Below are 72,089 nucleotides of genomic sequence, written 5' to 3'. Positions count from 1 at the left end.
ACACGGCTGGATGATAGCTATGACAGTGGGAATAACTGAGACACGGCTGGATGATAGCTATGACAGTGGGAATAACTGAGACATGGCTGGATGATAGCTATGACTGTGGGAATAACTGAGACACGGCTGGATGATAGCTATGACAGTGGGAATAACTGAGACACGGCTGGATGATAGCTATGACAGTGGGAATAACTGAGACATGGCTGGATGATAGCTATGACTGGGAATAACTGAGACACGGCTGGATGATAGCTATGACAGTGGGAATAACTGAGACATGGCTGGATGATAGCTTTGACAGTGGGAATAACTGAGACATGGCTGGATGATAGCTATGACTGTGGGAATAACTGAGACACGGCTGGATGATAGCTATGACTGGGCAGTTAATGTATAAGGTTACAGTCTGTTTAGAAAGGATCGCCAAAACCGGAGAGGGGGAGGGGTTTGCCTTTATGTAAAGTCCTGTCTAAAGCCCACACTCCGGGAATATATAAGTGAGGGACATGAACATGTGGAGTCACTGTGGGTAGAAATACATGGAGGCAAAAATAATAATAAACTACTAATAGGAGTTTACTATAAACCGCCTAATATACCAGAGTCCACAGAAAATCTACTACGAGATAGATGAGGCGGCAAATCATAATGAGGTGGTTATTATGGGGGAGCTCCGCAGATACAGACTGGGAAACTGAAACTTGTACATCTCATAAAGGAAACAGGTTCTGGGCAATAACCAAAGACAATTACCTCTCCCAACTGGTTCAGGACCCGACTAGAGGGACGGCCATACTGGACTTAGTACTAACCAATAGGCCTGACAGACGTGCAGGTCGGGGGACACCTGGGAAATAGTGACCATAAAGTAATAACCTTCCAATTATCATTCAAAAGAGTGTTTCTTCAGGGAGGAACAAAAATACCAAACTTCAAAAAAGCTATTTAGCCAACAAAGAGAGGCCATAGGCCTAACTAACTGGGACAAAGTGAGAGGTACATATCTTATGGGAATAAAAGGTTAAGGAACAAGAAAAAAAACAATGTGGATGAATAGAAATATAAAGAAAGCAATAAATGACAAAAAGAAAGCATATAAATCACTAAAACAGGAGGGTAGCGAGGAAGCACTGAAAAACTATAAGGAAATAAATAGAACATGTAAAAATCTAATAAAAGCATCCAAACTAGAGACCGAGAGATTATTTGCCAAAGAGAGTAAAACTAACCCTAAAATGTTCTTCAATTATATAAATGGTAAAAGTATAAATCTGAAGGTGTTGGCCCTTTACAGAGCAATGAGGGGGAAGTTGCAGAGAGCGATGAGGAGAAAGCAAAGCTATTAAATATTTTTTTCTCCACTGTATTCACAGAAGAAAATAAACTGTCAGATGAAATGCAGAATGTAAAAGTAAATTTCCCATTAAAAGTGCCCTGTCGGACCCAGGAAGAAGTACAACAGCGACTTAAAAAGATTAAAATAGACAAGTCGCTGGGACCAGATGGCATACACCCCCGTATCCTAAGATAATTAAGTAATGTCATAGCCAAACCCTTATTTCTGATATTTAAGGACTCTATACTGACGAGTGTTCCACAGGATTGACGCATGGCAAATGTGGTGCCAATATTCAAAAAGGGTCCAAAAACACAGCCCCGAAAGGCCGATAAGTTTAACATCTGTTGTGGGTAAACTGTTTGAAGGTTTTCTAAGAGATGCTATCTTGGAGTACCTCAACGGAAATAAGCAAATAACGCCATATCAGCATGGCTTCGTGAGGGAGCGGTCATGTCAAACTAATTTAATCCGTTTCTATGCATCTTGGTAGTAATAATCTCCGTGCTTCATATGTCCTAGGGGATGTAGCACTGGGATAGTCACTTATAGAGAAGGATGTGGGTGTCCTTGTAGATGATAGATTAAATAACAGCATACAATGTCAATCAGCTGCTTCTACTGTCATGCATTAAACAGTGCATGGACTCGCTGGGCAGGGATGTAATATTACCACTTTACAAAGTGTTGGCGCGGCCTCATCTGGAATATGCAGTTCAGTTCTGGGCACCAGTCCATAGAAAGGATGCCCTGCAGCTGCAAAAGGTACAGAGGAGAGCGACTAAACTTATAAGGGGCCTGGAGGGTCTGAGATATGAAAAAAGATTAAAATAATTGAATTTATTTAGTCTTGAGAAGAGACGTCTAAGGGGGGACATGATTAACCTATACAAATTTATAAATGGGCCATACAAAAAAATATGGTGAAAAACTGTTCCATGTGAAATGCGCTCAAATGACAAGAGGGCGCTGCCTCCAGAAGCGTCAAAGCTTCTTTACTGTAAGAACTGTGAATTGGTGGAATAGTCACCATGTGGTCACAGAAGGAACAGTGGACAGTTTTAAAAAGGGTTTAGACGAATTCTTAAAAGTAAACAACATTAATGCTTATGAAAACGTGTGGAAATCTGAGTCTCACTTCCTTCTGGGATTCGCGTTCCCCACCGATCCCTTGGTTAAACTTCATGGACTTATGTCTTTTTTCAACTGTATTAACTATGTAACTACACTGATCAAATATATAAACGCAAGACTTTCGGTTTTGCTCCCATTTCGCATGAGCTGAACTCAAAGATCTGAAACGTTTCCAACAGACACAAAAGACCCATTATTCTCCAATATTGTTCACAATCCTGTCTAAATCTGTGTTAGTGAGCGCTTCTCCTTTGCCGAGATAATCCATCCCACCTCACAGGTGTGGCATATCAAGGTGCTGTGAAGTAAGAAGATAGTTGGAACCTTTGTGTCGGCGCTATAAGCGGAAAACTTCGTACCAAGTGGATATTGGTTAAAAGGAGTAGTTTTTATTTGCTTGTTGATGCGTTTCAAGGGCGTACAGCCCTCTTCATCAGGACAATGATACAATACAATAGAACAGTTACCACACAAAGCCAACACAAAGGTTACTTATTACTTCACGGATCTTCTAATCCCGATAACCACATTTGTGGTACGGGCAAGGACCTTGGCTGCAGTACAGGCATCGCGCACGCTGGATGGGCAAATACCAGCAAGGCAAATTTCAGTTGTTGTGACTCATCACAACACATAACGGTAAGCGCAACTGATTACACATTGCGTAACTCCTGCGATACAGCAACACACACGAGTCGCGGCCTCCTGTCTTCTTCTCTTGTTTATATATCAAGGTGCTGATTAGACAGCATGAATATTGCACAGGTATGCCTTAGACTTCCCACAATAAAAGCCACTGTGAAATGTGCACAGTTTGGCCTTACTGGGGGGTAGGGGGGGGGGGCAAAAAAACCTGTCAGTATCTGGTGTGGCCACCATTTGCCTCACGCAGTGAGAGTTGATCAGGTTGTTGATTGTGGCCTGTGGAATGTTGGTCCACTCCTCTTCAATAACTGTGCGAAGTTGCAGAATATTGGCAGGAACTGGAACACGCTGCCGTATACGCCGATCCAGAGCATCCCAAACCTGCTCAATGGGTGCCATGTCCGGTGAGTATGTTGGCCATGCAAGAACTGGGATGTTTTCAGCTTCCAGGAATTGCCTACAGATCCTTGCAATATGGGGCCGTGCATTACCATGCTGCAACATGAGGCGATGGTCGTGGATGAATGGCACAACAATGGTCCTCAGGATCTCCTCACGGTATCTCTGTGCATTCAAAATGCCATCAATAAAATGCACCTGTGTTCGTTGTCCATAACATACGCCTGCCCATACCATAACCCCACCGCCACCATGGGTGTCAGTATGGGGTCTGCGTCCCCACCGCAGGGTGGCAGATCGCTGTCTGCACATCGCAGCAGTATGGGTCCCGGTACTGGCTTACCTTGTAGGAGACGCAGGCGCCCGCCAGCATACCGCCACATCCGTCCTCACTGCCAGGTGTCATCTGATGCGCTATAGCACGCGCGCGCGCACCTCTCCCTTTCTTATAGGAGTAGGCAGCTGGTTCCTGATTACCGTCCCCACCCGGAGGCGGGAGTATTTGTATTTAAGGCAGCTTCACTCATCATGAAGTGCCCAAGCGTAGTTGCTGTACCTCTTGACTCCCGCTGAAGCATTCCTCTGTGTCTGTTTATTGGATTTCCTGGATTCTGACCTCTGCTTCGTTTGACTACGCATCTGCCTGCCGTCTGTTTATTGGATCACCTGGATTATAGACCTCTGCACTGTCTGACTACGCATCTGCCCATCGCCTCCTGTAAGTCTGCCTGGATCCAGACCCTGCACCGCCTGATAACGAGACCGCTTTTATCTGCACGCTGTATTGCTCTGAACTTTGTGTTGCCTGTATCTATCAAGTGACTTTTGAATACTGTCTGCCAGTAAAGACCATCTGTTCCTTTATTCTGCCTTTGTTGTACTCTGTTCACACTACTGCAGGTAGCTGCATTCTGGGTAACTGGTGCGGACACCAGGGTTCTGACTCTGAGAGTCAGCAGTCAGCAATATTGGACTAATTCCCAGTCCTTTATCAGCTGACATAGAGGATCCACATCCTCTGGTCGTAACAGTACGCTTGGGCCATGGATCCCGCTGGCTCTAAATCAGGAATGTCTGAAGTACTACATGAACTTGAACAACAGCGTACCACCCAGAAACAAGTGATAAATTACTTGTAGCTTGTAGCTGCTCGCCTGGACTCCCTTTCTACGGCACAGTCTGCACAGGCTCCTACTGCCCCTGTTGCGGCAGCTTTTCCGGACCACGATTATCTGCTCCGCCCTGTTACAGCGGCAACCCGAAAACCTGTTGTGGGTTTCTTAACCAGTGTACAATTCACTTTGAACTGCTTCCTCATCACTTTCAATCAGACCGAGCTAAAGTGGCGTTCATGATCTCTCATCTCGAGGGTGAAGCTCTGGCCTGGGCGAATCCAATATGGGAGAGATCTGGTCCTATCACCTGTAATGTGGCACTATTTATGGACTCTTTTAAGAGGGTGTTTGAGGAGCCTGGTCGAGCTTCTTCTGCGGCCTCCTCGCTGCTGCACGTCCGTCAAGGAAGCCAGTCAGTGGGCCAATATGCGATTCAGTTCCGCACCTTAGCGTCTGAAGTTTCGTGGAATGAGGAGGCTTTGGTGGTGGCCTTTTGGGAAGGTTTGTCTGGATGTATTAAGGACGAACTTGCAGGTCGTGGTGTGCCTACCTCCATTGAGGCTCTGATCTTTCTGGCTATTAAAATAGACATACGGTTTTCGGAGAGAGTTCGGGAGGTCCATCGGGAAAAAAGACTTCCACAACACCTGTTTAAGTCTAAGATGTCTCAGCCTCCATTACGCACCTCCTTTTCGGATCCTGAACCCTTGCAGGTGAATTCCACTCGGCTCTCGGATGAGGAGCGTCGTCTTTGCATGTCTTCAGAACTCTGCCTCTACTGTGGTGGTCCGGGTCACCGTGTCCGCAACTGTCCCCAGAAGTCTGGAAACTCCAATGCTCCACTCTCCAAATTCCTGTGACTCTGATTCTTGGGGGCATCAAGGTCTCCATATCCGCTTCCTTGGATTCCGGGTCTGCGGGGAACTTCATACACCAAGCTATGGTGAGTCAATACATCATTCCTGTACGCCTGCTTAAAAAAACCCTGCTGGTGACTGCCGTCAGTGGACAAGTACTGACGGATCCAGTGCGGTTCATCACTGAGCCGTTGGAACTGCAGGTGGGGTGGTTACATGTTGAAAAGATTTCTCTATATATGCTCCCTGAACTGTCCCGTTCTCTTTTGCTGGGGTTGCCCTGGCTTAGGATGCACAATCCAGTAATCGAGTGGAGCTCTGGAGAGGTTCTTCAATGGGGACAGCTGTGCCAAGGCAAGTGCTTATATTCTATTCAACGAAGGGTCTCTATATCCCTCCCTAAAAACCTAGAGGCCTTGCCGGTGGTCTATCATTCCTTTGCGGATGTGTTTGATAAAAAAAGGCTGAGATACTACCACCCCATCGCCCCTTTGACTGCCCAATTGATTTACTACCTGGGACATCTCCTTCTCGGGGTCGTGTTTATCCTCTGTCTCCTGCTGAATCGCAGGCTACAGCAGATTACATTAAGGAGAACCTTGAGAGGGGTTTCATCAGGAAGTCTTCTTTTACCCGCGGGGCAGGATTCTTTTTGTGAAAAAGAAAGATGGATCTCTTCGCCCCTGTATAGACTATCGTGGTCTGAATAAGATCACCATCAAGAATAAATACCCTTTACCGTTAATTTCTGAATTATTTGATAGACTCCGAGGGGCTCGGATCTTCTCTAAGCTGGACTTGCGGAGGGCATATAATTTAATAGGGATTCGTGAGGGTGATAAATGGAAGACAGCTTTTAATACCAGGGATGGCCACTATGAATACCTCGTGATGCCCTTCGGACTCAGTAATGCCCCTGCTGTCTTCCAGGCGTTTGTCAATGATATTTTTCAAGATCTTCTCTGTTCTTGTGTTGTCTATTTGGATGATATTCTTATTTTTTCCAGAGACATCAGAACTCATCGCAGGCATGTGCAGATGGTCTTACAACGCTTACGAGAGAATCGTCTGTACGCTAAATTGGAAAAGTGTGTCTTTGAAAAGTCATCCCTGCCCTTCCTGGGGTACATCATCTCGGATTATGGTCTCAAAATGGATCCTGGAAAGGTGGCAGCAGTGCTCGACTGGCCCCGTCCCTCCGGCCTGAAGGTAATACAAAGGTTCTTGGGTTTTGCCAATTACTAGCGTCAATTCATCCGTAATTTTTTTACCCTGACAGCTTCTATTTCCGGTCTGACCAAGAAGGCTGCCAATCCCAAACAATAGTCCCCTGAAGCAGAGACGGCATTTTCCTTCCTCAAGCAAGCCTTTTCTTCAGCTCCAGTCCTTAGACGCCCAGAACCCAACAAATAGTTCTACTTGGAGGTGGACGCATCCTCCGTGGGAGCCGGGGCGGTCCTGTCACAGAAGAATGCCTCAGGTCGTATGTCTCCTTGTGGGTTTTTTTCTAAGTTATTTTCCACTGCCAAAAAAAACTATTCTATTGGGGACAGGGAACTCCTAGCAATTAAGTTGGCTCTAGAGGAATGGAGATATCTTCTGGAAGGTTCTAGCCTACCGGTCCTAATTTACACTGATCATAAGAACCTGACCTATTTGCAGACAGCTCAATGACTCAATCCTCGTCAGGCTCGTTGGTCTCTCTTCTTTGCCCGATTTAATTTTCAACTGCATTTTTGGTTCGCTGACAAAAATATCAAAGCGGACGCTCTCTCCAGGTCCTTTGAAACCACAGATTCAGAAGACGAACCCCAGTTCACCATTGCACCAACTAAAGTAGTCCCAGTGGCTCCAGTCAATTTGTCCAAGGTTCCCCCAGGTAAGATCTTTGTTCCAGAATCTAAACGAAGGAAGGTTTTACGGTGGGGGCATGCATCCAAGATTGCTGGCCACGGTCAACGGGGGACCTTGAATCTCATCTCCAGACATTACTGGTGGCCATCCATAACCGCAGATTTTGGAGACTTTGTGGCTTCCTGTACCTTGTGTGCCCAGAATATGTCTCCCAGACTGAAACCTGCAGGTTTATTATTACCTCTACCGGTGCCTGAGGTCCCCTGGCAGCATATTGGTATGGACTTTATAACAAATTTACCGGTCTCCGAGGGCTGTACAGTCATTTGGTTTGTCGTTGACCATTTTTCTAAGATGTCCCACTTTATTCCGCTTCCAGGTTTGCCATCTGCTCCTCGTCTGGCTGAGATATTCATTTTACATATCTTCCGCCTTCATGGATTTCCTCTCCATATCGTCTCGGATAGAGGAGTACAATTCACCTCCTGGTTCTGGAGATCTTTATGTAAGTCTCTGAATGTCTCTTTGGACTTTTTTTCTGCCTATCATCCACAGTCTAACGGCCAGGTGGAACGCATGAACCAAATATTGGTCAGCTTCCTGCGAAATTTCACCAATGCCCATCAGGACGACTGGGTGAAGCATCTTCCCTGAGCGGAATTTGCTCATAACAATAGAGTCAACCAAGCCACAGGTAAATCTCCATTTTTTGTGGTCTACGGACGACATCCAAGTGTTTATCTTCCCGTGCGGCCTTCTGGAGTTCCTGTGGCAGATTCCTGTGTGGAGCAGTTGTCTCGGGTCTGGTCTGACACTAAGGTATCGCTTCGAAGAACAGCGGACCAGATGAAAAGGTCTGCGGATAAGAGGCACAGACCTCCTCCTCAGTTTGCCATTGGAGACAAGGTATGGCTTTCTTCTAAGAATATCCGTCTCAGACTTCCCTCTTACAAACTGGCTCCGCGATTCTTGGGACCTTTTTCTGTGATCAAGAAAATTAATCCTGTTGCCTACAAGCTCAAACTACCTGCTACCTTGCGGATACCCAACTCATTTCATGTTTCGTTACTTAAGCCAGCTGTCTTTAACAGGTTTTGCAAAGGCACTTCACAGAACCCTCCTCTTGTCACTATGGAGGATGAGTTTGAAGTCAAGGACATTCTAGACAGGAGGATTATCAGAGGTAAGACCTTTTATTTGGCGGACTGGAAGAGCTACGGGCCTGAAGAAAGGTCATGGGAATCCGCAGAGAATATTCATGCCCCTCTGTTGCTGAAGAAATTTCTCTCCAGGTCAGCCGTGTGGAGGAGGGGGCGTAAGAGGGGGGGTACTGTCAGTATGGGGTCTGCTTCCCCACCGCAGGGTGGCAGATCGCTGTCTGCACATCGCAGCACTATGGGTCCCGGTACTGGCTTACCTTGTAGAAGACGCAGGCGCCCGCCAGCATACCGCCACATCCGTCCTCACTGCCAGGTGTCATCTGATGCGCTATAGCACGCGCGCGCGCACCTCTCCCTTTCTTATAGGAGTAGGCAGCTGTTTCCTGATTACCGTCCCCACCCGGAGGCGGAACTATTTGTATTTAAGGCAGCTTCACTCATCATGAAGTGCCCAAGCGTAGTTGCTGTACCTCTTGACTCACGCTGAAGCGTCCCACTGTGTCTGTTTATTGGATTTCCTGGATTCTGACCTCTGCTTCGTCTGACTACGCATCTGCCTGCCGTCTGTTTATTGGATCACCTGGATTATAGACCTCTGCACTGTCTGACTACGCATCTGCCCATCGCCTCCTGTAAGTCTGCCCGGATCCAGACCCTGCACCGCCTGATAACGAGACCGCTTATATCTGCACGCTGTATTGCTCTGAACTTTGTGTTGCCTGTATCTATCAAGTGACTTTTGAATACTGTCTGCCAGTAAAGACCATCTGTTCCTTTATTCTGCCTTTGTTGGACTCTGTTCACACTACTGCAGGTAGCTGCATTCTGGGTAACTGGTGCAGACACCAGGGTCCTGACTATGAGAGTCAGCAGTCAGCAATATTGGACTAATTCCCAGTCCTCTGTCAGCTGACACAGAGGATCCACATCTTCTGGTCATAACGCTGACATCAGCAAACCGCTCACCCACACGACGCCACACACACTGTCTGCCATCTGCCCTGAACAGTGAAAGCTCATCCGTGAACAGAACGCCTCCCCAATGGGCCAGATGCCATCGAATGTGAGCATTTGCCCACTCAAGTCGGTTACGACGATGAACTGCAGTCAGGTCCAGACCCCGATGAAGACGACGAGCATGCAGATGAGCTTCCCTGAGATGGTTTCTGACAGTTTGTGCAGAAATTCTTTGGTTATGCAAACCGATTGTTGCTGCAGCTGTCCGGGTGGCTGGTCTCAGACGATCATGGAGGTGAACATGCTGGATGTGGAGGTCCTGGGCTGGTGTGGTTACACGTGGTCTGCGGTTGTGAGGCCGGTTGGATGTACTGCCAAATTCTCTGAAACGCCTTTGGAGACGGCTTATGGTAGAGAAATGAACATTCATTGCACGGGCAACAGCTCTGGTAGACATTCCTGCAGTCAGCATGCCAATTGCACGCTCATCAAACATTGCGACATCTGTGGCATTGTGCTGTGTGATCAAACTGCACATTTCAGAGTGGCCTTTTATTGTGGGCAGTCTAAGGCACACCTGTGCAATATTCATGCTGTCTAATCAGCACCTTGATGTCACGGCTGAGGATGGGGGAAATCCTCAGCCGTGCGATGCCAGATGATGTTATGGCTGCTCGGCCAGGACAACAGGATTAGGGAGCAGGTCACCTCCTACAGCATCCCTAACCTGACCCTAACTCCTATCTGCATGGGCCGACCTTAAAGGTAGGAGGACCCATGCGCAGGAACCTAGGAGCCCTGACTTACCCTCCGTCCGGTCCCTGGGCTAAGGAGCAGGGTAAGACAACCCACTCCTCCTAGGCACGGAGGAGCAGGAGTCTCAATGGCCAAGCTGCTGGAAAAGGGGGAACATAAACAGCTCTATGGATATGGCAGGTTAACATGGAATTCCACCTACCTGCCACAGCCTTGCTGACTGGATCCCTGTGCTGGCAAGGTGCAGATCACAACGCATCCCCACACAGGGACCCAGATCCACAGCTGCACAAAATCACAAGGAAACATCAAATAGACATCACACATAACTAGACATAAACTTAAATGTGACATTATGGTTATGACCACAGGGGTGGCTCTCACTGGCAGGTAGAAAACACAGGAGGCTGCTCCAGCTAAACATGGCTGAAGCAACCTGCAGACCTGGGAAAACAGTGAGGCTCTATAGGCCAAGAGGCCACACCCCACAGTCGGACACACCCAGTGAGACACACACACACTGGGAAGGGAGTTAACCCTTCCAGCACCAAAGAAGGGAAACACACACTTAAAAGGAGAAGTGTCCAAACAACACACACACTGTGGTTGTTGCCGCAGGCAATGACATGGGTGGCCACCGTGTCCTGGGAGTCAGCCCAAAGGCCGGGACACTGCCACCACATGTACACAACACCAAATGTTGCCACGGGCAACCACAGTGCAGGAAAGGTGTCAGTGCACAACACACAATACACAGAGTGCACACAGACTAACAACAGTGCATACATACACGCACACAAACTCCAAAGGGACCGCACACATACCTGTTGTCCGCGGCAACTGCACTTGAGGCAAACAACATCAAGCCTCAAGCTGCGGTTGAAACAACAACCCAAACCGCGGGCAACTGTATGCGGCTCCCAAGGAGTCACGGCCAAAACCGTGGCCGTGACACTCCCACCCCTCAAAGCCCCCCCCCACCAAAAAAAAAACACGTGAGGGACTCACACAAGGGGATGGGAGAAGGGGACGTCCACTCTCAGACACGGTTCCCAAAAAGTCGCTGTCAGCTGCATCCTCTCCCAGCACACAACACAGCCAGTCCGACGAGGCCTGCAGCCCGCACCAGCGACACAGGGGAGAGAACCACTAAGATATGAACGAGGGGACTCTCCACACACGTCCCCACTCCAGTCGCTGCCAGTAGACAGTCCTAACCAGTACGCAGCCGGACCACTTACGGAGTGCTGCCAGCAAACGACCAGAGATGGGAACATGGAGAGGGATGAGGGATCACCAACACGGACACGGAAGGTAAGGTGGCGGGGAAAGCCACCAACCGTGCCGTTAACGGTGATCCCCCCGGAACGCTCTCACTCCGGAGAACGCGCATGCAGGCCACAAGGGGATGGCACTGCATGCTGCACCCTCTTCCGAAGGTGTGCAAACCGCACACCAAACAAACACACCGGTGCCATAAAAGCAGGGGGACGCCAAACAAGGCAACGGTGAAGGAATGGCGGGGAAACGCCACTCACCGCGCCATCAGAGGCGAAACCCCCAAAACGCTCTCCCTCCGAAGAGCGCGCATGAACCCCTTCCGCAGACGGCGGTACATGCTTCACCCTCTTTCGAGGGACAGATACTCCCACCCCTCAAAGCCCCTCCCAAAAAACAAAAGGGGAAGGTTGGTGAGGCACAAAAACAATGGGAGGGGGGGAGGGGAATGACAAACAAGGAGACACCAGCACGGACACGGTGAGAAAGGAATGGCGGGAATGCCACTCACCGCGCCGTAACCGGTGATACCCCTATAACGCTCTCCCTCCGGAGAACGCGCATGCACCCCTTCCACAGATGGCGGTACATGCTGCCCCCTCTTTCGAGGGACGCCACGTGAGAAGCGACTGTGGTCATACTGTCACGGCTGAGGATGGGGGAAATCCTCAGCCGTGCGATGCCAGATGATGTTATGGCTGCTCGGCCAGGACAACAGGATTAGGGAGCAGGTCACCTCCTACAGCATCCCTAACCTGACCCTAACTCCTATCTGCATGGGCCGACCTTAAAGGTAGGAGGACCCATGCGCAGGAACCTAGGAGCCCTGACTTACCCTCCGTCCGGTCCCTGGGCTAAGGAGCAGGGTAAGACAACCCACTCCTCCTAGGCACGGAGGAGCAGGAGTCTCAATGGCCAAGCTGCTGGAAAAGGGGGAACATAAACAGCTCTATGGATATGGCAGGTGAACAAGGAGTTCCACCTACCTGCCACAGCCTTGCTGACTGGATCCCTGTGCTGGCAAGGTGCAGATCACAACGCATCCCCACACAGGGACCCAGATCCACAGCTGCACAAAATCACAAGGAAACATCAAATAGACATCACACATAACTAGACATAAACTTAAATGTGACATTATGGTTATGACCACAGGGGTGGCTCTCACTGGCAGGTAGAAAACACAGGAGGCTGCTCCAGCTAAACATGGCTGAAGCAACCTGCAGACCTGGGAAAACAGTGAGGCTCTATAGGCCAAGAAGCCACACCCCACAGTCGGACACACCCAGTGAGACACACACACACTGGGAAGGGAGTTAACCCTTCCAGCACCAAAGAAGGGAAACACACACTTAAAAGGAGAAGTGTCCAAACAACACACACACTGTGGTTGTTGCCGCAGGCAACGACATGGGTGGCCACCGTGTCCTGGGAGTCAGCCCAAAGGCCGGGACACTGCCACCACATGTACACAACACCAAACGTTGCCACGGGCAACCACAGTGCAGGAAAGGTGTCAGTGCACACCACACAATACACAGAGTGCACACAGACTAACAACAGTGCATACATACACGCACACAAACTCCAAAGGGACCGCACACATACCTGTTGTCCGTGGCAACCACACTTGAGGCAAACAACATCAAGCCTCAAGCTGCGGTTGAAACAACAACCCAAACCGCGGGCAACTGTATGCGGCTCCCAAGGAGTCACGGCCAAAACCGTGGCCGTGACACTTGATATGCCACACCTGTGAGGTGGGATGGATTATCTCGGCAAAGGAGAAGCGCTCACTAACACAGATCTAGACAGATTTGTGAACAATATTTGAGAGTAATGGGTCTTTTGTGTATGTAGAAAATGTTTCAGATCTTTGAGTTCAGCTCATGCAAAATGGGAGCAAAACCGAAAGTGTTGCATTTATATTTTTGGTCAGTGTATGTAAGTTCTAGACTTGACCGTGGCGAATCCAAAGCATTTGATACTGTACCACATAAAAGGTTAGTATATAAAATGAGAATGCTCGGACTGGGAGAAAATGTCTGTAAGTGGGTAAGTAACTGGGTCAGTGATAGAAAACAGAGGGTGGTTATTAACGGTACACACTCAGATTGGGTCACTGTCACTAGTGGGGTACCTCAGGGGTCAGTACTGGAGGGGTCACTGTCACTAGTGGAGTACCTCAGGGGTCAGTACTGGAGGGGTCACTGTCACTAGTGGAGTACCTCAGGGGTCAGTATTGGGCCCTATTCTCTTCAATATATGTATTAATGATCTTGTAGAAGGCTTGCATAGTAAAAAAAAAATTTGGGCGGATGACACTAAACTATGTCAAGTAATTAACATGGAAGAGGACAATATATTGTATATATACTACAGAGGACAGTATACTGTATATATATATATTACAGGCTATAGTTACTAGAGAGGGGTCGTTGATCCAGGGAGTTATTCTGATGCCTGATTGGAGTCGGGAAGGAATTTTTTATTCCCCTAAAGTGGGGAAAATTGGCTTCTACCTCACAGTTTTTTTTTTGCCTTCCTCTGGATCAACTTGCAGGATAACAGGCCGAACTGGATGGACAGATGTCTTTTTTCGGCCTTATGTACTATGTTACTATGTTACCTCCCTGAGATGAACTTTCCTGCCATGTCTGCTCCTTATCTGCCCAATGACTGACCGCTGTCCCATCTCGGAGACAATGGAGCTCTGACTCCATCACATCCTGCCCTGTAACGCAGTCTTCAGCTCAGAACAATGCCGCGACAAAGTCCTCGTCTATTTTTAAAACTAATTTACCTCGCAAAACTATTGGTCGCCACTAATTAAATCCCGCTCCGAGGAGGGCCAGAAGTAATGAGCTTTCCACTCTGCAGGATCTTCTCCAAAATTCATAAAAATCTAATCAATAACCCTGAGGACTTACACGGAAACATCAGAAGAATCTCATAACAGAGAGAACCAGGCGGCTCGAGAAGAGTCTAATATCTTCCATGTATGCATCCATCACAGGAGTGCTCGGGGCCCCGTAGTGAAAGCGTTAAAAGGGCCACACTTTACAGGCTGCTTCATTCTTCAAGGGTTGAGTGTCAGGAGGGAGGAGATAAAGGAAGAGGTCATAGGGGAGGGCATAAAGAGCAGTCGGGGAAAAGTCGCCCAACCGTAACCCCTTAAAGGGGTATTCCCATCTGAGACAATGGGGGCATATCGCTAGGATATGCCCCCATTTTCTGACAGCACCTACACCGAGAACATAGAGGGGAAGGTGATGGCCGGCTACCACCAAGTGCTCTCCCCATAGTACTGAACGGGAGTGCACCAAGCTTGCGCGGCCCCCGCTCCCATTCTTTTCTAAGGGGGCAACGGAAATAGCCGAGCCAGCACTTGGCTATTTTAGGTGGCCCCATAGAAATGAATAGAGGGCAGCTGCGCATGCACAGTGCGCCCTCCATAACTTTTGGGGCGCCGTTGTCGGTGTAGGTGGGACCCGCACCTATCAGACAACGGGTGGCCTATCCAATCGATATGCCACCATTGTCTGAGATGGGAAAACCCCATTTTTGGTTTTCCATTTTCATCTATCCTCCCCGTGTTCCAATAGCCATAACTTTTTAAAATTTCCGTTCACATAGCCATGTGAGGGCTTATTTCTGGGGAGATACGTTGCACTATTTAAGAGCACCATTCAATTTACCATGTCTGTTATTGGAAAATGGGAAAATAAATTCTTTATGGGGTTAAAAAAAAATTAAAAAAACACAATTCTGCCTAGATTTTTGGGGTTTTGACTTTACAGTTTTCTCCGTTTGCTAAAATTGACCCGACGTCCTTATTCTGCAGCTCAGTACGAATACGGTGATACCAAACTTGTATGGATTGTATTTTTTGTTTTACTACTTTAAAAAAATAAAAATTTTCTTTGCATCGCCATTTTCTGACAGGAACTATTTTTTATATTTCCGTCCACAGAGCTGCATGGGGGCTAGTTTTTTTGCGGGACGAACTGTAGTTTTTATTAGTGCAATTTTTGTAGCACGTATGACTTTTTGACCACAGTTATTCAATTTATTGGAAAGGTGACTAAAAATTGAGAATTGTGTGTTTTTCTTTTTTTCCGTTATGGCGTTCACCACACAGGATTTTTTTTAAAATATTTTAATAGTTCAGACCTTTTCAGATGCAGCGATATGTTTATTTTATTTTTGTTAACGGACAGGTACGATGACGTTTACGCTGTGAATCAAAGTGGTGAGGGCTCGGAAGTTGCAGAGAGAGCAGAGGCTTTTGGAGTGATGGCAACGCCCCCGTTGCTCCTAGAGGCTCATTTGCATAAAATAAAACATAATTTTTCTCAGCAATGCGGGCACATATAAACATGAGACCAACACAGATGCCTTCAGCTCCCAAGTGCACATGTTACGGGTCAGCTGGTGTCATAGGGACAAATCTGCTGACAGATGCCCTTTAAAGAAATGGTCCAGGGTCTAAGCATTGGCAAACAGGAAGTACCTGGAGATGCTTGCTCAGCCAATCACTGGCCTAAGCAACAACCCACCTCATCCAGTGATTGGCTGAGCAGGCATCTCCAGGTACTTCCTGTTTGTCGAGAACAGCCCAGGAAGTAGAGACCAGCGTGGACTTAGTAAGCATCAAAGTGCAGATGGGACTGGCCAATTTTATTATTTTTATCCCACATGGAGGCCTTTCTAAAGAGCGATCTTCCATGGAGAACCCCTTTAATCTGGTGGACACAGCAGCAGGAGAATGATGGCAGAAGGTATAGATGAGTGGTCAAATTACACAGAAGAAGGGGACCCATCGCTGTGGTATTTTGGGGTGCTTGGGAGGACTGCAGGGAGGGGTCCCCTGGCATAGTGCCAGGTCTTCAACAACCCCCCACCCTAAGATGTCCCACCTCCAGACTCCAATTAGATTCAAGGATCAGCCACAGGGAGGACACCTGAGGAATTCATGAGGGGCCCGGGACCCTTGAATGGGGATTTTTCTTTGTTTAAGGTGTCACTTGATGTGAATACTTTATAATCTGATCATTACGTGATTTTGAGGAAGCGGAGAACAGATTGCAGACGTACAACTTCAAAATGGCCGAAAACGAAACCTCAGAGCCAAGACAATCACAGAAGTCTGTCTGCGCCATATGCTGGCCCCCGAGACGATCAGGAGCCGGTGAAGCATCTGCCCGGGTCTTGTTTAGCCGCTCACTCCTGGCAAGGAAAGACACACAGCAGACACAAGACATGACCTCACTCTGCCGTTCCTGCTCTACCGGAGGGGTTCTCACCCAGCTTTCCCAGAGCCCTTCAATGATATCTCCCCCGCTCTTCTATCTGAGACCTAAGAAAGCTGTGTGAACGTGCTGAGGAAGCAAAGTCCATGACCCATAAGAAATTGTAGAATGCATGGGGAATGTCACCCAGCTTTCCCACGATCCTGAATGGCAGGCCATTAGTCAGTGACTAGACCTTATGATGGGTCTTCTACTCATATGTTGTTTCATAGAGGTCCCAGGAAAGCTGGGTGCCCGCCGTGTGAAGCTGTAGTGGTCACCATAATTAATGGACCCCATCCTACCTACCTACTCATTTCCCCAGAAACAATGCATGAAGTTGTCCACTCAGCTTTTCCAGGATCCTGAATGGTAAACCTGCCCGGATATAAAATACGTCCCCTGTGCAGGATACTAGGAAAGCTGGGTCAAAACTTTGAAACGATGGTCATAGTCATTGTCACCCAGCTTTCCCAGAGTCCTGAATAGCAAATCGGAATAACTATGCAGTGAGACCCATAAAAGAAGTCACATTTTTCCAATCAGGGTTGTGGGAAAGCTGGGTGATACCACCATGAGAGGTGAAATAACGACCACAATGGGTGATCTGCACTAAGCAGACTCGTCTCTCAGGGCACTAGGAAAGCTGGGTGTTATCTGACTGTCCAGAGCATGTTTTCTTTTCCTTGTGTTATTCTGAGCTCCACAGTAATGATCTGGTCCAATCCCTGGGAACCTCGCGCCTCTCAGCGCCTCATCTCTCATTCCCTTTATGAATTTTAGTTTTTAAGAACTGAAGGAGACTGAAAAGTTTTTTTTTTTTTTTTGGCAGGAAATCTGTTTTGTAGACGGAAAAATTCACCTCCTCGTCTAGGGGGAGGGGGAAGGAATGCACCGGGGGTGGGGGGGCAGCAGAGGCTGAGGCCCCTCATTAGTGCCTGGTCGTGATTTGCATTATGGAGGAGCCCGGCAGAGCGGAGGCTGGGGAAGCGGCAGACACCAGCTGGGCAATAGACGTATGACTGTGAGCCGTAGTATCTCGGCTTTTCTCTATGTCCACGCACCAGAGCACAATATAGAATGAATAGAATGTCTAAGCTGCAGTGAAGACTGACACTGGCATAGACCTGCAGACTGATGTCTGTGGAAAGATGGATAACAAGAAATCCATACTTATCATCCTTCAAAAAAGAACACCTGGGAAAGACCCCCAAATTCTTATTGAGTTTTTATAAATGCCATCTCCTTGCCGCCAAGATTATGTATGATTGTCCCCTCGAAATAATGACTGTTGGTCAGTATCGGTGGCATGGAATTCTCCATCCTGCTCATTCTGACTGCCTGTAGCCACCACTAGAGGGAGCTCACTGCAATGAAACGTATACAGCTCCCATTTAAGGGAGACATTGGTGGCACATGGCTAGGACATGCTTCCAATGTCAGATAGATGCGGATCCCACCTTTGGCAACTCCCACCCGTTCCTATCTCCAAAACGGGACCCCCCAGAGAGAACGGAGAACAGCCACGCCTGCACAATGCATCATGAGATTTTTTTTGTATAGGACTGACCCTGGAGTCGCAGGATTACGGAAAACTGTCAACAAGTCACTAAAAACATGTCAGGACGGTGCATTTCTCCTGAGTGAATAATAATAAAATAATAGAGTTTTCTTTGTTACTCTCTAGTGTTTCCATAGAAACAAATGGAGGCGATTCTAATCTTCAATTGAAAATACCAACTGAAAATGACATTGTACTTACACGGAAATTACTGCTGATTTTATTTTTCCTTCACAGCCGCCACAAAGTGACAGTTAAATGCTGCCATCCAGTGGACAGTCGGATAATTTCAACTTTACTGCCATCATCATCATCTTCACAAATACGTAACAGAAGTGATATTTATGCTATTTGCACCTATAGTTCTGTGAATGCACCCGTCTTTTTGGCAAAACACTTGCATTTTCTGAAAGTGACAGGGCTGCAAAGTTTTGCATTTGTCATGGAAGGTGATGACAGATCGGGGATTGGAGAAGCGGTAAAAGGTAAAATGAAAAGTACTGCTGTAGAGTGAAATACATTCATCCCTGTGTCAGTATTTATAGTTGGGGCTGCTGCATTTGCTGACCAGATTAGCATCATCTGGCCCAGTGTTCCCCGTGGGTTACCACACTTGACAATTCTATCTTAAAGGGCATCTGTCAGCAGTTTTGTACCTATGACACTGGCTGACCTGTTACATGTGCGATTGGCAGCTGAAGGCACCTGTGTTGTCCCATGTTCATATGGGCCCGCATTACTTAGAATAATGATGTTTTAATACATGCAAATGAACCTCTAGGAGCAACGAGGACGCTGCCATCTTTCTGCAACTGCCACACCCTCTTCACTTTGATGGACAGGACCAGGCAGTGTAAACGTCATCACACCTGTCAATCAACAGAACTCCCGAAGGAGCAGGCACATCAGGGGCAGGACTCCCTATCTGGGTGCCGTGGCGCAGGTGGAGTCACAGCAAGAGAATGGTTCACAGCTACAGGTAAACTTTGGAGATGCAGCATCAAAGTCCAGCCAAGACTGGGACAACCTATTAGCTTCTTGGATGTCTTAGGTCTTAAGAGCTCATGCAGACGGCCGTTGATCGCAGTTTTCCGCAGGCGGTTGGGTCCGTGGTCTTCCTGCTCGCTGCTGCTATGGTCTTTGCCATAGACAGCAGCAGTGGACAGGAAGAGAGAAGGGAGATGGTACGTGTGCACTGCACGCGCCGTCTCCTCATACAGCTGATCGGCAGGGGTGCCGGGTGTCGGACCCCTGCCAATCTGATCTTCATGACCTATCCTGAGGATAGGTCATCATTAATATTAAAAGCCTGGACGACCCCTTTAAGGATTGTATATATTTTTTTACAAACATGTTATATGTAATTAAGGTAGGTTGTAGGACCTGCCGGGACCTGGAAACCCCTTCAGGGGTGGCTTATTTATAACATACTTGCCAACTTTTGGAAATGATCTTCAGAGAAATTAGTGATTGCAGAGACCGTAGTGATTTTCAAGAATAAGTCACGCTCCTTTTACAGGACACACGCAAGGAGGGGAAGCTAGTTTGGGGTCTGTATAAAGAGGAAGATCTGGTCTGGGATCTGTGTATAGAAAGGGGATCTGGTCTGTACAAAGGAGGAGGGTCTGGCCTATGTCTACATAAAGATAAGGATCTGGTCTGGGGTCTATGTAAAGAAGGATCTGGGGTCTGGATAAAGAGGAGGGTCTAATGTGTGTCTGTATAAAGGAGGAGGATCTAGTCTGGGGTCTGGAGGAGGAGGGTCTGGTTCTGTATAAAGAAGGAGGATCTAGTCTGGGGTCTGTATAAAGGAGGAGGGTCTGGTCTGGTTCAGTATATAGGAGGAGGGTCTGGTCTGGGTCTGCAAAAAGACGAGCATCTGGTCTGGGATTTGTATAAAGAATGAAGGTTTAGTGTCTGTATAAACAGGAAGGTCTGGTTGTGTATAAAATGGAAGGTTCTGGTCTGGGGTCTGTATAAAGACAAAGGTCAGGTCTGTATAAAGAATGAGGATCTGGTCTGTATAAAGGAGCAGGGTCTGGTCTGGTTCTGTATAAAGGAGGAGGGTCTGGTCTGGTTCTTCAGAAAGACGAGGGTCTGGTCTGGGGTTTGTATAAAGAATGAGGGTCTGGTCTGGAGTCTGTATAAAGACGAGGGTCTGGTCTGGGTCTGTATAAAGGAGGAGGGTCTGGCCTGGGGTCTGTATAAAGGAGGAAGGGCTGATCTGGTTCTGTATAAAGGAAGGGTCTGGTCTGGTTCTGTATAAAGGAGGAGGGTCTGGTCTGGGTCTTCAGAAAGACGAGGGTCGGGTCTGGTCTGGGGTTTGTATAAAGACGAGGGTCTGGCCTGGGGTCTGTATAAAGAAGAAGGTCTGGTCTAGGTCTGAATCAAGATGAAGGTCAGGTCTGGGGTCAGTATAAAGAATGAGGATCTGGTCTGGGGTCTGTGTATAGGATGGGGGTCTGTGTAAAGAAGGCGGAACTGTATAAGGACTCACCTGAGTTCTGTATTAAGGGGGTCTGGTTTGATGTGTATACATCTGGTCTGGGGTCTGTATAAAGATGAGGATCTGGTCTTGGATCTGTATAAAGAATGAGGGCCTGGTCTGGCGTTTGTATAAAGGAGGAGGAGGAGGATCTGGTCTGGCGTTTGTATAAAGGAGGAGGAGGATTTGGTCTGGGGTCTGTATAAAGGAGGAGGAGGATCTGGTCTGGCGTTTGTATAAAGGAGGAGGAGGATCTGGTCTGGGGTCTGTATAAAGGAGGAGGGTCTGTGTATAGGATGAGGGTCTGGTATGGGGTCTGTGTAATGTGGGTAAAGTGTATATGGACTTATCTGAGGTCTGTAGTTAGTGGGGTCCGGTTTCATGTCTATACATCTGCCCTGGGGTCTGTATTCTGGAGGTCTTAGGTATGTATTTTATCTAAGCGGTCTAGTTTGAGTTCTATGGGGAAACTGAATTTACTTAGGGGTCTGGAAGGTGGGCAGTATTTTAGGGTGTAAGGTGTGGTGTCATGTGTAATATTTGTGATTCAAATAGGGCTTGACAATTACAATATCTCTATGTGCGATCAGTAATGAGAACATTCATGTTTATATCCAGTCCAGGGACTGAAAAGCACTGACCTAGAACTCTTCACAGCTGAGGGTTTGTTACTGCTATCTAGACTGGCAGTCCTGACTTTTGGCTCTCTAGGTTTTCTCGAGCTTCTGCAATGGCTAGGTTTGTTCTGGCCTGAACGCTTTACTGGGTCCCCAGTCACCACTGAGGTGTCACCACATGTTGCTGCTCTCTGAAAAGGATGGTAAGGTGTGGTGCACCCCAATAGGAGGTAAGTCCAGAGAGTCAGGGTCTGCAGTAACCAGGGTGCTTCTTTAATGGAAGAATTCAGACTCAAAACAAGAGTCGAGGCGTTGGGCTGGCTTCTCCAGTCTCCTCGCTGGTAGAAGAAGGGTTTGATGCTGAGGAAAGCCCTGAGCTAGCTGTCCCTCTCTCTCTCTCTCTCTCAGAAGGCTGGTGACCCAGGGTCTTTGGCAGAGTTTCCCTGTCTCAGTGTCTTCTTCTGGTTCATCGTGCAGTCTGCAGTGTCTCCTACTAAACAATGTTCCCCATCTTCAGACAAATAGGGGCTCTGACTGCTCCACTTTATATAGCTTCTAACAGATCCAGAACCCTCTAGTGGGAAGGCTAACAGAAACATTGCCTCACAGCCTAACAGAAACATTGTTGCAGTTCCAGGCTGCCATAGATTCGTATTGAGCTTCAATACAAGTCAATGGGGATGACTAAGCAGTTTTCAGATGTCTACACAGTGCTTAACTACACGGTCAAAAGTCATTGTCTTATTATTTCCTCAGCCCTGTATATTCCTTCACAGTACCTGTGGACAATTACTCGCTTCTCAGTGCAGAGGTAGAAAGTCCCAAATTCTCTCAGCATAAGGCTACATTCACACTGGCGTTTTTGCTGGATCAGGCAGGGTTCAGCAAAAACGCTTCTGATAATACAACCATCTGCATCCGTTATGAAAGGATCCGGTTGTATTATCTTTAACATACCCAAGACGGATCCGTCATGAACTCCACTGAAAATAAATGGGGGACGGATCCGTTTTCTATTGTGTCAGAGAAAACGGATCTGTCCCCATTGATTTGCATTGTGTGTCATGAGGGATCTGTCTTGCTTTGCATCTCATGACGGAAAGAAAACCGGTTTACTCTCCGGTATGGGGACGCAACCAAATGGAACGGAATGCATTTTGGAGCATTCCGTTCTGTTCAGTTACGTTTTGTCCCCATTGACAATGAATGGGGACAAAACCGAAGCGTTTTTTTTCCGGTATTGAGACTCTATGACGGATCTCGATACCGGAAAATATTAACGCTAGTGCGAAAGTAGCCTCAGCTAGTGGTGCATTAGCCTTTTCCAAAATGCAGTGCAGATATCGTGAGATAATGGTGCAAATAATCAGGATATATTACAATTGACATATATAATGCAGTTCACACAACAGCTTAAATCACCCTTCAAAGTGCAATAAGGTAGGGAGTGAATGGCTTTGCGTAGTAGAAAGTTCCCTTGCTCCAGAGCACTACAACCCACAGACTTTTTGGATTTTCTTTGTGGGGTTGAGCCTTTGAAGGACGACTGCTGGATGTTCTCCTATATAAAGACTATAAGTAATGTAATGTGTGTACACAGTGAGTGCAGCTCTGGAGTATAATACAGGATGTAACTCAGGGTCAGTACAGGATAAGTAATGTATGTACACAGTGACTGCACCAGTAGAATAGTGAGTGCAGCTCTGGAGTATAATACAGGATGTAACTCAGGGTCAGTACAGGATAAGTAATGTATGTACACAGTGACTGCACCAGCAGAATAGGGAGTACAGCTCTGGAGTATAATACAGGATGTAACTCAGGATCAGTACAGGATAAGTAATGTAATGTATGTACACAGTGACTGCACCAGCAGAATAATGAGTGCAGCTCTGGAGTATAATTCAGATGTAACTCAGGATCAGTACAGGATAAGTAATGTATGTACACAGTGACTGCACCAGCAGAATAGTGAATGCAGCTCTGGAGTATAATACAGATGTAACTCAGGATCAGTACAGGATAAGTAATGTATGTACACAGTGACTGCACCAGCAGAATAGTGAGTGCAGCTCTGGAGTATAATACAGGATGTACCTCAGGATCAGTACAGGATAAGTAATGTATGTACACAGTGACTGCACCAGCAGAATAGTGAGTACAGCTCTGGGGTATAATACAGGATGTAACTCAGGATCAGTACAGGATAAGTAATGTATGTACACAGTGACTGTATCAACAGAATAGTGAGTGCAGCTCTGGAGTATAATAAATGATGTAACTCAGGATCAGTACAGGATAAGTAATGTATGTACACAGTGACTGCACCAGCAGAATAGTGAGTGCAGCTCTGGAGTATAATACAGGATGTAACTCAGGATCAGTACAGGATAAGTAATGTATGTACACAGTGACTGCACCAGCAGAATAGTGAGTGCAGCTCTGGAGTATAATGCAGGATATAACTCAGGATCAGTACAGGATAAGTAGGAAGGTGGAACTGTGACTCCTAATTGGAGCTCTATGGTTCACACTTTGATGGGAAGATTGAATTCACTCCTCATTGAGGACTTTGTGACCGGCGTTCTTATGGCAGCACTGCATCTGGTACATATATTGAAAGAACAACTACAGAAGGCCTACTGTTATGTGGCCTCTAAATCCTACCCAAATGTAAGTTAGATTGACACCCACCAGAAATGGGGGGGGAAGAGGTCAGCTCCGGCATTCATGGCGGGACTCCCGAGATTGCAGTGAATCAGCAAACACGGTGGAGCTCTGCTAGCAGACTCAATGAATATTCAGCTACAGTAGATCACGAAGAGCTGCACTCACCAATTGCTAAAATACATCCTTTATCGCATATGAAGCCGTTTGCGAACACAAGCAAGACAACGGGCGTTTCCTATGATGTCATGACATTCGTATGTCCCTCTTCATACATCACTGCTAAGGTTGCCATTAAAATAGTACACAAAGTTACCACATGTTGCTTTTACCAATAAAAAAAAAAAGAAACTAAATAACACATTTTTAAAAACACTTAAAGGCTATGGACACCTTTGGAGTCAATCTTTTTTATTTTGAGCTAAAAATCGTTTTTTCAATTTTCCTTTATTAAAAATGTTGAGCCCCTTTCTCTGTACAGCCTTGAGATTCTCTAGTAGCAGGCAGCTCAGCTGACGGCTCCTTATCTCAGATCTCTGACCTTATAAAGACCCATTGTAGCTCAGTTCTCATCTTACTGATATGACTGTGGCTTAAATAAGTGTTCATGACATTAAAGTATTTGAGATAAGGTTTGTTAGAGGATCGGAACAAAACGAAAGTGAAAGTACGATTCACACAGCTAAACAAACCTTAACCCTTTGTGACAGAACAGCTAAATACTTTTAATAGACCAATTAAAAAAATTATTTTTAGCCCATTTTAAAATGAGTAAAATTCAAATCAACATGACTACTAAAATTACACGGCTTTGTGCTTGATTTTATGAATCTGTTTGAAATAGGTGTGTCCTAAATAATAATAATTAGGGGGGCGGGGGGGGTTCCATAATTGTTTGGGCTCTTAAGTCCTCAGGACTTTGTCCCAGAATCTAGGGTCCTGTTTTTGACCCCACTCACATTGCTGGAAGGTGACAAGGTCGTAGTGAATGGGATTACGCGGGTCGAGCTAGAGCCACATATCAGCCAAAAGAAAAAAAATGGAGGACGGCACTCGTAACGGCGCCGCAAAGTCAGCTGGGAACTTGAATCCAAAGATGCGATCGTTCAGCCTTTTTTAAGCACGGAGCGTGTGCAAGTATAGATTCAGAGTGGTGACATCATCAAGACGGGAATGAAAGGAATCAGTGACATCATCAAAAGTTAAAGTTTATTTTTTTTTATTTCCACATTTCAAAAGACAACTTCTTCATCTCTTGGGCTTGTTGTTTGTGGGAGGAGTTGCATTTTTAAAATTACTCCATTTTGGGTACTTTTATTATATAACAGGTATGACCTATAAGTCTCCTCACGCTGATTAAGGCACTCTCCCCAACGAGAGATAGTACTCCCCAAATCCTGACTTAGACCTCTCACCCGGTTTAAGCCAGTACTCTCTGCTCTGCACCGATGATCACCTCGGAACAGCTGTCTGCAGATGTGGCTTATTTAATATCCGAGTCATGTCTCAAGGCCTGTTTAAAGGGTCGGATATTGACTTATAGGAATTCCGTCAGTACGACTACGCCAGCCCCCTGGGTTGTGTCAGTGGCAAAGTAGTGTTTTTGTGGCAGTTTTTTCAGCCAATGCCCAAGCTGGCTTGGCAGGGAATGAGAAATATAAAAGGAAGGACTTCTGCTTCTCTGTCCTGCTGCATCCACTTCTGGCTTCATAAATTGCAAAAAATAGGTTCCTGCGGCCTATGAACTCTTTATTCTTCCCTCGATAAAGCTGTGCAAGGGCTTGTTTTTTCTGGGATGAGCTGCAGCTTTTATTGGTGCCATTTTGAGGTCCATAAAACTTTTTTTTTTTACTTTTGAATATTTTAGTAGGATACCTGAAGCGGAGATGGTCTGATCACCCCTATCATACACTAATTCGCCTGTACTGCACTTTATTAATGAAACGGTCGGAATTCCTATCAGACCCATACGTGTCATTTTTATGTGATTGGTGTAATTCAATATTTGATGGTGTCACCTCTCTGGTCATCAGGAGTAGTGTAAATATGAAGTTTTATTCGGCCAGGTTTGCTCCTGCAAGTGCGCAGAAGGCAGAGCTTCACTGTGAGATGCTCTCTGCATTGAGGTGCTTCATAGCCTCCCTCCTACAGCTCTCACTAACAGTTGTAGTGGTCTCCTGGTTGGATGCTACATCTGTCACTCAGAGCGGTGGAGGGGCTGTAAAGCAGCTCAATGCAGAGTGCACATCACAGTGAAGACCCCGCCTACTGGACACTTCCAGGATCAGAATAATATTCCCTATTCACATACTCCTGATAATAAAAGCTCCACAAAAGGTATGCTTTCCCTGCTATTTCCAGCCCCAACCTAGTTCTGTCATCAGTATAGCAAGATTAAACTAACTTACAGACTCCCTTTAAGAGCTAATATGGCTGGCACACACACCGCCCAGGAGATGCAGACTGCCCTCCCTACACACACCGCCCAGGAGGAGCAGACTGCCCCCTTCCACACACACACACACCGCGCAAGAGGAGCAGACTGCCCTCCCCACACACACACACACACACACACACACACACACACAAACAAATGACCAGGAGGAGCAGACTGCCCCCTTCCCCCCCACACCGCCCAGGAGGAGCAGACTGCCCCACCAACACCACCCAGGAGTAGAAAACTCCCCCCACATATACACACACCGCCCAGAAGCAGACTGCCCCCACACACACCGCCCTGGAGGAGCAGACTTCCCCCTCCCCACACACACACCACCCAGGAGGAACAGACTGCCCTCACTACACACACACAAACGCCCAGGAGGAGCAGACTGCCCCCTTCCCACGCACACAACGCCCAGGAGGAGCAGACTGCCCCACCAACACCAGCCAGGAGGAGAAAACTGCCCCACCCCTCCCCCACATACAAACACCGCCCAGGAGGAGCAGACTGTCCTCCCACCACTACCACACGCCACCCAGAAGCAGACTGCCCCACACAATACACACACCGCCCAGGAGGAGCAGACTGTCCTCCCACCACTACCACACGCCACCCAGAAGCAGACTGCCCCACACAATACACACACCGCCCAGGAGGAGCAGACTGCCCAAAAGGGTCAAGAGCCGTGGGTTTAATATAGGTCACAGTAAACTTCTTTTGTACTCTTGTAATTAGCTGAAGTTATTATTAATCTCCACATACAAACTATCACCTTTTCCGGTGCTGATATTTCATTTCATAAGAGTTTACCACATTACATGAGAAAACCACAGCAGGACATAAGTTCTGGGAATGCAGATTGTCCTAATCCAATTCAACTACATCTTTCTGATCTTTTTCTTTGGTCGCTGGTTGAACACTGGAGAGGACCCCATGAGACTGTCCGGAGACTGGGAACCGTAGCTGCCCTCAGATCCATTCGGGCTGCCAGGTATTCCAGAATCACTCATCCCCGACATAGGCTCTTCAAAAACATCATTTCCCAGAACGCTGTGCCCATGGACTGCCCCTTCTTCATTGTCCTGGGGCTCCATTTTTACCTGCGTCAGGCTCCAGAGTGGGGAGGTGTTGACATCTGACCCTGTAAAATATAAAACCAGGGGATAAGAGGCGGATAATGACTCAACTTCAAGGGCAAGGTCCTCGTGCATCTCATTAAAAGCAAGGGCTATTCTCATTCTTCTACTCAACGTGAACCTTCGCTACCATGTGGTGGAGGGGAAGTGACTACTACAACGAGAATGTTTTGTGTTTAAGGTAGAGGTTGTCACTTAACTCCTCCTCTTGAGCAATTTAAGGGTTTTCCTGGTTTAGAAAAAACACGTCTTTTTATTTCACCAAAATAGCACCTCAGCCGCATTCACTCCAGTGAAGCACACGTTTTCTTCCTCAGGTCCAGCCATAAGTGGAAAACCCCTTTAAGATCCCTACTTCTTGGATGGCATGGATTTGCATGTGTGTTCAGCCTAGGAACAAACACTAGGAATATGCCATGTGTCAGATAGGTGTGGGTCCCCCTCTGGGACCAACAACTGTCTCCCGAACAGGACCCCAAAGTAAAGGAGAGCGCCCACCGCTCATATACGTGGCCACCTTCCATTCATTTCTACGGGACTATCGAAAATAGAGTGCAGGCTTGGCCATAGAGGTGAATTGGTCGGAAGCTGCACTTGCACGGTGCGGTCTATTCGTTTCTACGGGACTTTTCAACAAGGAGGTGCGCTCGCATCGCTATTTTCATGCGCAGTGTGCGCGCTTCTTTCACTTTTGGGGGCCGGTTTTTAAGAAATGTACAAATCTCAGGAGGTGGGACCTGCACTTATCTGACCTCGATAGCCTATCCTAGCGAGACACCTGACACAACCCCTTTAAAAACAGCCACAGGAAAGGGGCCCCTGACAATCACAAAACTAGGGGTCGTGCTCCTAATCTGAATGGAGCACGTACAGACAGGCATGTGTGTCTGCCGCTCAATGCAAGTCTATGGGACTGCCGGGATAGCAAAGTGCAAGAACTTGACTACAAGAGATGAATGGAGCGGCAGCGCATATGCGTGACCGCCACTGCATTCCTACAGGAGAGCATAGTCCCCTCGTTCTCGTGATCAGGGGCCCCAGCAGTTGGAACCCTGACGATCAGGCACTTATACCCCATCCTGTGGACAGAGGAGATATTGCCATTGCACAACTGCTTTAACTGTCGAACACCTTGATGACGGATTCCCTTTAATAATAAGGAAGTCCCTCAGGATTCGTCAGGGGAAAAAAAAAAAGATATGCAATGTAAACCTCAAGGACGAGTCTACGTGAGGAGATCATGGTGCTGGTGAAGCAGCCGGTGCCGGTTACAAGACTGGATTAAAGCAGAGCAAAAATGCAGCGATTTCCACTGACGGCGGAAGCCACAGACTCGTAAGATCGAATCCCATCAGGAGAGAGAACCGCAGCCGCAATCAATGATCGGCCACAGAGAGACCTTTACTCGCTTTACTTCATTAGCCGATTGGAAATATTTTGGAAAAAAAAAATCGCCCAAAAAAAAAAAATAATATAAAAAAGCTGCAAGCTGATGGAAAAGCAAATTGATTTCAACTCCAGCCCACTTCAGCAGGAAAATAAGTGGGTTTGCATAGTAATTTTGCCGAAGCATCATTTCAGCTTAATAGCAGGCTTCACACTGACGGGGCTCGTACGGCGGCTGCACTTCACATTTCATAATTCACATCGTCTCTGAGAGAAGGGGGAAGGGAGTAATAATACGTGTCCCTGTAGACTTATTACAGGAGGAAGAGGACAGAGAAGAAGACCGCCACTGCGGCCATTAGTAGATGCGTCATAATAAGCGATTTTACTAAAATAATTCAAATATATTTCGAATGTTTCTCTTAAATTTAAACACTGCGTCCGACTGCAACCAAACGTTTTACTAATCCAATCCATAGACTGGTACATAGGAGGCAGTATTATAGTAGTTATATTCTTGTACATAGGAGCAGTATTATAGTAGTTATATTCTTGTACATAGGAGGCAGTATTATAGTAGTTATATTCTTGTACATAGGAGCAGTATTATAGTAGTTATATTCTTGTACATAGGAGCAGTATTATAGTAGTTATATTCTTGTACATAGGAGGCAGTATTATAGTAGTTATATTCTTGTAGATAGGAGCAGTATTATAGTAGTTATATTCTTGTACATAGGAGGCAGTATTATAGTAGTTATATTCTTGTACATAGGAGCAGTATTATAGTAGTTATATTCTTGTACATAGGAGGCAGTATTATAGTAGTTATATTCTTGTACATAGGAGCAGTATTATAGTAGTTATATTCTTGTACATAGGAGGCAGTATTATAGTAGTTATATTCCTGTACATAGGAGCAGTATTATAGTAGTTATATTCTTGTACATAGGAGCAGTATTATAGTAGTTATATTCTTGTAGATAGGAGCAGTATTATAGTAGTTATATTCTTGTACATAGGAGCAGTATTATAGTAGTTATATTCTTGTAGATAGGAGCAGTATTATAGTAGTTATATTCTTGTAGATAGGAGCAGTATTATAGTAGTTATATTCTTGTACATAGGAGGCAGTATTATAGTAGTTATATTCCTGTACATAGGAGCAGTATTATAGTAGTTATATTCTTGTACATAGGAGCAGTATTATAGTAGTTATATTCTTGTACATAGGAGCAGTATTATAGTAGATATATTCTTGTACATAGGAGGCAGTATTATAGTAGTTATATTCTTGTACATAGGAGGCAGTATTATAGTAGTTATATTCTTGTACATAGGAGGCAGTATTATAGTAGTTATATTCTTGTACATAGGAGCAGTATAATAGTAGTTATATTCTTGTACATAGGAGGCAGTATTATAGTAGTTATATTCTTGTAAATAGGAGCAGTATAATAGTAGTTATATACCTGTACATAGGAGCAGTATTATAGTAGTTATATTCTTGTACATAGGATTAGTATTATAGTAGATATATTCTTGTACATAGGAGGCAGTATTATAGTAGTTATATTCTTGTACATAGGAGCAGTATTATAGTAGTTATATTCTTGTACATAGGAGCAGTATTATAGTAGTTATATTCTTGTACATAGGAGGCAGTATTATAGTAGTTATATTCTTGTACATAGGAGCAGTATAATAGTAGTTATATACCTGTACATAGGAGCAGTATTATAGTAGTTATATTCTTGTACATAGGATTAGTATTATAGTAGATATATTCTTGTACATAGGAGGCAGTATTATAGTAGTTATATTCTTGTACATAGGAGCAGTATTATAGTAGTTATATTCTTGTACATAGGAGCAGTATTATAGTAGTTATATTCTTGTACATAGGAGCAGTATTATAGTAGATATATTCTTGTACATAGGAGGCAGTATTACAGTAGTTATATTCTTGTACATAGGATGCAGTATTATAGTAGATATATTCCTGTACATAGGAGCAGTATTATAGTAGTTATATTCTTGTACACAGGAGGCAGTATTATAGTAGTTATATTCTTGTACATAGGAGCAGTATTATAGTAGTTATATTCTTGTACATAGGAGGCAGTATTATAGTAGTTATATTCTTGTACATAGGAGCAGTATTATAGTAGTGATATTCCTGTACATAGGAGCAGTATTATAGTAGTTATATTCTTGTACAGTCGTGGCCAAAAGTTTTGAGAATGACACAAATATTAGTTTTTACAAAGTTTGCTGCTAAACTGCTTTTAGATATTTATTTCAGTTGTTTCTGTGATGTAGTGAAATATAATTACATGCACTTCATACGTTTCAAAGGCTTTTATCGACAATTACATGACATTTATGCAAAGAGTCAGTATTTGCAGTGTTGGCCCTTCTTTTTCAGGACCTCTGCAATCCGACTGCGCATGCTCTCAATCAACTTCTGGGCCAATTCCTGACTGATACAACCCATTCTTTCATAATCACTCCTTGGAGTTTGTCAGAATTAGTGGGTTTTTGTTTGTCCACCCGCCTCTTGAGGATTGACCACAAGTTCTCAATGGGATTAAGATCTGGGGAGTTTCCAGGCCATGGACCCAAAATGTCAAAGTTTTGGTCCCCGAGCCACTTAGTTATCACTTTTGCCTTATGGCACGGTGCTCCATCGTGCTGGAAAATGCATTGTTCTTCACCAAACTGTTGTTGGATTGTTGGAAGAAGTTGCTGTTGGAGGGTGTTTTGGTGCCATTCTTTATTCATGGCTGTGTTTTTGGGCAAAATTGTGAGTGAGCCCACTCCCTTGGATGAGAAGCAACCCCACACATGAATGGTTTCAGGATGCTTTACTGTTGGCATGACACAGGACTGATGGTAGCGCTCACCTTTTCTTCTCCGGACAAGCCTTTTTCCAGATGCCCCAAACAATCGGAAAGAGGCTTCATCGGAGAATATGACTTTGCCCCAGTCCTCAGCAGTCCATTCACCATACTTTCTGCAGAAGATCAATCTGTCCCTGATGGTTTTTTTGGAGAGAAGTGGCTTCTTTGCTGCCCTTCTTGACACCAGGCTATCTTCCAAAAGTCTTGGCCTCACTGTGCGTGCAGATGCGCTCACACCTGCCTGCTGCCATTCCTGAGCAAGTTCTGCACTGGTAGCACTCCGATCCCGCAGCTGAATCCTCTTTAGGAGACGATCCTGGCGATTGCTGGACTTTCTTGGACGCCCTGAAGCCTTCTTAACAAGAATTGAACCTCTTTCCTTGAAGTTCTTAATGATCCTATAAATTGTTGATTGAGGTGCAATCTTAGTAGCCACAATATCCTTGCCTGTGAAGCCATTTTTATGCAACGCAATGATGGCTGCACGCGTTTCTTTGCAGGTCGCCATGGTTAACAATGGAAGAAGAATGATTTCAAGCATCACCCTCCTTTTAAAGGGAACCTGTCACCATGATTTTGCGCATAGAGCTGGGGACATGGGCTGCTAGATGGCCACTAGCACATCTGCAATACCCAGTCCCCACAGCTCTCTGCGCTTTTATTGTGTTAAAAAACCGTTTTGAGTGATATGCAAATTAGCTGATATGAGTCCTGTAGCCAGAGATGAGTCAAGCGTCAAGGAGCCCAGCACCGCCCCGCGTCCTCCGAATCTCCTCCTTGCCGGCTGAAGTCACAGAGCTGGAGCGCCGAAATCTCGCGATGCGCGAGCTAGCGCATGCGCAGTGTCGGCATCATGTTCATTCCCTGTGCTGGCATCAGCACAGGGAACGAACTACGCATGCGTTCTCGCGCATCGCGAGATTTCGGCGCTCCAGCTCTGTGACGTCAGCCGGCAAGGAGGAGCTTCGGAGGACGCGGGGCGGTGCTGGGCTCCTTGACGCTTGACTCATCTCCGGCTACAGGACTCATATCAGATAATTTGCATATCACTCAAAACGGTTTTTTAACACAATAAAAACGCAGAGAGCTATGGGACCTGGGTATTGCAGATGTGCTAGTGGCCATCTAGCAGCCCATGTCCCCAGCTCTATGCGCAAAATCATGGTGACAGGTTCCCTTTAACATGTCAAGTCTGCCATTTTAACCCAATCAGCCTGACATAATGATCTCCAGCCTTGTGCTCGTCAACATTCTCACCTGAGTTAACAAGACGATTACTGAAATGATCTCAGCAGGTCCTTTAATGACAGCAATGAAATGCAGTGGAAAGGTTTTTTTGGGATTAAGTTAATTTTCATGGCAAAGAAGGACTATGCAATTCATCTGATCACTCTTCATAACATTCTGGAGTATATGCAAATTGCTATTATAAAAACTTAAGCAGCAACTTTTCCAATTTCCAATATTTATGTAATTCTCAAAACTTTTGGCCACGACTGTACATAGGAGCAGTATTATAGTAGTTATATTCTTGTACATAGGAGACAGTATTATAGTAGTTATATTCTTGTACATAGGAGCAGTATTATAGTAGTTATATTCTTGTACATAGGAGACAGTATTATAGTAGTTATATTCTTGTACATAGGAGCAGTATTATAGTAGTTATATTCTTGTACATAGGAGGCAGTATTATAGTAGTTATATTCTTGTACATAGGAGCAGTATTATAGTAGTTATATTCTTGTACATAGGAGTAGTATTATAGTAGTTATATTCTTGTACATAGGAGTAGTATTATAGTAGTTATATTCTTGTACATAGGAGCAGTATTATAGTAGTTATATTCTTGTACATAGGAGCAGTATTATAGTAATTATATTCTTGTACATAGGAGGCAGTATTATAGTAGTTATATTCTTGTACATAGGAGCAGTATTATAGTAGTTATATTCCTGTACATAGGAGGCAGTATTATAGTAGTTATATTCTTGTACATAGGAGGCAGTATTATAGTAGTTATATTCTTGTACATAGGAGCAGTATTATAGTAGTTATATTCTTGTACATAGGAGCAGTATTATAGTAGTTATATTCATGTACATAGGAGGCAGTATTATAGTAGTTATATTCTTGTACATAGGAGCAGTATTATAGTAATTATATTCTTGTACATAGGAGCAGTATTATAGTAGTTATATTCTTGTACATGGGAGGCAGTATTATAGTAGTTATATTCTTGTACATAGGAGCAGTATTATAGTAGTTATATTCTTGCACATAGGAGGCAGTATTATAGTAGTTATATTCTTGTACATAGGAGCAGTATTATAGTAGTTATATTCTTGTACATAGGAGCAGTATTATAGTAGTTATATTCTTGTACATAGGAGCAGTATTATAGTAGTTATATTCTTGTACATAGGAGCAGTATTATAGTAGTTATATTCTTGTACATAGGAGCAGTATTATAGTAGTTATATTCTTGTATATAGGAGCAGTATTATAGTAGTTATATTCTTGTACATAGGAGCAGTATTATAGTAGTTATATTCTTGTACATAGGAGCAGTATTATAGTAGTTATATTCTTGTACATAGGAGCAGTATTATAGTAGTTATATTCTTGTACATAGGAGGCAGTATTATAGTAGCTATATTCTTGTACATAGGAGCAGTATTATAGTAGTTATATTCTTGTACATAGGAGCAGTATTATAGTAGTTATATTCTTGTACATAGGAGCAGTATTATAGTAGTTATATTCTTGTACATAGGAGCAGTATTATAGTAGTTATATTCTTGTACATAGGAGGCAGTATTATAGTAGTTATATTCTTGTACATAGGAGCAGTATTATAGTAGTTATATTCTTGTACATAGGGGCAGTATTATAGTAGTTACATTCTTGTACATAGGAGCAGTATTATAGTAGTTATATTCTTGTACATAGGAGCAGAATTATAGTAGTTATATTCTTGTACATAGGAGCAGAATTATAGTAGTTATATTCTTGTACATAGGAGCAGTATTATAGTAGTTATATTCTTGTACATAGGAGGCAGTATTATAGTAATTATATTCTTGTACATAGGAGGCAGTATTATAGTAGATATATTCTTGTAAATAGGAGCAGTATTATAGTGGTTATATTCTTGTACATAGGAGCAGTATTATAGTAGTAATATTCTTGTACATAGGAGCAGTATTATAGTAGTTATATTCTTGTACATTGGAGGCAGTATTATAGTAGTTATATTCTTGTACATAGGAGCAGTATTATAGTAGTGATATTCCTGTACATAGGAGCAGTATTATAGTAGTAATATTCTTGTACATAGGAGCAGTATTATAGTAGTTATATTCTTGTACATAGGAGCAGTATTATAGTAGTTATATTCTTGTACATAGGAGGCAGTATTATAGTAGTTATATTCTTGTACATAGGAGCAGTATTATAGTAGTGATATTCCTGTACATAGGAGGCAGTATTATAGTAGTTATATTCTTGTACATAGGAGCAGTATTATAGTAGTTATATTCTTGTACATAGGAGCAGTATTATATTAGTTATATTCCTGTACATAGGAGGCAGTATTATAGTAGTTATATTCTTGTACATAGGAGGCAGTATATACATCACTATCATCCTCTGAATGGTGGTCTGTTTCTCACCTGAGGGTTGGGGTGAAGAATCAACTTCAATGTTTGAAGAAAACCTCTCGCTTTGAGCTCCTAATACCCCAACAGGCAGTGACTGATCTCCAGGTGCCAGGTCACCTTCTAACTCCTCATTAATGGGGAAAGTAATATCTGTGACGGGCTCCTCTTTAATCTTCACTGGCTTTGTGTCTTCAGATACCCGCTCAGGATGAACAATCTTTTCATACTCCTCAGACAGTTGCTTACTGACCTGTGAACAGACAGAGGCTTAATCTTCCATGTCAATCACTGCAGAGCTGAGCTTCTGAATCTCTCACTCCATAATCTCCAATATAATCACTTCAGCAGGAGATATAGATATTGAATGGATACAGTCACGTTTACAACTGAAGTAAATATATATAGTTGTGTTCAAAATAATAGCAGTCAGACATCACTAACCTGATCAATCACTGTTTTTGGTAGAATTGATATTTCTACATGGCAAATAATTTACTAGCAGGTGTAGTAGAGTAATAGAAATCCAACAGACCCAACAGTCATGACATGCATGCTGCTGATTCGGTGTACTTCAATCACTTATTGAAAGGGGCATGTTCAAAATAATAGCAGTGTGGAGTTCAATGAGTGAGATCATTCATTCTTTGAAAAACAGGTGGCAATTATTGCCCCTATTTAAGGAAGGAAGGCAGCAAATGTTGTACATGCCGGTTACAGTGCATTTCTCTCTGAAATTCGGAGGAAAATGGGTCGTTCCAGACATTGTTCAGAAGAACAGCGTACCTTAATTAAAAAGTTGATTGGAAAACATATAAAGAAGTGCAGAAAATGATCGGCTGCTCAGCTAAAATGATCGCAAATGCTTTAAAATGGCAACCAAAACCTGAAAGACGTGGAAGAAAGCGAAAAACTACCATTCGAATGGATAGAAGAATAATCAAAATGGCGAGGACGCAGCCAACAATCAGCTCCAGGAAGATCAAAGAAGGTCTAAAGTTACCTGTGAGTCCTGTTACAATTAGAAGACGCATACAGTGCCTTGCAAAAGTATTCACCCCCTCCTTGACTTTTTTTTCGTATTTTGTTACATTACAGCCTTAAGCTCAATGTTTTGTTAATCTGAATTTTATGTGACGGATCAGAACACAACAGTCTAAGTTGATGAAGTGAAATGAGAAAAATATATAAATAAAATAATTGTTTAGAAATAGAAAACAGAAAATTGTCCGGTGCGTATGTATTCACCCCCTAGGTTAGGAAGCCCATAAAAAGCTCTGGTGCAACCAATTACCTTCAGAAGTCCCATAATTAGTGAAAAGATGTCACCTGTGTGTAATCTAAGGCTACTTTCCCACTAGCGGCACGGACCTCCGGCAGGCTGTTCCGTCGTGCGAACAGCCTGTCAGATGTGACTTGCCGCTAGTTACCATGTGCCCCCGGACTGCCGCTCCGTCCCCACTGACTATAACGGGCGCGGTGCGGAGTTCCGGCCGAGGCACGGCGAAAGGCTGCCAAAATAAATGTAGGACATGTCGTAGTTTTATTCCGGCGGCCTCTCTCCGTGCACTGCCGTGTCTCCGCCCCATTATAGTCAATGGGGACGGAGCGGCAGGACGGATTAGACAGGCTGTTCACCCGACGGAACAGCCTGCTGGAGGTCCGTGCCGCTAGTGTGAAAGAAGCCTAAGTGTCACATGATCTGTCATTACATATACACACCATTTTTGAAAGGACCCAGAGGCTGCAACACCTAAGCAAGAGGCATCACTAACCAAACACTGCCATGAAGACTAAGGAACTCTCCAAACAAGTAAGGGACAATGTTGTTGAGAAGTACAAGTCAGTATAAAAAAAATATCCAAATCTTTGATGATCCCCAGGAGCACCATCAAATCTATCATAACCAAATGGAAAGAACATGGCACAACAGCAAACCTGCCAAGACACGGCCGCCCACCAAAACCCAGTGCTCCAGACAAAAAAAAAAAAAAAAATTATCAAGGAGCCATTGGCTCCTAATCTGAAAAACTTAGGAGCTAAATGAAATTTATTAGTCGCCTAATTTTTGTTGTAACATAAGGGTCAGAAACCGGGTTTTCTTTAGCCTCTTGGCTATTAGTTTTTCCATTCATAAACCTCCACATTGAGCTCCCAGCAGCAGATAGAAGCCTGCAGGGCACGCTGGCACTTCTGGCGTGCCATCACCTGGGCACATGGTCTTTACTCAGCAGAGGGTCCGTTCCCGCCATGCTGTCCCCGGCACTTCATGAGCGGTCGGCAGTGGCGCGTGCTCCCATGTTCCATGAATGGCAGTTAAATTATCGTGCGTATTCATACGCATTAGACATTTTTTAGATCGTTATTGCGACTAGGGATGAGCGAATCGACTTCGGATGAAACATCCAAAGTCGATTCGCATAAAACTTCGTTCCCTAATTGCGACCTCTCCCGCTCACCATGTCTGCGATGCTGCGCGCCCTAACCCTGCTGTTCTGTCGAGACTCCACCGGAAGCCTGGCAGGTAACAGCCCTATTTTAAATGAGCGCCGTTGGACCTCTCCTGCACATCAGCCGTACTGTGCATACAAAAAGGATGGACTAAGTGCAAAAAAAAAGTGTGTAAATTGGTCGTCCAAAATGGCCATTTATTACATCACCACAGGTTAGATAAGCCTGGGGCTACATGGTGACTTTGGCCCCTTGCAGACAAGCGTTCCTCCCGCAGCGAGTCCGCAACACAGCACTGACGGGAATCACATAGCATTATATTGATTTATGATGCCATGAAACCCTTACAGTTCTGGAATGTATTGGATAACACGGACAGCATTATGCCAGTGTTATCCAATACATTCCAGAACTGTAAGGGTTACATTGAAATCAATATAATGCAACGCTGGGAGGTCAGGCCGGGAGCTACGTTGCGGACTCGCTGCGGGAGGAACGCTGGTCTGCAAGGGGTCTTTGGCTGTGACAAACCTCACAATGCAGCATTGTCACTAGTGAGAGGGGTCATTTTGGGACCTGCACATTGTCATGACAGCCCCAATAATTCTCACAACTGTAGGGTTGCAATGCGACCCCATTCACTGTCACGATTTGAAACCCTGCACTACATTACGATGACTGGTCGTGCCGGCAACAGTGCATTCCTTTCTTTTTATTTAGTACACAGGCCCTGGGACAGAATTGCGTAAACCAGCTTTGGAATCAGTGTCATCTGCTAGTGTGAGGAGACATAAAGCCCAGCGTTACTCGGCATTCTGCGTGTGGCCACCATCATTGCCCTCTCTTCTCCACCACTTACCCCTTACAGGGCACCCTCAGCACAAGGCGCGTCGTACGCAGAACGCTCACCTCCGTGCGCCGCAGGACTGAATAACTCGTCTACTTCAGCTGCCCCTTGTCCATGGAGAAGTCGGCAGTGAGCGCGCTCCCCGTTTTCATAACTGAAAAGCAAGCTGCTGTGTTCAGCGCGGTAGATGGGGGGGGGGGTTAGAGGAGCAGCCAATGGTACGGCAGCATTCTGAGACTGACCAATCAGCAGCCTCCTCACTAATAACACAGCTCTGTTATTGGATTGCTGTGTGTCTGCTGGATGCAAGACCTTTCTTCTTAAAGAGGCAGAGCAGCGGAGGGTCTAGGCGCAAATGGCGTCAAGACTACAAAGTCTAAGTCGCATTGGCGACCATTTTGGTCGCCATCTGGAGCCCTGCGGGCAAGGAGGGCATTAATCAGAGAGGCAGCACAGAGACCTAAGGTAACCCTGGAGGAGCTTCAGAGTTCCACAGCAGAGACTGGAGGATCTGTACTTAGGACGACAATAAGCCGTACGCTGCATAGAGTTGGGCTTTAAGGCAGAGTGGCCAGAAGAAAGCCATTACTGTCAGCTAGAAACAAAAAGGCACGTTGTGGGTTTGCGAAAAGGCCTGTGGGAGACTCCGAAAATGTATGGAGGAAGAGGCTCTGGTCTGATGAGACTAAAATTGAACTTTTCGGCCATCAAAGAAAACGCTATGTCTGGCGCAAACCCAACACATCACCCAAAGAACACCATCCACACAGTGAGACCTGGTGGTGGCAGCATCATACTGGGGGTACTGGGAAACTGGTCAGAGTTGAGGGAAAGATGGATGGTGCTGAACACAGGGATATTCTTCAGCAAAACCTGTCCCACTATCTGCGTGATCTGAGGCCAGGACGGAGGCTCACCTTCCAGCAGGACAATGACCCCAAACACACGGTTAAAGCAACACTTGAGGGGTTTAAGGGGAAACATGTAAATGTGTTGGAATGGCCGAGTCACAGCCCAGATCGCAATCCAATAGAAAATCTGTGGTCAGACGTAAAGATTGCTGTTCACAAGGGCAAACATCCGACCTGAAGGAGCTGGAGCAGTTTTGCAAGGAGGAATGGGCAACAATCCCAGAGATAAGATGTGGCAACTGCTCATAGAGACTTATCCGAAGCGACTCGGAGCTGTGATTGCCGCAAAAGGCGGCTCTACAAAGTATTGACTTTAGGGGGATGAATAGTTCTGCACATTAACTTTTCTGCTATTTTGTCCTATTTGTTGTTTGCTTCACAGTAAAAAAAAATAAAAAATCATCTTCAAAGTTGTCGGCATGTTCTGTAAATTACATGATGCAAATTCTCAAACAATCCATGTTAATTCCAGGTTGTGAGGCACCAAAGCATGAAAAAAGTCAAGGGGGGGTGAATACTTTTGCAAGGCACTGTATGTGAAGCCAAGCTATCTGCAACAAGCCCCCGCAAAGTCGCAAAGTCCCACTGTTGGAAAAAAGACTTCTGCTGAAGAGGCTACAATTTGCCATTCTGTGGACTGATGAAAGTAAGATTGTTCTTTTTGGGTCTAGTGGCCGGAGACAGTTTGTCAGACGACCCCCAAACACTAAATTCAAGTATAACGAAACGTTGGATTTACTCTAGTACAACAAAACGTTGCATCCGGATTGAATTCCACCACTTTGGACGTGCTGTCTCCTGTTTTTTATTTTTTGCCTGTTCGCCTTTAGAGGGGCCTGAGTCCTCCAGCCCGACTCAAACCTCAAGTTCCAGCACAGCCCTCAGTTCACAGCACACAGACTCCTGAGCTCCACTGTCAGAGGGAGGTAAATCCACCACACCTGGCAGTGCTGGCTGGTTTTTATGACTGCCAAAACCCAGCCTGTAATATGGGGAGTAGTCACCCACCCAGCACTTTGACTACTCCCAGTAAGAGCCGTCCCAGATCAGCTATGACAGCCATGCTAAATATCACGGTGTCAATTAGCAATTCCACGTACCTTCTTACAATATATTATATATATTAGTGATATTATATCATGAAAGTAGGGCATTTAAGTAGAAGCAGCAATGGTGATTTCCTCATCTCAAACAATTTATTTGAACAAAAGCCGACCCCAGTGCTGGGTATACCGCCACAAAATGTCAGTATCTCAATAACTTCTCATGTGGCCTTGAACATCAATTACAGCTTGACAACGATGTCTCCTGCTGTTCACAAGGCGACTTATTGTCTGCAGAGGCACGGCATCCCACTCTTCTTGAAGGGCGTCCCTCAGGTCACTGAGGTTCTGCGCTACAGAGTTAGGGTCCATTCACACATCCGCAATTTAATTCCGCATTTTGCGGAACGGAATTGCAGACCTAATCATTTCTATGGGGCCGCACAATGTGCGGCCCGGCTCCGGAAATGCGGACCCGCAGTGGCTGCGCGAACAAGTGGATTAAGGCGAGTTAAATTATTTTATTTTTTTTAACCCCTCCAGCGCTATTGTACTAAGCATTCTGTATTCAGAATGCTATTATTTCCCCTTATATCCATGCTATAAAGGGAAAATAATACAATCTACAGAACACCTAACCCAAACCTGAACTTCTGTGAAGAAGTTCGGGTCTGGGTACCACATTCAGTTTTTTATCACGCGCGTGCAAAACGCATTGCACCCGCGCGATAAAAACTCAACAACGGAACCCAATCGCAGTCAAAACTATACAGAGCTGGAATAAGTCGCCATGGTGCATGCGCGGCGGCATGCACATTCAGGACAATGCACGGCCCGGAGAGGAATCCAGAAAGTGAACGTCGCACTAAACAAGGGTAAGTATAAAAAGTGAAGATGGGAATACCCTTTAGGCTCCTTGTTAGAGAACAGCAAGTTGTGCAAAAATACTGAAACACTGAACAGTTGGACGAGTGCAATCAGAAGGTTAGAGAAGGTCACATTTTTAGTTCACCTGTAAAGGTTAGAGGGCATAATTATATAAATCTGCGGATTTGCGGACCCATTGAAGTGAATGGGTCCACATCCGTGATGCAGATTGCCCACGGAACGGTGCCCGTGTATTGCGGATCCGCAAACGCGGTCCGCAATACGGCAACGGGCGGCACACGAAATGTGTGCAGGAGGCCTTACAAAGAGCATCTCTGGAGGACCTGTCCTGTCCTGTATAAACACAAACAGCTACTGATATGAATGCACAATGTGTAATGCTTCATTTCCCCTGTGGTGGCGCTGCAGAGAAACTAAATACTTACTACCAGGTCAGCTTTTTGCTAAGGTATCTTATACATAAGGATAGTCCAAAGCAGAGAGCCCTTTAAAGAGTTGTCCAATGGGCAACAAAACCAAAATTGTGAGCACCAAGAAACTGTGTAACACTAATGTTTTCAATGCCCCGCCACTCCAGCGCCGAGGTGCTCATCCTTATTGGACCAGAAGTGATGATGTCGCTTCTATGGTCATATTGATGGCAGAAGCTTTTCACTTGCCTTGATGGTGATGCGTCTCCGAACAGCTCGTGACGGCAGAGGGGATGGTTGGGTCGGACACCCATATAATTGGGCTCCAGCCCTGCAGCTCCCTGATCATCTCTTTTTTTCTTTACCGGTGGTTTAGTTACTTGTATAATCATTCTGGCCTTGCAGTTGTGGAAATCTCCATCCACGGCAGTTAATATGAACAGTGTACAGCGTGGGACAGGAACAGAGCAGAAGACTGACCTCTGATGAGGCAGGAAAGACATCTAAAGAGGGAACGTGCTGCCAGCAACTATGCCAACGTTATTGGGAACATACCGCCAATGATTCCTCCGTGTTAAAGGAAGCAAACGAGAGCTCACCAAGCTACTGTACCAACGATCGTGCAGATTATCTGTCCACGTACAGTAAACGGCCCTTTAACTGACTCCAGTCGTAGGCAGACCTGCTTCCTCCTATTGTTTTAAGTTTAAAGGGGTATCCCTAAGGAAGGTATTTATGGTAGAGCCACAAGTTATGGCATAAATGGTGTCACGGAGAGCAGAAGATCTGGTGACCCATTCAATGGCGGGCACACTCCCCATGTGCACGGCCCCTCTCAGCTGAAGTCTTTCGGGGTCCACGCCGGGTCAGTGGATGGACCGGCCTTTTTCTGGCCTTCAGCTCCAACCAAGTTTTCCATCCATGCATTCCAAGAGCTATAGCTTCATTTTCCCGTTTAGTGATGCCCTTTTGAGGGAAATACGATTTTACTTATTAAAGGAAGGATCTGATTGGTGGGGGTCCACCTCCCGTATATGCCCATTTATCGTCTGTAGAGAGGGGCTGCATCCTCTTTCGTAGCCTGTGACATCACGTCCATCGGCCACAAGCTCAGTCTCCAAGTACCGCACTGTGAACGGTATAGTATAAAGCCACTGCAGCGCTCCCCATCAAGACAGCTATGAGTCGGGAACGCCGTCTGCAAAACTCCACGCCCCAGAGAAGCGTCAGAAGACGCAAAAGGTGTGCACTCTGTAAAACTTGGAAAAAGCATGCAGAGACGACCAACTAGCGGCCTTGCACACCTGAAGGGCCGAAGCCCCGTGATGCATCGCCCAAGAGGCCCCCACTGCCCGAGCCAAATGAGCAGTCACACGGAAGGGTGGGGCCCGGCCATTAACGCGCCCACTGCCTCAAAGGCAGATTTTGCAAACGCTTCTAGCTTCTTATCCCTGATATCAGAGAAAGAAGCCCCACCCGCCATCGGCAAGGTAGCATGCTTAGCCAAGCAGGAAATCGGCGGGTCCACTATAGGGGAGGATGACAATTTTTTTGTCAAATCCTCGGGAAAAGGATAAAGGACATTCAAGCGTTTTGGCAAGGTAAAACGTCTATCAGGAAAATTCCACTCCTTGGAAAGAGAGGAAACAAACTCTGGGTGGTCGGGGAAACACTTGTGCGAGCGACGGGACCTTCAAAAGGGAAAAACCCGAGCTGGGATCCTCAACCTGCAACGTCTCGATAACCGCCGTAATTAGATTGTCCACCATGGAGGACAGTTTGGACGACTGACCCTCCAGCCAGAATACATCCTCATCTGACCCCCCTTCTTCCTCAGAACATGCCTCTTCCACTGAGGACACGTCGGAATGAGACTCCCTAGCCGAAGGAGGAGGAGAGGCCGAGGAAACGGCACAGACACTCTTTTGGGGGGGGAGGATGTTCTGGCCTGTTTTGCGGGACGGCCGCGATGGGCATGCGCCCCATGATCCCCAGATTTGGACAGGTCAGAGGACTGCCTTGCCGACAAACGCCCCAATATTTCCACAATGGCCTTGTTGGTAGTGGAGACATCCTGGACCACCCTAGACAGGGAATGCTCCCATTCCGGTTCTACCATAAGCTGGGCAGTAGGAACTATCGGGTCTGGGGCCGAGCCACTTGATGGCGGAGCAGCGCACACAGAGCAGAGGGAGTCTGACTGAGGGGATGGAAATTTTGTGCGACACAACGCACCCAAGGGACCGCCTGCTTCGGGACCTGGGCTCAGACATAGTGATTACCCTGGTTAAGAGAGGAAGGTTAGGCCCTGTAAGAAGGGACAAACAGAACTTACCCAGTCTGTGTCCCTCCAAGCAGCAAGACCAGCGTCAGAGTCCCGCCAGGTGCCTTAAATCCCACCCCCAAACTGACGCCGGCTCTCAGTGCCAGCCCTCCGTCACAAGCCACGCCCGTAACCACCACCACCCCCTCAAGAAAATCGCTGGAGAACGCATGTCCCCAGCACAGTGCAGGTACATGTTACAGAGCGACAGCACTGCCACCCTGCATACCCCCCTCCAGCCTCGTAAGGACCAAGAATATATAGTGGATGGCACTCCTGGTTCCGTATAGGTTCCGGTGCTCAGTGGTAATGGTCAATATAGAATTAGATGAAGACCACGGCACTCGTATGGAAATGATTAGAAAAGATTCATTTTATTGTCTATCCCAAAATTAAATTGATTACACTGGCCAACGTTTCGGTCCACCAGGACCTTGTTCACGGCCTTAGTAGTCTTGAGTTAGAGGTATCGATCAAGCTTGTGTCCCCCAATGATACAGATGAGAAACATTTTTGCATTCCAACTCCCATAACTCCCCCCCCCCCCCCCCACTGATGTAGCTGTATTAGGTTTTTCTTGTTGAATTTTTGGCCACCATTTTGGGGTACATATAATTTGTTTGATTTTTATGAAAAGGGGTTATCCAACACTAACAAATGCCCCCCCCCCCCCCCCCCACCCCACTAATTCTACTTACCTGGCTCCCCGCGCCTCTCCTGGTCTCCGCACCGCCGCAGCTGCCTCTCCCCATGCGCGGATCAAAACATCCAGTGTTGGGGGGGGGGCGGGGGGGGGGAAGCAGCCAATGGCAGGAGAGGACGAGCCTTCCTAGTATAGGGAGGCTTGTCCCCGACCGCCATTGGCTACGCCCCCCGGACATTTTCATCCGCGCACAGGGAGAAGCAGCAGTGGCGGTGCAGAGACCCGGAGCGGCGCAGGGAGCCAGGTAAGTATACTCAGTGTGAGGAGCCCGGGCATATGGGGGTCATTTGTTAGTCTCGGATAACCCCTTTAATGGTTATTTTAAGGGGCCATAGCAGTTCCAGCCTTGATTGCTTTTATTTTGCATTTTTAGAGACTTTACTACTGATGATCTAATCAGCATCTGATCGGTGGGGGGTCAGACATCCGGGACCCCCGCTGATCAGCTGTTTGACAAGGCATCAGCGCTCACAGTGGCGTCCCAGCTTTCTGCCTGCTCACCAAGCACAGCGCCATACGTGGTATAGTGGCCGTGCTTGGTATCGCACTCAGTCCCATTCACTTCAATGGGGCTGAGATGCTCCTAGGCCATGTGACTAATGTATGCGACGTGACTGGCCTAGGCTAAGCTCCAAAATGTCTGCGGTGCTACTATTAAATGTGGAATATAAAGGGTTAAGTAAGCTAGGGTAGACCTGGTGAGGGTAGTAAAGGGGAGCCCTGAACTGCAGCCCCTTGCGCTTTCTATTAGGAGGTGATTGGGCAGTACAGTGACCGGAGGCAGATCCAGACATCCTATGTAGAACCTTCCGGACGTTCGTGTACATATCTACGGTAAAATGAGGTCCGTAGACTGAAGCCTGCACCCCGCCCCCGCTCACCTGTAGCATGTAGGTGTGATAATCCTTAATCCGGTGCTGCCAGAACTTCTGAAGAGACAGGACGCTGCCGATCCCCATCTCGTGGAAGGCCTGCTCCATGACGTCGGAGAAGGGCGTCTGACCCAGCCGGGCCTCGCGATCCATATTGAACCTCAGCATCTTGGTGAATTTCAGGCAGTACTCGTGGGCGATGTCCGTCAGGGTCTCCAGGACGCTTTCGTTGGCAGAATCGAACCCGGCGTGGGCGAGGATGGTGGCCACAGACTGATACATGAGCTGACGGCAGGAGTGGTAGCTGAGCTCCGTCACCGGCTCGCCTTTCCCACTGGTATTAAGAAGAAGAAATCGTTACCAGGAAGAGCGGGCACAGGAGGCAAATTGGGTCATCGCCGATTTAAAGGGGTTGTTCACCCCCAAGGACCTTTTCTGCAGACTGTTAAAATCCCACTTACCTCATCCCCGCCATTAGGTTCCCGCTCCACTGCAGCTCCTGGGTCTCCCCGAAATCAACTTGTGGTTTGAACACGACGTATGGGCGACACGTCACAGCATCAAAACAGATGTTGACGGGGGGGGGAGACCCAGGAGCTGCAGCGGAGATCGAGCAGTGTGAAGGATCTGGAACCCGTTGCGGGAGGGAAGGGGGGAATCATGCTCCGATGCTCCGCTAAATCGCGCAGGGCAAAGGCATTTTCTGGAGTTCCGGTGACGATCCGGGCACTCCATAGGGCTGCCAGTCGGAGGCTTCCGCCCAGCAGTGAGCCCGCTGACGTCACCGACGGGCAGGCTTTACAGGCTAGGGCAGCGCTAAAACCCGCCCATCAGAGCCAGTAACGTCAGTGAACGCACTGCTGGGCCCAGCGCACCCTGGGGTCACATAAAGCCTGTACATCATGGTGAGGACTTATTTCACCGGTCACTGCAAAGCATCATGGGATGCGCAGGGAAGTCGCCATACCGGTAGAAATCGCTCTCTGGATCGCTGTGTCGCAGCTGGAAAGGCAGCTTGGGCGTCTTGCAATCCTGCGGCAACAAGTCGTCCGGGAGGGCTGGAGATGGCGGGCGCTGGGGGAGGGGCTCACTCTCCTCCACCTTTATACCTTCCACCGGCTGCTGATTCTGAGTCTGAGCGGCGGCAATGAGGCTGCGCAGCTTGCGGTTATGCTGGATCAGCTGGATGGTGTGGATGGTCAGGCTGCAGGGCTCTGAGGGGATGTCCAACATGGTGGTGGCCCTGGGCCTGTTGGCAGAGGGCTGGTGCAGCGGCGGCTCCTGCATCTCCACCGTGCGAAACTCCCTCTGCAGGAGATCAAAGGAATTGCGGCTGGCCTGTACGGCGGGCGGAGGGATCTCGCCCCAATATCGCATCATTTTCTAAAGCGGTCAGGGGAACGTCTGCTCTTGAGGAACCTAAATTATGTCCACAGATATAAAATGGGGCAAACTGTAGCGTCGATCAGTGCGACGACGGCGAGCCATGAGCAGACGATCGATCACCGGCCTTCATCTGTGAGCGGCTCCGGTCTGTAACGGAGAAAACATCTCAGAATATATATCATCACCAATAAAAACATATGACAAAACACACCGGACGCCATTACATCACTTTCGGAAGTCTGGCTAGCCTTGGGACGTGACCCTCAGCATCTCAATCTGCCAGAATCCTGCTCCGTACTGATGAGGGTCAAGCACCTGACACAGCTGTCTGTGGATGGATCCTGCCGTGTCATGTCCCAAGGCTCAGAAGGCGGCACTACCGAGACCGCTCTGTCTCTGGAAGATACCGCGCGCATTGCAGCTAAGTCTCCTTAGGCTAAATGCACAAGACCGGGATAGCGTAGAGAAAATCCGCACCGTAGGTCACGCACATTGTAGTCTATGAGAATAATTTGAAATCCTCATCCACACGATGTGGATTTTTGCAGTCCGGATTTTGACCTGCGGTACGGATTTTAAAGTCTGCAGCGTGTCGATTTTTTTTATTTTTCCTGACCGGATTTTCTTTATTCACTTCAATGGGGATTGGAAAATGCGCACCAATTGAGGATTGTCCGCACGGGTTTCCCTGCGAACACTTGCGGATTCTCCGCACATAAATCCCGGACGTGCGCATGCACCCTTAAAGGCTATGGACACCTTTTTATGATTGCATATTCCTCATTTTGGGCTAAAAATCTGGTCTTTCTTAAAATACTGGTCTTTTAAGCCATTTTTGAGGTACAGGGGTTAAAATAAAAATAAAAAAATGAACCTGTCAGTCGGTTTGCAGACTATCACTTCTGATTTTTAACCCCTGTATCTCCAAAATGGCTTAAAAGACCAGTATTTTTAACCCAAAATTTGTAAAATGCAATCATAAAAAATTGCCCTCAGGGTGTCCATGGCCTTTAAGGAGAGCCGGAGTCCTAGGGTCTGTAAGATCCAGTATTTGGTCGCAATCAGATGGCCGTAATATTGGCGCGCTATATGGTCCGTAATCTGGTCCTGACCACGGGACAATGGCCTGAATTTCCAGCACCTCAGATCCCTAGGAGACTAGTCCGGGATGGGATTTGTGGACGTCCCGAGGACAGCGGGTGCCACTGGAGCCTTGAAGATATACTCCAGCCGCCATGATGAAAGGCGGTCAGTACACCCTGCGAACACCTGCGGAATCTCCGCACATAAATACTCGACGTGGCAATTTACCCTTAAAGGCTTTGGACACCTTTTTATGATTGCATTTTACTCATTTTGAGCTGAAAATCTGGTCTTTTAAAAAAACAAACAAAAAAAACTGCCATTTTTGTGATACAGGGGTTAAAAAATGAACCTGTCTGTTTAGTGTAAAAATCATTTACATAACCGAATGGGGGGGGGGGGAATCATGGCTTTCAAAGACGCAGAAGGTAAACTACATGGACACAGAGCGTTTCATAAAGGGGTATTCCGGTTGTGAGAGATTATCCCCTCCTCACAGATGGGTCCCCCGTACCCCTCGGGACCCCTGAAAGGAACAGGACAGCAGGTGGGACACGTGGACTGGGGCTCCAGCGCTCGGCTAGAGAGTGCACACAAGCCAGACCTGCCGCCCATTCAGTCTGAGGGCCCCAAAGAGTTCAGGGTCCAGGGTTTATGTCCTCAGTGGGGCCCCTGCCGATCTAATAGTGTGGGCAGGGTATTAACATGCGGAATACCCCTTTAACATTGTCCTAAAGTGACCACGTGAGGGACAGAGACGCGGATTCGCAGCAGATACCGTCACACAGGCCGATTCGTCGCAGATTTCACCCGTCTCACCGCAAAGAGTGAAAAGCTCAGCACAAACTGACGCGAATCTAAAACCTGCAGCGAAAGGCGATTCCACATGGGGCTTTTATTCCCACAGTGAGATCTGTTACGTTCTCCTCCATGCTGCCGCTCCCCTACCTGGACTTTCCATGTCTAAATAGAAAAATCCGCAGAGCATCCTCCTGAATGTGAACAGGCCCCGAGGATTATTATTAGCAGACCTCTAGCGTCCAGCTCATTGCTGGGACTTGCCCTGCTTGATATGGCACCACCCCTCCCCCTCTCCTCTCCTCTCCTCTCCTCTCCTCTCCTCTCCTCTCCTCTCCTCTCCTCTCCTCTCCTCTCCTCTCCTCTCCCCTCCCCCTCTCCCCTCCCCCTCTCCCCCTCATCCCATCATATCCCAGACCTCCGGCTCACCAGCTTCTCCTCAGCGCACTGTCCACACTGGAGCGGCTCCCGGTAGATAAAATATCGCAGGAAGAGATAATCACGTGACCACAGATGCTAAATTGCTAGTCCTCCTAATTCGCTAAAGGACCTTTGATGATGTCATGACCATGTGATCGGTCACGTGTGTGGGAGGAGTAATGCATTGGGCAACAGCTAAAGGACCTTTGATGATGTCATGACCATGTGATCGGTCACGTGTGAGGGAGGAGTAATGCATTGGGCAACAGCTAAAGGACCTTTGATGATGTCATGACCATGTGATAGGTCACGTGTGTGGGAGGAGTCATGCATTGGGCAACAGCTAGAGGACCTTTGATGATGTCATGACCATGTAATCAGACACATGTGTGGGAGGAGTCGGGTAATAGGTTGTGCTGCTGCAGGAGATAAAGGGCCTTTGAGAAAAATGCACTTGTGCCGCCTTCTCCTTGTGAGGGGAGGAGTAAAGCAATGGGGGTTTTCACGTTCTATCTAGCACTTACTGTCATGTGACCAATGTGACGTCATAAAAGGCCCTACAGCCATTAATAGGGATACGTTTTTAACAGATCACATGACTGTGACGACATCAAAGGTCCTACAACCACTAAGACAGCTCTCCACGTAACTGATCACATGACTGTGACATCATCGCAGGTCCTGCAGCCCCAGGAGGTGAGATCTGCAGGTCAGTTATTGGTCTTGGTTCTGGGTTTATTAGAATGGAGCGGTTCTATAGGTGACATATAGCAGGTCCAGCCAGCAGGGGGCAGCACCGGCCATAGAGAGTCTCTGCTCACACAGTCTGGAGGTCAGGAGGGGAGGTCTCCTCAGACATGTCTGCTCTCCCCCTGGAATATTAGGAGACCCCCAGACCCCTGTAAGAGGGGCTGTTCTCCTGGATTAGAGGGGTCTTCCATCACACACTGTTCTGTGATGTCACTAGGATATGGAGTCAGTGTGTGGTCGGTGGGGACAACCTCTTCTAGATGTACAATAGTATATACATATAGCCATATAATATCTACATACAAAGGATAGAGCAGAATACACTTCAGCCGGAATCCTGACTACATCCAGAATGAAGGCACTTACATCACAGATTGAGTTCTCATCACCTGGTAGCGACACATCAGCCCTTTTCAGAGAAAGTCTTAATCAGGGAAACACCGATTAGGTCTCTACACAAGTCGTCTCCTGGTAGGTGAGCTTCTGAGCTTTCCCTGAAGGGTTAAAGCTTTTATACAGATCAAATCTCATAAAGGAAACAGGTTCTTGGCAATAACCAAAGACAATGACCTCTCCCAACTGGTTCAGGACCCGACTAGAGGGACGGCCATACTGGACTTAGTACTAACCAATAGGCCTGACAGAACAAGAGACGTGCAGGTTGGGGGACACCTGGGAAATAGTGACCATAAAGTAATAACCTTCCAATTATCATTCAAAAGAGCGTTTCTACAGGGAGGAACAAAAATACCAAACTTCAAAAAAGCTAAATTTAGCCAACTAAGAGAGGCCATAGGCCTAACTAACTGGGACAAAGTCCTCACAAATAAAAATACAGCCACAAAATGGGACATCTTTAAAAGCATCCTAAAATCTCATTGTGAGAGGTACATACCGTATGGGAATAAGAGGTTAAGGAACAAAAAGAAACCAATGTGGATAAACAGAACTGTAAAGAAAGCAATAAATGACAAAAAGAAATCATATAAATCACTAAAACAGGAGGGTAGCACGGAAGCACTGAAAAACTATAAGGAAAAAAATAGAACATGTAAAAAACAAATAAAAGCGGCCAAACTAGAGACCGAGAGATTAATTGCCAAAGAGAGCAAAACTAACCCTAAAATGTTCTTCAATTATATAAATGGTAAAAGTATAAATCTGAAGGTGTCGGCCCTTTAAAGAGTAATGAGGGGGGATTCGCAGAGAGCGACGAGGAGAAAGCAAAGCTGTTAAATATTTTTTTTCTCCAATGTATTCACTGAGGAAAATAAACTGTCAGATGACATGCAGAATGTAAAAATAAATTCCCCATTAAAAGTGTCCTGTCTGACCCAGGAAGAAGTACAACAGCGACTTAAAAAGATTAAAATAGACAAATCGCCAGGACCGGATGGCATACACCCCCGTATCCTAAGGGAATTAAGTAATGTCATAGCCAGACCCTTATTTCTGATATTTGCAGACTCTATACTGACAGGGAATGTCCCACAGGATTGGCGCATGGCAAATGTGGTGGCAATATTCAAAAAGGGTCCAAAAACAGAGCCTGGAAACTATAGGCCGGTAAGTTTAACATCTGTTGTGGGTAAACTGTTTGAAGGTTTTCTGAGAGATGCTATCTTAGAGCATCTCAACGGAAATAAGCAAATAACTCCATATCAGCATGGCTTTGTGAGGGATCGGTCATGTCAAACTAATGTAATCAGTTTCTATGAGGAGGTAAGTTCTAGACTTGACAGCGGCGAATCAATGGATGTCGTATATCTGGACTTCTCCAAAGCATTTGACACTGTACCGCATAAAAGGTTAGTATATAAAATGAGAATGCTTGGACTGGGAGAAAACATCTGTAAGTGGGGAAGTAACTGGCTGAGGGATAGGAAACAGAGGGTGGTTATTAACGGTACACATTCAGATTGGGTCACTGTCACTAGTGGGGTACCTCAGGGGTCAGTACTAGAGGGGTCACTGTCACTAGTGGGGTACCTCAGGGGTCAGTACTGGAGGGGTCACTGTCACTAGTGGGGTACCTCAGGGGTCAGTACTGGGCCCTATTCTCTTCAATATATTTATTAATGATCTTGTAGAAGGCTTGCATAGTAAAGTATCAATTTTTGCAGATGACACTAAACTATGTAAAGTAATTAACATGGAAGAGGACAGTATACTGTATATACTACAGAGGACAGTATACTGTATATTATATATATATATATATATATATATATATATATACACACACACACAGTACAGACCAAAAGTTTGGACACACCTTCTCATTCAAAGAGTTTTCTTTATTTTCATGACTATGAAAATTGTAGATTCACACTGAAGGCATCAAAACTATGAATTAACACATGTGGAATTATATTCATAACAAACAAGTGTGAAACAACTGAAAATATGTCATATTCTAGGTTCTTCAAAGTAGCCACCTTTTGCTTTGATTACTGCTTTGCACACTCTTGGCATTCTCTTGATGAGCTTCAAGAGGTAGTCCCCTAAAATGGTTTTCACTTCACAGGTGTGCCCTGTCAGGTTTAATAAGTGGGATTTCTTGCCTTATAAATGGGGTGGGGACCATCAGTTGCGTTGAGGAGAAGTCAGGTGGATACACAGCTGATAGTCCTACTGAATAGACTGTTAGAATTTGTATTATGGCAAGAAAAAAGCAGCTAAGTAAAGAGAAACGAGTGGCCATCATTACTTTAAGAAATGAAGGTCAGTCAGTCAGCCGAAAAATTGGGAAAACTTTAAAAGTAAGGGCTATTTGACCATGAAGGAGAGTGATGGGGTGCTGCGCCAGATGACCTGGCCTCCACAGTCACCGGACCTGAACCAAATCGAGATGGTTTGGGGTGAGCTGGACCGCAGAGTGAAGGCAAAAGGGCCAACAAGTGCTAAGCATCTCTGGGAACTCCTTCAAGACTGTTGGAAGACCATTTCAGGGGACTACCTCTTAAAGCTCATCAAGAGAATGCCAAGAGTGTGCAAAGCAGTAATCAAAGCAAAAGGTGGCTACTTTGAAGAACCTAGAATATGACATATTTTCAGTTGTTTCACACTTGTTTGTTATGTATATAATTCCACATGTGTTAATTCATAGTTTTGATGTCTTCATAGTCATGAAAATAAAGAAAACTCTTTGAATGAGAAGGTGTGTCCAAACTTTTGGTCTGTACTGTATATATATATATATATATATATATACTACAGAGGACAGTATACTGTATATATACACTCACCTAAAGAATTATCAGGAACACCATACTAATACGGTGTTGGACCCCCTTTTGCCTTCAGAACTGCCTTAATTCTACGTGGCATTGATTCCACAAGGTGCTGATAGCATTCTTTAGAAATGTTGGCCCATATTGATAGGATAGCATCTTGCAGTTGATGGAGATTTGAGAGACGCACATCCAGGGCACGAAGCTCCCGTTCCACCACATCCCAAAGATGCTCTATTGGGTTGAGATCTGGTGACTGTGGGGCCATTTTAGTACAGTGAACTCATTGTCATGTTCAAGAAACCAATGTGAAATGATTGGAGCTTTGTGACATGGTGCATTATCCTGCTGGAAGTAGCCATCAGAGGATGGATACATGTTCTCTTTCTGTTTACGCCAAATTCGGACTCTACCATTTGAATGTCTCAACAGAAATCGAGACTCAATAAACCAGGCAACATTTTTCCAGTCTTCAACAGTCCAATTTTGGTGAGCTTGTGCAAATTGTAGCCTCTTTTTCCTATTTGTAGTGGAGATGAGTGGTACCCGGTGGGGTCTTCTGCTGTTGTAGCCCATCCGCCTCAAGGTTGTGCGTGTTGTGGCTTCACAAATGCTTTGCTGCAGACCTCGGTTGTAACGAGTGGTTATTTCAGTCAACGTTGCTCTTCTATCAGCTTAAATCAGTCGGCCCATTCTCCTCTGACCTCTAGCATCTACAAGGCATTTTTGCCCACAGGACGGCCGCATACTGGATGTTTTTCCCTTTTCACACCATTCTTTGTAAACCCTAGAAATGGTTGTGCGTGAAAATACCAGTAACTGAGCAGATTGTGAAATTCTCAGACCGGCCCGTCTGGCACCAACAACCATGCCACACTCAAAATTGCTTAAATCACTTTTCTTTCCCATTCTGACATTCAGTTTGGAGTTCAGGAGATTGTCTTGACCAGGACCACAACCCTAAATGCATTGAAGCAACTGCCATGTGATTGGTTGACTAGATAATTGCATTAATGAGAAATAGAACAGGTGTTCCTAATAATTCTTTAGGTGAGTGTATATACACTACAGAGGACAGTATACTGTATGTATATTCTACAGAGGACGGTATACTGTATATATACTACAGAGGACAGTATACTGTATATATACTACAGAGGACAGTATACTGTATATATACACTACAGAGGACAGTATACTGTATATATACTACAGAGGACAGTATACTGTATATATACACTACAGAGGACAGTATACTGTATATATACTACAGAGGACAGTATACTGTATATACACTACAGAGGACAGCATACTGTATGTATATTGTGGGGGTCAGCTCAATAGTAGTAGGCATAGCAGTCAGAGACAGTGACACAATGGCACAGTTCACACAGGGGTTTGCCTGTTTTCTTTATTCTCGTCCACAAACAAAATATAAGGCCTTTACATTCAGGCAAAGATACAAAATAAATACCTGCTCGGCTGAGCACTAACTAAACATAAAATCACCCTTTCTATCCGGGCGGCCTACTACCAGCCACACGACACAATTCAAAAAAAACCTCACAGTGTCCTTTTTGTTGTTTGCACAGACTTCAGCAGCAATGGTGAAAGCCAGTCAGTTCAACCAGTCCCCACCCAGACATGCTCATAGTGCAAACCTTTATAGCCCAGAAATGAGCTGAGCGCCATCACCTGGCTGAGAGCTCTATATGAAACCTGTTCTGGAAAGGAAGGGAATGAGGAGCCCCGCTACCAACCTGCATCCTCATTCCATTAAAATCCAGGCCCGACAACACAATTTACCAAAGTCCTCAGCAAACTATGCTTTGCTAAAGCAGACCATCTTTTCCTGGATTTCTGATATCTCACCCAGGTTTCCTAGTTGAGATATCCACCTCCTGTAGCATAGTACATGGTATATGAAAGAAACCTAGGGGAAATATAACGATTCTCTACTACTTTTCCAGTCACTCTCTCACAATATGTATATATATATACTACAGAGGACAGTATACTGTATGTATATACTACAGAGGACGGTATACTGTATATATATATATATACTACAGAGGATGGTATAGTGTATATATATACTACAGAGGACAGTATACTGTATATATAGAACAGAGGACAGTATACTGTATATATACTACAGAGGACAGTATACTGTATATACACTACAGAGGACAGTATACTGTATATATACTACAGAGGACAGTATACTGTATATATACTACAGAGGACAGTATACTGTATATATACTACAGAGGACAGTATACTGTATATATACTACAGAGGACAGTATACTGTATGTATATACTACAGAGGACGGTATACTGTATATATATATATATACTACAGAGGATGGTATAGTGTATATATATACTACAGAGGACAGTATACTGTATATATAGAACAGAGGACAGTATACTGTATATATACTACAGAGGACAGTATACTGTGTATATACTAAACATGACAGTATACTCTATATATACTACAGAGGACAGTATACTGTATATATACTACAGAGGACAGTATACTGTATATATACTACAGAGGACAGTATACTGTATATAGTACAGAGGACAGTATACTGGATATATGCACTACAGAGGACAGTATACTGTATATACACTCACCTAAAGAATTATTAGGAACACCATACTAATACGGTGTTGGACCCCCTTTTGCCTTCAGAACTGCCTTAATTCTACGTGGCATTGATTCCACAAGGTGCTGATAGCATTCTTTAGAAATGTTGGCCCATATTGATAGGATAGCATCTTGCAGTTGATGGAGATTTGAGGGATGCACATCCAGGGCACGAAGCTCCCGTTCCACCACATCCCAAAGATGCTCTATTGGGTTGAGATCTGGTGACTGTGGGGCCATTTTAGTACAGTGAACTCATTGTCATGTTCAAGAAACCAATGTGAAATGATTGGAGCTTTGTGACATGGTGCATTATCCTGCTGGAAGTAGCCATCAGAGGATACATGTTCTCATTCTGTTTACGCCAAATTCGGACTCTACCATTTGAATGTCTCAACAGAAATCGAGACTCATCAGACCAGGCAACATTTTTCCAGTCTTCAACAGTCCAATTTTGGTGAGCTCGTGCAAATTGTAGCCTCTTTTTCCTATTTGTAGTGGAGATGAGTGGTACCCGGTGGGGTCTTCTGCTGTTGTAGCCCATCCGCCTCAAGGTTGTGCGTGTTGTGGCTTCACAAATGCTTTGCTGCAGACCTCGGTTGTAACGAGTGGTTATTTCAGTCAACGTTGCTCTTCTATCAGCTTGAATCAGTCGGCCCATTCTCCTCTGACCTCTAGCATCCACAAGGCATTTTTGCCCACAGGACTGCCGCATACTGGATGTTTTTCCCTTTTCACACCATTCTTTGTAAACCCTAGAAATGGTTGTGCGTGAAAATCCCAGTAACTGAGCAGATTGTGAAATACTCAGACCGGCCCGTCTGGCACCAACAACCATGCCACGTTCAAAATTGCTTAAATCACCTTTCTTTCCCATTCTGACATTCAGTTTGGAGTTCAGGAGATTGTCTTGACCAGGAGCACCCCCCTAAATGCATTGAAGCAACTGCCATGTGATTGGTTGACTAGATAATTGCATTAATGAGAAATAGAACAGGTGTTCCTAATAATTCTTTAGATGAGTGTATATATATATATATATATATATATATATATATTACAGAGGACAGTATACTGTATATATACTACAGAGGACAGTATACTGTATATATACTACAGAGGACAGTATACTGTATATATACACTACAGAGGACAGTATACTGTATATATACTACAGAGGACAGTATACTGTATATATACTACAGAGGACAGTATACTGTATATATACTACAGAGGACAGTATACTACTACAGAGGACAGTATACTGTATATATACTACAGAGGACAGTATACTGTATATATACTACAGAGGACAGTATACTGTATATATACTACAGAGGACAGTATACTGTATATATATATACTACAGAGGACAGTATACTGTATATATACTACAGAGGACAGTATACTGTATATATACTACAGAGGACAGTATACTACTACAGAGGGATCTGGATAGATTGGAGGCTTGGGCAGATAAGTGGCAGATGAGGTTTAACACTGACAAATGTAAAGTTATGCACATGGGAAGGAATAATGCAAGTCACCCGTACATACTAAATGGTAAAACACTCGGTAACACTGACATGGAAAAGGACCTAGGAATTTTAGTGAACAGCAAACTAAGCAGCAAAAAACAGTGTCAGGCAGCTGCTGCCAAGGCCAATAAGATAATGGGTTGCATCAAAAGGGGCATAGATGCCCGTGATGAGAACATAGTCCTACCACTTTACAAATCACTAGTCAGACCACACATGGAGTACTGTGTACAGTTCTGGGCTCCTGTGAACAAGGCAGACGTAGCAGAGCTGGAGAGGGTTCAGAGGAGGGCAACTAAAGTAATAACTGGAATGGGGCAACTACAGTACCCTGAAAGATTATCAACATTAGGGTTATTCACTTTAGAAGAAAGACGACTGAGGGGAGATCTAATTACTATGTATAAATATATCAGGGGTCAGTACAGAGATCTCTCCCATCATCTATTTATCCCCAGGACTGTGACGGTGACGAGGGGACATCCTCTGCGTCTGGAGGAAAGAAGGTTTGTACACAAACATAGAAGAGGATTCTTTACGGTAAGAGCAGTGAGACTATGGAGCTCTCTGCCTGAGGAGGTGGTGATGGTGAGTACAATAAAGGAATTCAAGAGGGGCCTGGATGTATTTCTGGAGTGTAATAATATTACAGGCTATAGCTACTAGAGAGGGGTCGTTGATCCAGGTAGTTATTCTGATGCCTGATTGGAGTCGGGAAGGATTTTTTTCCCCTAAAGTGAGGAAAATTGTCTTCTACCTCACAGTTTTTTTTTCCGCCTTCCTCTGGATCAACTTGCAGGATAATCGGCCGAACTGGATGGACGGAGGGCTTTTTTCAGCCTTATAAACTATGTTACTAAGCAAAGAACTTCACTCCCTAGTGGGATGTAGCCAGAAGGCAGTATAAGGGTCACTGTGTTCATCCTGTGCATCTGTTATCATTCCGGACCTTGGAACGGCCAATTCCCAGATCCGCAATGAATCAGAATCCCAACACGACCTTGACAAAATCTGCAGCCGAAGCCTCACAGCCTTACACATGAAATTCCAAACAAATCGTCAGTTCATTCACGGGTCAGAATGGGGCTATAACAGATACAAAATGGAGTTTAAAGGGGTTCTCCGGGAAAGATAAAAATGAACATACTGAAAAAAAATATTATCAATAAACTCCTTAAATGGCTTTAATTATTTATAACGGCTCCTTTAGTCTAGGGAACAATCAGTCAAGTAGCTAAAATGGCGGCTCTTGGATTTATGATCATAAAATCCGTCCTTCTCGTGAGGCTGCAGGGCGGCCAGTGTAAGAAAGCAGCGCACAGAGCCCTATGTAAAGTCTGCCGGTCCCAGCACTGTGCAGCTGTATATTATATGCAGATGACAGCTGAGATAACTTCTCCAGAAAGGAGTTGACCTCATCCCGTACTCGCAGGCTGAAGTGTTTTCTAATGGTGCGCCTCCCCCACAGCAGCGCGTCTGCTCCTCATTCCTGACAGACTTTACGAAGGGCTCTGTGCGCTGCTTTCTTACACTGGCCACCCTGCAGTGTCACGAGAAGGACGGATTTTATGATCATAAATCCAAGAGCCGCCATTTTAGCTACTTGACTGATTGTTCCCTAGACTAAAGGAGCCATCATAAATAATTAAAGCCATTTAAGGAGTTTATTGATAATATTTTTTTTCAGTATGTTCATTTTTATCTTTCGCGGAGAACCCCTTTAAATGATCAGAAATTACATCTTCACACTTTACACTTTTACCTGCACAGCGGGATGCCGGGAACTCTAATGCGGAGTGGACACAGCGCTCAACCGGTGCAGCAGCTCAGGATCAGTGGGGGTCCTGACAACTGGACCCATCACAAAATGATGTGATATAATTTCCCATTATGTGATGGGAATAACCCTTTATCAGTGATGACAGCCGGTCCCATCACTAAACTGCACCACTGCCAACGCCATTCAGCTGCCTCACACTTCTGTGATCCTCCATAACCACAGATGAAGAAGAACTGACACATAAACTTATATTCGCCGCCTCCCTCAGCTCCCAGTCTAACCTCTTCAAGTTTCTTCTCCCCCTCTCTGACCACAGACTACACAGCGGAGTCCCATTATTCTGACCACTTCGACATCAGGCAGCGTGTACTTCATGAAGGAAGTCCCGTGTGGTGAGCTGGCTTGGTGGGTATATAAGGTGTGATAGGCTGTGTGCACACATATCCCTTGGTGGGTATATAAGGGGTGTGATAGGCTGTCTGCACACATAGCCCTCAGTGGGTATATAAGGTGTGTGATAGGCTGTGTGCACACATATCCCTCGGTGGGTATATAAGGAAGGGGTGTGATAGGCTGTCTGCATACACATCCCTCGGTGGGTATATAAGGTGTGTGATAGGCTGTCTGCACACATATCCCTCGGTGGGTATATAAGGTGTGTGATAGGCTTTCTGCACACATATCCCTCGGTGGGTATATAAGGTGTGTGTTAGGCTGTGTGCACTCTGGGGACTCGCTTTGATAATCAGGACCAGCGGACGCAGTATAGAGGCAAAGACCAATTTATAACTCAAAAACGTCAGTATTTATTCACACTTGTTGCAAATACACAGTACGACAGTTCATTTCCAGTATTGGTGTTAGTTCACACCCAGATAGCTCAAAACAGTCACTTTTTGTCCTGGGTCTTAATCCACACCTGACCGGCATAGCTCAGAACAGAGCAGTCCTCCCGGTTTCAGGCCTCTAGCCTGGCACAAGGCTCAGATCCTGGTACAGAGATTGCCAGAGCTCCAATGTCAGAGAGAGATAAATCCCTCCACCTGACACTACTAGCTGTATTTTAAAGGCCTGACAAAACCCGGCCTGGAACATGGGGAGTAGGCACCCACCCAGCACTTTGACTACTCCCAGTAAGAGCCATCCCGGATCAGTTATTACAGCCATATTAAATAGCAAAGTGTCAAACAGCAACTGCTGCTGACACATGAAAACTGCCTCTTACTCCACCGAGGCCAGGAACCTCGGTGACACATAACTATCATCCACGATTCCTTGTACCTTCTTACAGCACATATAAGGTGTATGATAGGCTGTTTGCACACATATCCCTCGGTGGGTATATAAGGTGTGTGATAGGCTGTCTGCACACATATACCTCTGTGGGTATATAAGATTTAATAGGCTTTCTGCACACATATCCCTCGGTGGGTATATAAGATGTGTTATAGGCTGTCTGCGTACATATCCCTCGGTGGGTATATAAGGTGTAATAGGCTGTTTGAACACATATCCCTCGGTGGGTATATAAGTTGTGTGATAGGCTGTCTGCACACATATACCTCTGTGGGTATATAAGATTTAATAGGCTGTCTGCACACATATCCCTCGGTGGGTATATAAGGTGTGTGATATGCTGTCTGCACACATATCCCTCGGTGGGTATATAAGATGTGTGATAGGCTTTCTGCACACATATCCCTCTGTGGGTATATAAGATTTAATAGGCTGTCTGCACACATATCCCTCGGTGGGTATATAAGGTGTAATAGGCTGTTTGAACACATATCCCTCGGTGGGTATATAAGGTGTGTGATATGCTGTCTGCACACATATCCCTCGGTGGGTATATAAGATGTGTGATAGGCTTTCTGCTCACATATCCCTCGGTGGGTATATAAGATGTGTTATAGGCTGTCTGCACACATATCCCTCGGTGGGTACATAAGGTGTGTGATATGCTGTCTGCGTACATATCCCTCGGTGGGTATATAAGGTGTAATAGGCTGTTTGCACACATATCCCTCAGTGGGTATATAAGATGTGTTATAGGCTGTCTGCGTACATATCCCTCGGTGGGTATATAAGGTGTGTGATAGGCTGTCTGCACACATATACCTCTGTGGGTATATAAGATTTAATAGGCTGTCTGCACACATATCCCTCGGTGGGTATATAAGGTGTGTGATATGCTGTCTGCACACATATCCCTCGGTGGGTATATAAGATGTGTGATAGGCTTTCTGCACACATGTCCCTCGGTGGGTATATAAGATGTGTTATAGGCTGTCTGCACACATATCCCTCGGTGGGTACATAAGGTGTGTGATATGCTGTCTGCACACATATCCCTCTGTGGGTATATAAGATGTGTGATAAGCTTTCTGCACACATATCCCTCGGTGGGTATATAAGATGTGTTATAGGCTGTCTGCACACATATCCCTCAGTGGGTATATAAGATGTGTTATAGGTTGTCTGCGTACATATCCCTCGGTGGGTATATAAGGTGTAATAGGCTGTCTGCACACATATCCCTCTTTGCTGTCATGGATAAAAGGAACGATTTATCAGAATTGCAGGAAGGGATGATTATTGGCTTTTGGGCCCAGGGTGGCGGTTTTTCTGACACTGCGCAGATAGTGAACTGTTCTTGTGCTGCTATGGTGAGTGGAGAAATGGCTCCATTGTGAATAAGTGACGTGGAAACTGCTGAGCACCACGTGCCTTTGATGTGAGAGTTGGAAGTTGACTACGAAGGTGCGTGAGGGCGGACCAACACACTACAGGAGAGCAGCTCACCACCAAAATAAACCAAGGGCTACTAGACGTGTGTCTAACACAACAGTTCAGAGAACCCTACTGTGTATGGCGCTCAGAAGCAGAGGGATGGTCTCTGCACCTCTGTTTATGAAGTTGCACCGGCAAAAAAGGCTTACATTTTCCAGACAGTATCTGAATTGGTTTAAGAGTTGTCTTCTCCGATGAGTCACGTTTTCTGCTTTATAGAACGGATGGATGTTGGTGTGTCAGGAGAGAAACATCAGAGAGGGAACACCCTGCAACGACTGCTGGAAGAACATAAGCTGGTGGGGGCAACGTTTGGGTCTGAGGGATGTTTTCGGGGCATTCTCTGGGCCACTCATCCATGTGGAAGGCACTGCTTTGGGTATGAACCAATCCTTTGCAGATCACATACACCCATACATGCTGATTGTCTCCCGTGTGGCAGATGGGATCTTCCAGCAAGACAACACGACATGTCACACGGCTAGAAATGTCTAACATTGGTTGGAAGAGCATGACCAAGACAACCCCAGCCCCCTAATTCTCCAGACTTGAACCCAGTTGAGCATCTGTGGAACCACCTATATCGTCGTGTTCTCTCTATGGACCCCACTCCCTCCAGCAGCTGTGGGATGCACTGCAGTCAGCATGGCTCCAGATACCCGTGACAACCTACCAGGACCTTATTGAGTGACTCCCCGCCCGGTTGGCTGCTGTCAGTACTGCATACTGTGGTTACTCTGGATATAAGCTGGTGGTCAGAATAATTGAACTGCGCTGTGTATCAATCCAGGATAGAAGACACATCATTAGCTAAGGGTCCTTTTACATGGGCAGAATTTCTTCCCATAACGAATGCTGATCGACAATATAGCAAGTGAATTGCGCACATTTACACAGGTAAATAATTACCTAAACTGATGGCATCAATCTGATATTGACGCCAGTGTATCATTTATATGGGGTAGTGACTGTTAACGAGCACTTGCAATTACGATCATTTGCGCAATCATCTGCCCATATTAAAGGCCCATTAGTCACTTCCATTACACGCTGTCATTGTACGCCCTTTGTAATTCAAAATTCGTAAAGCACTTGATTTTATTTGAGATATTTTTCCAGATGTGATTTGCTCTCAGTCCTTCGTGTTTCCCTCAAGTTCCTTAGGTACAGGACTCTTCTTTTGAAAGACAATGGTCCTTTCCATCAATGTCCCACCAAGGATGGAGAAGGACAGAAACCATATGGCTGCGAGAATATTAGACCTCACCCTGGAGATCATCTCCTTGATAACTGGAGAGGTGAGAGTCTCACATGACGTCACTCTTATCTCTATAATAAACCAGGGAAATGACTGGAAAGGTGAAGGATTCTTAGAATCTCAGTAGTGATCGGCGTCTCCCCATACACAGGATTACTCAGTAGTGAAGAAGTCGTCTGGTGAGTGTGTGACACCCCGTGTGTCAGGAGGGTGGAGCAGGACCCAGAGCCCCATCACCGAGCCTCCACCTCATTCCTTGATACATGAGCAGAAGATCCTAGAACTTACCACCAGGATCACTGAGCTGCTGAGCGGAGAGGTGAGCACTGCTGGGAATGCTGGGACATTATACAATAACGCCAAGGGAGGGGTCTGGTCATGACTGTGTCCTTGTGTTGTCAGGTTTCTATAAGGTGTCAGGATGTCACTGTCTATTTCTCCATGGAGGAGTGGGAGTATTTAGAAGAACACAAGGATCTGTACAAGGATGTCATGATGGAGAATCCCCAGTTCCTCACACCACCGGGTAAGAGGAGACCTTCCATGACTGTAGAGGAGAGAACAGTTATGAGAGTCAGATTCCTCCATCATCTGATCATCACATATAGACAATGTATTCAGTCACTGTGTGTATTTCCTACAGATGGATCCAGTCAGAGAAATCCACCAGAGAGATGTCCCAGTTTTCAGTATTCCCAGGACTGTCCAGAGGAAAAGCAGAATGTCCCACTGGATCATCAGGTAGATGAAGCTGAGGTTTCTACAAATCCTCTATAGACTGATGTAATGGAGCTTTCTACTGACCTCCCCCAGCAGCAGTGGAGTATACTGTACGCTCCATCTACTGACCTCCCCCAGCAGCAGTGGTGTATACTGTACGCTCCATCTACTGACCTCCCCCAGCAGTGGAGTATACTGTACGCTCCATCTACTGACCTCCCCCAGCAGTGGTGTATACTGTACGCTACTGGATCTGGTTATTGCGGGATACAAATGTTTTTTGGTGTCATAAATGTTTGTTTTAGGGTGCATCCACACAACTGTATGTATTTTGCGGTCCACAAACCTTGGATCCACAAAAAATACAGATGACTATTCTTGTCCACAAAATGGACAAGAGTAGGACATGTTCTAGCTTTTTCGCGGACTGCAGAACTGATATACGGATGCGGACTGCACACTGTGTACTGTCCATATTTTTAGTGGACCATTGAAATGAATGGGTCCACGTCTAGAGATGAGCGAACCCGAACTGTATAGTTCCCATTATGACACTTGACCAACCTCCTCAAAGGGCATTGTCTAAGTGAACCCCTTGTTCTTCACAGTACTCCTGATTGCGCGGATAGACTACCCCGAGGGGAACACCAGGTCGCAACCTCTTGAGGAGGATTGGCACACAAAGCACCTGGTCCAGGCAGACCAGGAGGTACCAGAGGTACAGTCGTAGTCAACAGGCCAAGTCGTAACTAGAAGCAACAGTGCAGGACCAAGGATGAGGCAGAGGTGTAGTCATACAAGCAATGGGTCAGGGCAGGCGGCACAGATACAGGTTAGGCAATCCGAGTCAGAAACACGAGAGTCGAGACGTAGCAGGCAAGGATGAGACAGGTAGCGGAATCCAGAAGACAAACAAGGGTAAGGAACTGAAGCACAGACACATTTTTTTTAATTGAAATGTACGTGCTTTTTTTTAACCGTGCAACAAAATCGTGCCACAAAAATAAGTGCACTAGGTTGCGGTCCATTGCAGGCCCTCTCCATAAGAGAAGGGCCCCCCATAAACCACTCCCAATCCCTCCAGGCCAGAAGGCTCCTGCAAGGGACTGGGACACATGGCAACCCTCAGCCGAAGCCGAGGATACGCCCATCTGTGCTCCCGGCTTTCACCTCGGCTGCCACCCAAGGTGTCAGCCAGGAGCTTCAACAACAATGTCTGGACTCAAGAGGAACCAAGATGGCCACCCCCCCCCCCCCCCTCCCTTCCTAGTGTAAAAGTGCACACACAGTGAACACAAAAAATAAATAAAGTGAATGTGTGCCATTACGGTCCAGACATTCGACCGGAATTGTAAAAATTCCTCATCTTGTCAAGGCCGAAGCCGAGCAAAGAGAGTATGTATGTATGCGCTAAAAATGTGAGAATGGTAAGTGCTGTGCAAAAGTGCCGTCACTCAGTGGGCTCCCACCCCCAGTGAGTTCAGGCACCCCAGGGTCACCACTCCTGGGGCACTCTGCACTTTGGGCTTTCAACACAACCCAGCCTCATGGCTTCCATTCAGCACCCTGGTCACCTAGCACAGGACCTGACTTGGCCCCCATACTGTACACCAGGGATACTGTGTGGTTCACTGCCCTGCCCTATCTTCTAGTGCGGCCTCAAGACCCACCTCTATGGACGGAGTTTACAGCAGAGCCAAGCTGCACTGATAAGAACAGATACTACACTTGATCTTAGCCAAAAGGCCGAGAAGCGAAGACAAATACTACCGTTGCAGGAGACAAGGACATTTCACACTCAGGCACCTGGGAAGGGGGCTGGTCTACCAGATAGGTGCAGGATGGCTGGGATTGGTCACACACGTCACATGTACAAAACCTTTAAAGAACAGGAAGTGACGTACGCTGGCCCTTAACGAGGTTCTACAGGGAACAGGCTGGAAGGCATGCAGTGTGCAGGGCTGGAAGGAAACCATGGAGCGGATTTCAGGAAGGACAATGCCTGCAAGGACAGAGCCCAGGACCTCGGCAGTGAATGGGAAGAAACAGGCAACAGATCACCGCAGCTACCTGCTCCATAATGCAGCCAGACGTGGACAATAATGGAGGCGGCCAGGAAAGACAGTGCTCGCCCATACACAGAGCCCGGGACCGCGGCAGTGAGTAGAGAACATCGGCGGTCAGCAACCACCATTACAACTATCTGGTCCAACCACTTTCGAAGGTCACATAATTAGTTTGAATAACCTCGACATATCATTTGAGTATTAATACAAGTGTTCTGAAAGGCCCATCAGTTGTCACCGCCAATTCTGTGAGAAGGTCTGACAGACGTCCTTCTCTACCTCTTGCATGATGTTCTTTGTTTTGGTTTCACTTTCTCATCTCATTTCCTTCTCCCAGGTGTCACCTATTTAGACTAATCCTCTGTCCTTTATATTCCCTCCCATACTGCCTCACTTTGCGGTTTATACTACTTCCTGGATTGAAGTGTTTACTGCTGGAGGCTTCTGCTGCTGCTTGTTCAGATAAGTCCTTTCATGTATTGTGTTTCCTTACTGGCTTGATTCTAGGTGACCCTGACTCCCTCCGTATGAAGTGCAGGGAGCCGGTGGTCGTGTCCTCTCACTATTATAGGGTTTTCAGGTGTCACACAGTCTTAGGTACATGGGCATCCAATCGTCTACCTCTGAGACCCTTGTATGTGCTTAGCAGTCAGGGTGAGCTCTTAGGGTTTTATAGGGGTCACCTATATGCTCCTTAGTTTGGGATCAAGCCAGTCGGATGTTTATTCATAACTTCCAGCTATCTGCAACATCATCCGTGACATCATTCTTCAACTCTACTAAGCAAGCAACATGAAGACTAAGGATCCGCCAAACAGGTCAGAGACAATGTTAAAGAGAATTATGGATTAGGGTTGGGTTACAAAAAATTTCCCAAATTTTAAACATCCTATGTAGCACCATTAAATTAATTCCAACAAAATGGAAAGAATGTAACACAACTCCAAACCTGACAAGAGAAGGTCTCCCACTAAAACTCAGAGACCATAGCTCCAAAGATCCACAGAGGATCTGCCCATAAGACCACTATAAGCCATACACTCCACAGGGGACATGAAAAGGATCTGTCCATAGGACACTATAAGCCGTACACTCCACAGAGGAGATGGAATGATCTGTCCTTAGCACCACTATAAGCCATACCCTCCACAGAGGAGATGGAAGGATCAATCCATAGGACCACTATAAGCTGTACACTCCACAGAGGAGATGGAAGGATCTCTCCATAGGAACACTGTAAGCTGTACACTCCACAGAGGAGATGGAAAGATCTGTCCATAGGACCACTGTAAGCCATATCCTCCATAGAGGAGATGAAAGGATCTGTCCATAGAACCACTATAAGCTGTACCCTCCACAGAGGAGATAGAAGGATCTGTCCATAGAACCACTATAAGCAGTACCCTCCACAGAGGAAATGGAAGGATCTGTTCATAAAAGCACTATAAGCTGTACACTCCACAGAGGAGATGGACGGATCTGTCCATAGGACCACCATAAGCCGTACCCTCTACAGAGGAAATAGAAGGATCTGTCCATAGGACACTATGAGCCATACACTCCACAGAGGAGATGGAAGGATCTGTCCATAGGACCACTATAAGCCATACACTCCACAGAGAAGATGGAGGGATCTGTCCATAGGACCACTATAAGCTGTAGGTGTCACGGCTGAGGATGGGGGAAACCCTCAGCCGTGTGCCGGAAGGAAGATGGTCGCTGCTTGACCAGGACAAACAGGATTAGGGAGCAGGTCACCTCCTACAGCGTCCCTAACCTGACCCTAACTCCTACCTGCATGGGCCGACCTTGAAGGTAGGAGGACCCATGCGCAGGAACCTCGGATCCCTACTCGCCCTCCGCCGGTCCCTAGGCTAGGAGTCAGAGTAAGACATCCTGTTCCTTCTGGATACGGAGGAACAGGAGTCTCACTGGCCAAGCTGCAAGGAAGGGAGAACAAGTGCAACCTATGGCAGTGGCAGGTACTTGCCACAAACATCACACTGACCTGCCACAGACAACCAAGCCTGGAACCCATGTGGGTGTACTGCCCACAGACAGCAGGACTCAGCACACAAACATACAACACACGGGAACCCAGGACCACAGGTGCAATAAAACAACATAAAACCAAACAACATCTTCCAGACACCAAAGGACATATATATTAGCTTATGACCAGAAGGTTGGCCCCCACTGGCAGTTGGTAAGTAACCAGGAGGATGTCTACAGCCAGCATGGCTGAAACACCCGCTCTGGCTACTGCCTACAACTGAGGCTATATAGGGCCAAGAGGCCACACCCAACAATCAGACACACCCCGTGACTCACACACACTGAAAGGGAGTTAACCCTTCCAAAACCACAGAAGGGAAAACATAACTTAAAGGGGAAGTGTCCAAACAATAAACACACTGTGGCTGTTGCCGCAGGCAACGACATGGGTGGCAAGCGTGTCCTGGGAGTCAGCCCGAAGGCCGGGACACTGCCACCACATGTACACATACAACCAAACGTTGCCACGGACAGCCACAGTGCAGGGAAAATGTCAGTGCACACCAAACAAACAAAGTGCACACAGACATACAAAAGTGCTACAAACGTGCACATAACTCCAAGGGAACCGCACACATAGCTGTTGTCCGCGGCAACCGCACCTGAGGCCAACTACATTATGCCTCAAGCTGCGGTTGACACTACAACCCAAAACCGAGGGCAACAGTATGCGGCTCCCAAGGAGTCACGGCCATAACCGTGGCCGTGACAGTAGGCTGTACAGAGGAGATGGAAGGATCTGTCCATAGGACCACTATAAGCTGTAGTCTCCACAGAGGACATGGAAAGATCTGTCTATAGGACCACTATAAGCCATACACTCCACAGAGAAGATGGAAGGATCTGTCTATAGGACCACTATAAGCCATACACTCCACAGAGAAGATGGAAGGATCTGTCCATAGGACAACTATAAGCTGTACGCTCCACAGAGGAGATGGAAGGATCTGTCAAGAAGACCACTATAAGCTGTAGGCTCCACAGAGGAGATGGAAGGATCTGTCTATAGGACCACTATAAGCCGTACACTCCACAGAGGAGATGGAAGGATCTGTCTATAGGACCACTATAAGCCGTACACTCCACAGAGGAGATTGAAGGATCTGTCCAGAGGAGACTATAAGCCGTACCCTCCACAGAGGAGATGGAAGGATCTGTCTATAGGACACTATAAGCCGTACCCTCCACAGAGGAGATGGAAGGATCTGTCCATAGGACACTATAAGCCATACACGCCACAGAGGAGATTGAAGGATCTGTCCTGAAGACCATTGTAAGCTGAACACTCCACAAAGGAGATGGGAGGACCTGTCTATTGGACCACTATAAGCCGTGCACTCCACAGAGGAGATGGACGGATCTGTCCATAAGACCACTGTAAGCCTTACCCTCCACAGAGGAGATGGAAGAATCTGTCCATAGGACCACTATAGGCTGTACGTCATACGCTTTATGATGGAGCTGGAAGAAAAAAAAGCTATAGATTAAAGAAAAATATAGGAAAACACCTTTGTGGCAGACTCCCAAACACATAGAAGAAGGTTCTCTGGTGAGATGAGAGCATCGTTGTGTGGCACGAACCCAGCGCTTTCCATGACCCCAATACACCATTCCCCCAGTACAGCATGGTGGTGGCAGCATCAGGCTACAGAGATGCTTTTCATCAACAGGAAAACTGGTCAAGATTGAAGAAGAGATGGACGGCAGTAAATACAGGGAAATTCTTGAGGAAAACCTGTTTTCATCTGCCCGACATTTGAGACTGGGACAGAGTTCACATTCTAGCAGGACAATGGCCGCAGTCATACAGCTAGGGCTACACTGAAGGGGTTTAATGGGAAAGAAACACTGAAATATCTTGGAGTGGCCAAGTCAAAACCCAGATCTGAAGACTGCCGGACACCAACACAACCATCTAACAGAATGGACAAAAATCCCAGTGTCCAGCTAATACAGACAGACACCAAGAGACCGCCACCTGTGATTGCAGCAAAAGGCAGCTCCACAAACTACTGACTTCAAGGGGGTGAATACTTACGCACATTAAAGTTTGCATCTTGGTTATCATTTGTGTCGCAGTAACAAAAAGCTACATAACAGGAAAAACACCAAAGCAGTGAATACTTTTGGAGGCACTGTGTCTCCAGCAATTCCATAGAGCCGAATGAAGCACCAGTGAAGCATTGAAATTGGGGACACTCCACCAATCGGACACTATACATCTTAGGACAACGCCTTTAACTTTCCACCTCTTCTTACATCCATTTGGCGAGTGAGAGTCAATGTCAGTTTTTGGCGCTGATTTTGGTGTATTTTCCATGCAGAATCAGAGCCAAAAAAATGCCTCCAAACAGCCTCCCATTCATTTTAAAGGGAAGCAGCGCTCTGTTTTTTGCTTTCCACGTGCGTGGCTTATCTAGGGGCCTGAATCCGCCCTCAATATCCTGTTGAAGTAAATGGTAAGTGGCAAAAAAAACGCAAGCAGAAATCCAGATGTACATTGAATTATACACGCCAAAAAAATTGCGCAAAAATGTGCATCAGGTTCCACCTTAAAAATCCTGCTTTTAAAATCAGCGTGTGAACGTACCCATAAACTTTAATGGTGTTTTTAACATAGAAAATCTTCAACAAAAAAACGCAACAAATTGCAAGAAATAGTGTGGATTTATGTGCTTTTTTAAGAGGTTTTGGTGCTGATTTTCTGCACACAAATCTGTACCATGTGCAGGTACCCTTTCACAGGCTGTCGAAGTTTTTTTTTGAATTTCGCTCAGACAACCCCTTTAATAACTGTTGTCAACACTTTATTGACCAATAAAAATTCTATTTGATTCATATACATCTCCTTTGAAGTCCAGGAGGCGGTTCTATAAGTGATTGACAGCCTTCCCTCTATGAGTGTGTATACAGAGAGCTGTCAATCACTGATAGCCCCGCCTCCTGGACTTCAAAGCCCAGAATGAGCAGAAATGTAAATGAATAAAATGCAAGTTTTACGGAATCTTTTCCCACAAAACTGTATATCAATCTGCTCAGCTCCTCCTGTTCTACAACATGCTGCCTTCAGCTCGGACACCATGTTCAGCGTAACAGGTTCCCTTTAATTTTTTCAGGAAGTCTTGCAGTTTTTACTGACACCATTTGCAGCTTTGTGATCTCTTTCTATTCTTTTTTTTTTGTATTTTTGGTGACACACCATGTTGGATAAAAAACACAGTGATTTTATAGTTCAGGTCATGGTGGATGCAGAAATACCAATTATGTGGAAGAGTTTTTATGAACTTTTTCCTATAAAAAAATTATTATAGGAAACAGGTGAATGTGTTTTATTTTAACAGGGAATTTTAAAAATAAAACTTCATGGAATTCTTTTTTTATGCTGTTTATTGGTCCCACAAGGGGACTTTGACTTGTGATTGTTTGATTGTTTTCATAATGCACTGCACAATGTATGCAGCACA

General features: G+C 45.8%; 2 protein-coding genes and 1 pseudogene across 3 annotated transcripts in view; 1 reads left to right on the top strand and 2 right to left on the bottom strand.

The window, feature by feature from the left end:
* Window positions 1-27,270: 27,270 nt before the first annotated feature.
* On the bottom strand, window positions 27,271-51,022 carry SUPT7L (SPT7 like, STAGA complex subunit gamma). 2 transcript variants are annotated; one of them, XM_040430754.1, is made up of 5 exons: window positions 50,894-51,022; window positions 47,058-47,623; window positions 46,100-46,424; window positions 35,658-35,895; window positions 27,271-27,699 (listed from the first exon to the last, which is right to left on the bottom strand). In XM_040430754.1, exons 2-5 carry the CDS (start codon window positions 47,468-47,470, stop codon window positions 27,437-27,439), a joined length of 1,239 nt encoding a protein of 412 aa, XP_040286688.1. In that variant the 5' UTR covers window positions 47,471-47,623; window positions 50,894-51,022; the 3' UTR covers window positions 27,271-27,436. The 2 variants fall into 2 exon arrangements, with proteins under 2 accessions (XP_040286688.1, XP_040286687.1); XM_040430753.1 differs by lacking the exon at window positions 50,894-51,022 and adding an exon at window positions 49,787-49,912.
* A 13,185-nt stretch (window positions 51,023-64,207) lies between these two features.
* Window positions 64,208-72,089, top strand: part of LOC120999676 (gastrula zinc finger protein XlCGF26.1-like) — a 17,703-nt gene continuing 9,821 nt past the window's right edge. Inside the window, exons 1-2 of the mRNA XM_040430690.1 lie at window positions 64,208-64,310; window positions 64,428-64,525. Of these exons, the coding sequence (XP_040286624.1) occupies window positions 64,226-64,310; window positions 64,428-64,525 (183 nt within the window). The 5' untranslated portion in view covers window positions 64,208-64,225. The remainder of the gene's footprint in view (window positions 64,311-64,427; window positions 64,526-72,089) is intronic.
* Window positions 66,127-66,262, bottom strand: LOC121000073 (annotated as a pseudogene).

Source organism: Bufo bufo, chromosome 4, assembly GCF_905171765.1.
Source record: "Bufo bufo chromosome 4, aBufBuf1.1, whole genome shotgun sequence".
Classification (NCBI taxonomy): domain Eukaryota; kingdom Metazoa; phylum Chordata; class Amphibia; order Anura; family Bufonidae; genus Bufo; species Bufo bufo.
The sequence above is the reverse complement of the archived record's forward strand: the minus strand, read 5'-3'. Positions and strand labels throughout refer to the sequence as shown.

Coding starts and splice junctions, on each gene's coding strand:
- SUPT7L (XM_040430754.1), bottom strand. CDS start 47,470: ATGATGCGATATTGGGGCGAGATCCCTCCGCCCGCCGTACAGGCCAGC. Junction 46,425..47,057: donor CCAGAGAGCGATTTCTACCG/GTATGGCGACTT, acceptor TCTTAATACCAG/TGGGAAAGGCGAGCCGGTGA. Junction 27,700..35,657: donor TTCTTCACCCCAACCCTCAG/GTGAGAAACAGA, acceptor TATATTTTACAG/GGTCAGATGTCAACACCTCC.